This window comes from Arvicola amphibius, chromosome 7 (genome assembly GCF_903992535.2).
Source record: "Arvicola amphibius chromosome 7, mArvAmp1.2, whole genome shotgun sequence".
NCBI lineage: Eukaryota > Metazoa > Chordata > Mammalia > Rodentia > Cricetidae > Arvicola > Arvicola amphibius.
Genome location: NC_052053.1, coordinates 2,576,557 through 2,637,504, shown reverse-complemented (window position 1 = coordinate 2,637,504; position 60,948 = coordinate 2,576,557). Strand labels below are relative to the sequence as shown.

Genomic DNA, 60,948 nt, shown 5'->3' with positions numbered 1-60,948 from the left:
AAAAAAGTTTATTTACAGTCTGGAGAGTATTAGTTTATCTTGTAAACAGGCCGCGGCACAGCAGAGAGTATTGGGTTAAAGGAGCCTGGTCTTTGAACCTATGAAACCTCATGGTTTCCTGAGGGTTTTACCAGAGTGTCACTTTTTTTTTTTTCTACACCAGGGTCAAGTGGGAGGAATTATATTCCACTTTGTACACGTTTTCCTCGGGAAAGATTAAGGATTCGAAGGTCCTCCAGCTCTCCTGTTAGTCTCCACCTAGCTAAACACCTTAGCACCAGCATCACCTTGCTGAGCGCCTGCCGGGTGGCGGCGGCGGGGGGACCAAGTCCGCGCTCGCCCCTCCCGGCGGTCACGTGCTCGAGGATGCCAAGCCCGCTCGCTCGCCATCCTCCTGCCGACCCGCTCCTCCTCCTCCTGCCGAGGCTGTGCACCACAGACGGCGCGAGGGGGAGCGAGCGAGCGGGCGCGGCCGGGTTCCGCAGCCCTGGCGCCCGCCGCCGCCAGCAGCCCCGCAATATGCCTCCGTGGCCCGCTGGCTCTCGGCCATGGCGAGGCTCTGCCGGCGCATCCCCTGCGCCCTGCTCCTCGGCCTGGCCGCGGTGCTGCTGAAGGCGCGGCTGGTCCCCGCGGCCGCCAGAGCCGAACTCAGCCGCTCCGACCTCAGCCTCATCCAGCAGCAGCAGCAGCGGCAACAGCAAAAACAGCGGGAGGAGGCGGAGGAGGAGAGGCCAGAGGTGCCTGGGGCATCCTCGACTTTGGCGGTTCCAGGTAGGTCCCAGCTGCCCGGCCTTGCTTTGCATCGGTGCCAAGCGTGCTCGTCCGGTTTTGCGGGATTCTTAGCTCTTTCTCATCTCCCCCCTGCCTATCCTTGCCGGTCTCTATCCCTCCGCGTCTTCCCAGGTTGACGGTTCGGCCTTCGGTTCTCGGCCCCCCCCCCCCCCCCCCCCCCGCCAGCCCTTCCACCAGAGCATTGCAGTGGGCTTGAGAAGGGTCGGGGGATTGTAATGGGGGTGTGCGAGGGGGGTCAAGGTGGGTGCCTGCTTCCACTGATCTATTTTTATTTTATTTTTTATTTTCCTTCTCTTCTTGTGCACACACACACACACACACACACACACACACACACACACGCTCTCAGATCCCTTTAGCATTCTGTCCTCTATCCTCTCCTAGATACAGAGCCGTTTTGCCATATTACACCCACACAGCTTTTGCGCTGTTTCTCCCTGGCTGCTGTATTTAAATTTAGAACTGGAGAAAGAAATCTCGATTGATTTCATTATATTTCTCTTCTTATCCCAGGACACGTTTAAGGCGGCTCGCAATAAAAGAGGGGGGGGAATGCATTTGGTATACAGTAAGATGAAAGAAAGCCACGAAACCGGAGTTTGTAGTTAAGGGAAGGGACGAGGGAGGGAGACAGATAGGTAAGCATGGAGCGAGCGATGCTTGGGTAGCACAGCCGGCCCCTCCCCCTGAGGGGAATCTCCATGTAGTGGAACTTAAATGAGCGTGTCTTGACACGTTCGGTAGGGGTTGATGATATATGGGTGCAGTATATATGACCATTTCAGCCCCCGGTTTTCTGTCTTCCCCTCCCCCAGTTCAAGCTCCCTGGTAAGCAAAGAGCTCGGCTATCCATTTAAATAGCCTTTACCCAGCCCCCAACCCAGTTAGTTACCTTCTACACTGTAGATGCTGCCTGGGCTTTGGGAAGGAAAGAGGATTTTTTTTTTCTATTTTTTTTAAGCCACCAATTTTCTCGCTAGTGGGCTGAGGTTTCACAAACTGAAGATGAGTGTTATAACACTGATTTTTATTTTAAAAATCTGCCTAGTAACCTTATAGAAGATGCTGAAAATGAAATTCTGTAGAGTGGAATCGGCATCTTCGTTTATCTTGCTTGCTCATCATCAGAGAGCAGTTCGGAGGCATGCCAGCTGTGATTCAGGACACAGCCCAGATGATTTAATTTCTTGGAGTGCTTCGAGCATAGGATGAAATCACCACAGCTCACAGGAGCAAGCTTGTGTTTCTGACACCCTCTTAAACGGATTAATAGCCCTCGAAGGTGGCTACAATGGAAAGATACATGGTGTGTTTGGATCTTACTCAGTGTTTAGTACGGGAAAGCACTAAACACCGTGGAGCGCAGGAGGCTGACGTTAGACACAGTGAATCTGCAGATGCTGACTACTGTTTTAATCTCATACAGGAGAGGTTTCTTACATTAGCGGTGCGGTAAGAGTCTTGGGGGAGTATTGATGAGTTTCATGGTTTCTGATATTTTGGTCTTTCAGGAATATTAGTGAAGTGGGTTTGATTATCATAGGATAATGTGGTCTGATGAGGGTTATGAATAACTGTAATGATTTGAAACATTCATGTTTAGAGTGAAATCTAAACTATTTGTTTTCTGATTTTTATGAGGGATATTTAAAAAGGATTATTATTTGGAAAGCTAGCAATCCCTGGGTTTTTTGTTTGTTTGTTTTTGTTTTTAATTGAGATAAAGGATCTGCTGTCCAGCAGTTCACACTGAGGTCTGAAGAGCAGCATAGCTCCTGGGTCTTTCTCAAACACTCTGACCCCCAGCCCAGCAGTAAACAAGCATAACCCAGCATGACAGCCAGTCAGACAGTGTTGACACAGCCCGTAAACAAATGAAGTTAAAACGTCCCCTGAACTCACTCACTGTGATCTTCACAGTGGATGGGTCCTATTTCAGCCTTTGTTCCTCACCAAGAGAGACACTGTTATAAAAGTGTTGAGCAGGAGAATGGTCTATGCTCAGATCATGCAGTTGTGTGCAGGAAGCTGGCCTCTTGGTTTCTACTTCCGGCAGTGACTTCCATCAGTGCTTGCCCTGGCTCTCTCCATGGTTGTCACACTGTCCAAATGTTTCTTTCATTTGCAGTGGGCTCAGGGGCCAGACTTCTGCACGTTCTGTTTTCTGTGCATGGAGTTCTGAAATTTAAGTGGCTGGACATGCATGCTAACTCCTAATCTGCAGCCTCTTCTGACTTGGTTGAGCTCCACCCCCAACACCTACCCTTCTTTTTAAAAAAACATTATTTATTTATTTAATTTGTGCATGTGCATGTATGTCTATGGATGTGAGGGTGTAGGTGTTGTGCAGGGGGAGGCAAGGGGACAGCTTGCAAGAACTGGTTCTCCTTCTACCACATCTGCCCTGGGGCTTGAACTCAGGTCGTCAGGGTTGGCGGCAATCCCTTGACCTGTTGGGCCATGTCACATAAGCCCACAGCACATAGACTTTGTTATGGTTACTGCTGTATTTCTGTCACCTAGAGAGCCCTTGGTATGTGTAGACCTTCATTTGATGGCTCATGAGTGAGTAAACAGGTAGATGAATACGCTGGCATCAGGGGACACTCATTTCCCAAGTGTTTGCTAAACCTTTAACACCTTGTGAAATTCTTCATCAAAATTTGTATAGAAATAAATATTCCATGAAAAGACTTGTAAGTGTAGATGATGAAGTATGTATCTTGGATCTTTAGTGTCAGCTAGTTTCAGTGTTGGTTTTAGGTTGTCTATACAGAACTCGTTGATCCTGATACTTGAGACAGTTACTAGGTTCTATCAAGAAGCTTCTGAGCCTGAGTGCACTTTAATCCCCTTGTGACCTAGGTGGCATTAATGTATTACACCTTTAAATAGCTGAGCCTGATCTGCTCTCTGCCTCTGTGTGGCACCTCTCATGCCTTGCACACGGAATGTGAAAACTACGGAATTTTCCTCAGGCAAAATTTAGAAAACTAAGACATTTTGGTGGGGACACACGACTGAGCAAAGGCGTTGACCTTCAGCCTTGGTTATTCTTTACACTTCACTCTTCTGAAAATGTCTCTGCGTTAATGAGAAATAGGGAAGGTTAAAAAAAAAAAAACCAAGGATATACTACTTTTTTAAAAAAATCAGGATTTTAAAAAACTATGGTTCTATGTTCTCACGAACTTATATTGTCGTTAGAGACTGATGAGAAGAAGGGCCAAGTCTGAGATCTGTCAGGTCCCTTCATTTCTCTAACACATGCAGAAGTCCTGGTCTCTCCATCTGTGCCAGCGTTTGTTAGAAATAGATATTTGAGGGGCTAGCGAAGAATTAATTTGGGAGCTGGTGGTAGCTGAATCAGCCATATCATATTCTCTCTGATGGCCCATTAGGTAGGCGACATGTGGAGCTGGAGGCAAAGGTAGCTGGGGAAATAATGAGGGGCATTAATATTCCCCACGAGAAGCACAGATGCAAGGTTCTCTATGCCTTTTAACAAAAACGTCTTTTGCACATAGAGTCCCGAAAAGCACGATTTGGTAAATGTTGAGTATATATAAAACAGAGAGATAGCATGTTAGACTGTGCCTACCAGTCACTTACTTTTGTACTTTTATTGTCTCACTCTTACATCTAAACCATTTATAATTCATGGATTTTTTGGTACAGTTATTTTTTGTGGCAATATATGCGCACGAGTAAATGTACATGCGATTATGCTCTTTTGATAGATAGGTGTTTACATCTGACCATACCTCTCTGGACATGCAATGTTCATATCATGGTGGGAGGATCTCCTTCACCACCTTCCCAGACTATCTCTGCCCTTCACCCAAGTTCTGTGCTGTTTTCAAATTCTAGACTAGTTAGGCATTGTCTAAAACTTCAGATGTGGGTTCCCATGTCACTGGGCCTTTTGTGTTCAGCTTCTCTGGCTCAGAATAACTTTTTTTTTCTTTTTTTCTTTTTTTTTTTTTTTTTTTTTTTTTTTTGGTTTTTCGAGACAGGGTTTCTCTGCAGCTTTTTTAGAGCCTGTCCTGGAACTAGCTCTTGTAGACCAGGCTTCAGAATAACTTTTACTGACTTCCTTAATTTTCTAGTCCGTTAGTAGTTTACTTCTCTTTACTGATGAGTCGTGCTCCATTTTGAGAATCGCACGAGTACAGTTTATTGCCTCTTTTGTTATGATTATTTAGGTTGTCTCTGGTGATGGAGGCTGCTGCATCCTTAAGTCTTTGTGCAGACAAGCTTTTTCTGTATCCTGTACAAATGCCTAGGAGTGGAATTGCTGGGTCAAACAGTATACTTTAATACTTGAATATTACCCAATATTTTATGTAGGTGGGATCTATGTTACTTAATCTAATTATTAAATTGCAGAATTATTTACACTTTCTCTTGAAGTGATTTTTATATGAAAACTGTATAGTGCCTATCTACAGTGCTCAATATGATATTCTGGTACACATAAGGGAATAGTTACCGTGGTGAGGCTCTGTAAGTGTCCACATCTTTACCTTGTGGTTACCAAAAAAATGTATTCTTAGCCAATTTCCAACACAGAATCCAGCACAGTAACTCTCTTCCTCATTTCCTACTTTTGATTTGCTTGCTTAGTCTATATATTTGCAACTTTGTAGCCTTGTCCCTCGCCTTTGCTTTTTCCTGGTAGGCATGATCTTCCTCTGTGAAATCTCCCATCTGTGAAAACTTGTTTATTTACTCTTTGTAATCAAGGGATTTGAAAAATCAGTAGGAAAGGTAAGCCTAGAAATTGTTCCATTTGGAAGTTCTCATAATTTAGAGGCCATATTCCCCGATGGGTGATGGTGGTTTCTTTCCAGGATTTTAATAACCGAAGGGAACATTTAGTGGATGCTGATTACAGGTTGAAAAACACATGTCATTGTGTTGAATTTGAGGCCAGTTGGTTTTGTGGTGGTTTTTACAACATTCTTAATGTGACTCAGTAGAAACTGTACCAAATATTTTTCTGAAACAAAACTCTTCCCTCAAGAATATAAATATTGCGCTTGATTCTCTTTCAAAGATCTGTCTGACTAGGTTAGCCACAGCATTATTGTCTTTCATTTGCTTGGCCTGGTGTAATGTTTAATTTTCTTTTCTCCAAATCTCCTCAGCTAGAAAACAAGTGCAGTTTTTTTTTTTTTTTTTTTTTTTTTTTTTTTTTTTTTTTTTTTTTATCGGTAATTGACAGAACACATGTTTTGGAACACTTACCTAGAAAATTCTAAAACTATTAAAGTTCAGCATTTAAGTGTTTAATTGAAACATAATCTATGCAAACAGCTCTGTTTGGGGTTAGGTTATTGTGGCGCACGCCTTTAACCCCAGCACTCTGGAAGCAGAGGCAGGCGGACCTCTGAGTTTGGCTTAGCCTGGTCTATAGAGGAGTTCCAGGGCTACACAGAAAAGCCCTGTTTCAAAACCACAATACAAAAGGAAAGGTTCTGTTTGGGGATGAAAAGACCTCTTGGGAAGATATAATCTGCATGTCCAAGACATTAGATTTCTGTGCATAGTGAGTGCTTTGTATGACGGCCCCTGTCATTATTCGGCTGCGTTCTTACATCCCGCTCGATGATGCCCGAGAACATAACCACATTCACTTGGGCACATAATGAGTGAAGGGTTGCAAATGCTGTTTCCATCGTTTCCAACGTGTTAAACTCTCCTCAGTACCTGATGCCAAAGCCAGCCAGCTAGCCTCAGCAATGAACAACACCTTCCGGGACCTCGGGTTCATGAACCAAGTTCTCCAGGCTAAGGTTTTACATCTCACATGGATTTGAAATGAATTTCATTCAGTTTCTTTGCTTTCTTTCATTCTTCCTTTTTTTTTTAAAAAAAAGAAAGAACTAAAGTTCTATGTTTATAGCACTTGAGGGAATCACTCAAAATTTAAATACGTTTGGTTGAAAGCGTCAGTTGCAATGTCTGTTCTCTAACATTGACATAAGCAAAGAAAATGCTGTTTATAAATTAAATCATTTTTATTTAGTTTTTCTTTTTTTAAAGATTGTATCTGTTTATGTAGCTCCGGCTGGCTTTCGATAGATGATTTTTCTGTTTTCTTTAGTGCTGGGAATATTAGTCCATGTACCACTACCCTTGACTTAATAGACATATTTTAAATTCATTTGCTCTGCTGAAATGAGTGCTCACTGGGCCAAGTCAATTATTATTCCTACATGTGGGCCCTCAAGCGAGTAGTCACGTGGCCAGCTGGAAGTCTGTAGACGGTCTAGCGTCAACTCGAGGCTCAGGGTGAGAAGGCCAGGCTTGCACCCACCCGAGGTTCCCGCTCTAGGTCTAGCGCAGACCACCGTGCTTCACCTGGTACTGTCCCAACAGCTCTGTTGCTGTGATTGCTTGTCCATTTGTCTTGTAACAGGGATGTGGTGCTAACAAGCCAGAGAGCTAATCCAATGATTTATTCGCCTTACCACGTTCATTGTACTCAGACGCCGGCCAGAGAACGCAGGTGCCCCAGCTGTTGTGCCGCAGCCCACTCGGCTTCTTGCTCGCTTGCTTCTTGGGAAACAGTTCCAGTTAAGTTATCTGAATGCGGCTCAGTATGGCTAAACGGGTTATGTTTCTTCAAAATCATAAACACATGCTGCATGTCTTCCACATTTGCATGGGTAGAATTTGTATTTAAATATCTCGGGAACCAAGGCAGGGTGGGCAGCGATTCCGAATGAGTACCCATTTACTGTAAAATTGAAATAGAGAGCAGGTAGAGACCGTGCAAGGGAGGAAATCGCAGGTGAAATGACAAGCGCATTCAGCTCAAGCAAAATAAACTGTGTGTGGGCTAGTGATAGAACATGCACTATGAAAGGAAAACCATGAGGAATTAAACAAGAGTCCCTGACGTCAGGAACATGTTTGCTTGATTTTTATTCAGATGAATGTGGGTTTCCAAAGTCATATACATTAAAATAAAATGTTGCCTCTCCAAACTAAGTACTCCCCAAATTATATTTTATCCTCTGGTTTATATATTTTTAAAATTAATTATAATATGTTTGTGCTGTTGGATTCTGGAAGTTTAGCAGAAACGCTATGATTTATATAACATTTTTCTTCCTCTTGTTTTCCTCCTCCTTCCCTTACTTTATCCCTTCTTTCCTTCATTTTGTGGTCCAAAGGCTAAGCTTTCTAGGCAGGTACCTAAACTACACCAACCCTTATCAAGTTTAGTTAGAAACAGGGTGCTTCTAAATAGTGGTCGCTGGCCTTGAATTTATAATCTTCTTGCTTTAGCCTTCTGAGTAACTGGGATTATATTATGTCTGGCTCCATGTTACTTTGTATTAATTGGAGTTCAACTTTTTATTATAATTATATAGGAGAAAACTCTAGTAGTGCATGAATTAACTAATCTTTTAAAAAGTTTGTTCACAGTGAAGCAGTATCTAAATTTTGAAATACATAATTAAGAATTGGAAGTGTTCCCGTTGTAGGTGGTTTCTGGGTCTGTGCCTCACAAGTGTTTTGAGAACCAGGGCCTCTGGGACTAGAACAAAAATGATCTTGTCTTAAGAGATTTTTTTCTGGAGATGTTTGAAAAGTAAATAATATGATCTAAAGCAGGTCCTTCAAAGAAACTGTATCACCTGCTGTTTACCAAACACAATGAAGCTATTTATTAATGATAATCTAATTTAATTCTTAGCAAATATGAGAGTGCATTTTAATTGTAACTTAAAACATTTGTTACCACCTGGTTCAAATTTATGAATCAGAAGAACGTAGGCTTTAAAATTGTTTCTGTCCTATAGCGTTTCAAATAGGGAAGAGGTCTCGTGACTCAAGAGACTTGTCAAGTATAGGAAGGAAGCTGATGTGGGAAGTGTCTACCTGAGAGGTCAGGGAGAGGTCATGCAATGTACGGTGACCTTTTTGTGATTTCAGTGCCCCTCCCCCAGTAGGAAAACGCTCTCATGACCTGTCCTTGTATATGTGAAGGAATTCTTGCTCCTCCTACCTTATCCGGCAGGGGTCGTAGGGAGCTGGTGTAAAGATTAGGAGGCTCCCGAGAACCCTGTGAGGGGTGCATCATCAGCTCGTGTTCCATGCCTATGAGATTACTAAGAAAACCCCTCTTCCCCCAGAGGTGAAGGAAACCTCCCCTGGTTAGCTAAACATTTCTAAATGAACTCATGGGGGAAAGAACAAAGGAATCATTCATACTCCGATGAGTTTTTGTGTTTTTTTTTTTAACATGTGAACTTTTCTGTTATTTTTGCAAATGTGGTGGGGGTAAAAACCACGATGCTTGACAGAAATAGAAACAATCCTTCCAGGAAGCATAAAAACTGCGATGTCTTATGATATCATAGACTTGTGGTCGTCAGTTCTCTCAGAGCTGGCTTTGCGATTCTGTTTGCACAATGGGTATGATACCCATTGGATAAATCACATGACTCAATTGTTCTGTTATGCAGGCAGCTAGCGGAGCTCCTTATATCCCCAGCCTGTTACATTAGCAGGCAGCTATAACCTCTATCACTTGTCTGTTCATGGGTGGGCGGAGTCACTGAGGCTGAGGGAATGACCTTCATCTAGGCTACTCTGCTCTTCGGAGTCCTGCCAGGCCTGAGTCTAAGCCTCAAGGCTGACCCTGGGAGCCAGAAGTTCCTGAAGATGGCTTTTATGAAACTTAATGTATTAAACTTTGGTCTTTAAACAACTTGCAGATCAGAACAGTAACTTCAGCCCACAGGGATTTAAATCTGTGATTCAGCTAGCAGGTTTCATCACCAACACTACACCGGGCTTTGGAACTAGTGCCCTCTTTAAATTCAGTGGAGCATGTTTTCCCTTCCTTTTTCATTCACACCTCTTCTGCTTTCAGGAATAACTAGTGGACTTGGAAAAACTAATGCTATGAAGAATGGAAGGAGGCCGCCTCTGCTTTGAGGACTTTGTCTACCTTGTAGAAATTATTCTTGCATTTGAGAATCCAGACAGAAAAATGCAAAGACAAACAATAGCATGTGCTGAGACTCCCCTCAGACTGCGGCTACAGGGAAGAGTGTGGGACACAGACATAAAGACAACAATAGCATGTGCTGAGACTCCCCTCAGACTGCAGCTACAGGGAAGAGTGTGGGGGACAGACATAAAGGGCAGGAGGATGGAGATAACATTGACAGATCCTTGAGCCTTGGCCGCTTCACTTCCTGTGATTCCTGAGTTCAGGACTCCTGCAGGAATGTTGTGGGCCCTGCATGCCTGTGGTGGTTCAGATGCAGGTTCCACAAAGGCAGAGAAAAATGTCTTGACTCAGTCTCTCCCCTTTCTTCCCGTATCAACCCTCCTTACCAGAAATGTAGTAGGAAATCTGCAACTCTTGAATAGCTTGCTATCTAATGATTAAATTGAAAAGCTTTTATATTTACATATTTATATTACATATTAATATTGCCATGAAAAGTTGTTGGGTATTGTCATATATGCTCATTAAATATATTTATATTCGACAACGAAAATGAGTATTTTCTTCCCTTTTATTTACTGCTTCTTGGCTCTCAGTTTTTCTCTCATGAGGTAACCTCATCTTCTGCACTGTCCTTAAATGCCAGCCCAAGCCAAGATTCCCCAGCTCTTCCAGTGGAGATATAACGGCATTCCTGCTTCATCAAGTCTGAGAGTGGAGTTCAGGTTCCCATCACACCCTGAAGAATCAACTCCTCCCTTCCCATTTCTTAAAGACAAAAGGAAAGACAGTCGTGCTGAAGCTGGCACGGAGGCAATATGTCTTTGGGAGGTGGAGGCAGGAAGAGGAAAAGTTGGAGGACAGCCTGAGCTACATGAGGTCTGGTCTCAAAAACAAACAAAAATACCAACCAACCAACCAGCCAACCAACCAACTAATCAGACACTCCAGCCTCCAAACCAAAGACCAAAACTAGTATTAGAGATCAAGCCTAGAGCCTTCGTGCATACTGGATATGTGGTCTACGCTGAACTACAGCCCATCCCCAAGTGTTTTTATTTTGAAATCCACTTACCCAGTTGCTGCTATTTGCTGGGTACCAGTACCATCCATGCTGCCTGTCTTACTTGTCCTAAGAGAAGCAGTAGAAGGAGAGAAGGGCTCGCTCTGGTCCTCAGTTCCTGGTGACAGAGCCTTGCAGCCTGTTTGTGTTCTGCAGACCAGGGAGCAGAGAGGGTGGGCTAGAGGCAGGTGAGCCTCAAACGAGAAAATCGAGCATCTCTTCTCCAAAACGGACTGCAGCTTGTGTCGGGCTGACATAAACCCAGCACATTAACACACGGTAGAAAACTTTATGCTGCTGTTAAAAGCATGGGGCCACATGGCCTTGAGCAAACGTGGCTCTATTCTTAGCATGCCAGTTTTCCACATAACCTCACGGAGACAGGTTGTGTCTCGGTGTCTGTTAAAGCCTTCCTCTCTTGTCCCTCTCTGTCACATGCCACCCCACTGACCCTCATGACACCGCGTAGCTTGCCTTCTTTCCCTCGCAGCAGCCCCAGGTTTGATTACTTGTTACGGTCTCTGAATGGAGACTCCTGCATGGCAATTGACTCGTTCTGCTGAGTGAGGGAGCTCTTGGGACCTACAGAAAATCAGGAGTTCCATTCATGATGTCGGGTTTCAGGCTAGCAGGAAATGACCATGCTGAAGGAAAGGTGTTAAACTAACTGTAAGCTGTATTCATTGATGCATGTTTCCTACATATAGCATGCAGTTATCCAGTTATCTGTTTAAGAAAACCTGGGGTCTGGGTGATAAAACATGACAGATGAGTTCCGTGATTATGAAGTCCACTGTTTAGAAATGAAGAGGCAGGTTATATAGTTTCTCTTTTACCAATTCAGGCCCCCCGATAAAGCAGTTTCTACATTAGAAAAAAAAAAAGTCCATTAAATCCTGTAAATCTTTCAGGCTGGGAGAGCTAAGACACGAAGCAGGTGGCTTCCTGGGGAAGCATATGGGCGTTTGTGGCTGTTCTCCCTCAGGCTGGGGCCCAGGAGTCTCAGGGCACGTGTATAGCGTGTTGTGTTTTGGGGCTTTCAGAGATGGAGGGGGAGGTACTACCACATCACGCCAGCGACAGGGAGAACTAGTGTTCATAGCACTGACTCAGTTATAAATCTATGCAATGGAAAGACAACGTCCCAACCGCCTCAGACCTCAGTTTCTCCGGTCTCATCCGTCATCCTACCCGGAGACGCAGGACTCACCATGGAGTCGAGATTCTCCCCAGCTTTTAAATACGTAGTCACAGGGTTTTTGTGTCTGTTCCTGCTATTTTATTTGCTCATCCATTTCCCCTGGCCAAATCCTGTTCCATCTATTTGGACTCGGGGAATAATACATTAGATCACCTGTGTCTCTTCCTTCTAATTCAAACACCCTTGCGCCATGCATCTTCCTGGCTTTCTTTTTTTGAAGGATTATAATTTCTAATATAAAAATGAAATTTCACTATATTGATCCTATGTGAGAGGTCAACATCTACCTGGCCCCCGGGGATTGTTTATAATGAATTCTTTCAAATATGAGGGAAAACTTTAACAGTTATGGATACTCACATACACTATCAAGGTAGCGCACACGTTAAAATGTCACTATATTTACTTATCTTTCTTATTGCATATTCTTTCATAGACACAGACAGACAGACAGACACACATACATACTCGGACTCCTGTGGCTCTGAAAAACACATCTGAGTTTCATTATTTAAAATCTTTAGCCTAGCTTTCTTAATATCTACTTAACCTTCAGCAGATCAATAAATAAGTTTTTTAGATGAACAATTATTAAAAACTTTGAAAAAGAACTACGTGAAAATCAGTGAAGAAAAAAACTACAGCAAATGAATGAGTGCGTCTTACAGATTGTGGGTGTAGACTGTAAGGTCCTCTTGGGTCCTTGCATTGGTAAGGAGAGCACATTTATACCTGGGTGCCCACCCAGTATGGGAGAGCAGTGTTATTTATTCTGGCTGGGTTTCTCTCTGCTGCACTTCCTCTTCGTCTTCTTCTATGGTCACTGTTTCACCAGCTTCTGGCGCTTTTCTCTACCTATGTATCACTTTCATGGTGGAGGTAGACGTCTTTATATAGCTCTTCCCTTTCCCACCCTCCTGTTTATGCTGTCCCCATCCTTCCATGTTTGCGATGGAGATAACGAGCCCATTCTTGGTCTTTACCCTGTAGAGTCAGGTATTCTACGAGCAGAAAAGAGGAAGGTCAGACACAGAAATGGGTATCTGGTATCAGCTGATGTCCAGCTAGATGACTTCCATCCTTGTGGTGTGCTTGTGCAAAACACCTTCTAGGATTCTGCGTGAGGATGGTATTTGTATAGCTGCTGGCGAGAAAGTCTTAACTTGCTGTGTTATTTCCCACAGGCCGATTTACAATACATTGATTCTCCTCTGTTCAGTACTATCCTTTGTTCCTTCTCATCTCTGCCTCCAGCAGAAGTCCGCCTAATTCTGCCTACATCATATTTGCGACTCAAAGTTATCTCTCAGCAAATCAGACCCTTTACCGGATGGGTCCGAAATATGTTGTTTAAACTAGTCTCCATTCCCAGTGTTTCATTATTCCTCTAGATCCCTTTAGATCACAAATATATTAATTTGCCCATTTTGTATCCCACAATGTCGATCATTGGGTGGCCGAGAAATGCGCAGAGTGGCCTGTATTGGTAATTGTGTGTCTTCTTGTTAGGGTGAGACTCTGGACTGTGATTCCGTGGTCTTCTGCTGCGTGAACAGCACACTAATGGCTCCGGAATGCCTTTTAATTAACAGGATTTGTTCCAGATTTATGAGTTCGGAGCAAACGCCGATGGCATTGTGATGAACCGAGAGGTGACGAGTTCCCGAACCCACGAGACACGGTGAGACTGAGAACGGCCGATCCTCTCGGCATCGCTGTCTCACAGGACCATTCTCAAGTGAAAAATTTCCCCCCGCTCTGCAGTTTTGTTTCTTTCCAGTTTTATAAAAAACTTCTTATTAGCACTTAGTTTGTCACCTTTTTGGTCCAAGCTATGACCTCATGCCTCCTCACTCCTGCTTCCCTCCTTTTTCTCGCCTTTTGGTATTTTTTGCTCTGCAGGATTAATTTAGATGTCCTTGGCACTCTTTCCTCTGAACAGGGGTTTTTGCATTTCCTCCCTCTTCTCTAAACACTGTGCAGGGGCCTCTGACACCTAAGACACATTTCCAAATGTACACTGAAAATCAGTGTGTCCGTTTGTCCTCAGTAACCACCAAAGGCAAGGCTTGTATTTGTGTGTATGTCACAAAAGCACAACAGAGTTACGCTAGTTTTTGAGCACCTTATGAAACCGAGTGGCTAATTATGTGACATTTACAGCTGTAAGATCAGATGGGGTGGAATGGGTAGATTTGAGCTTTTATGAAGTTTGAGTGTAGGAAGAGTGAGATGAGCGGTCTCTGAGCTCAGGGTGTGAGGAGGCTGCGCTCCAATAACGTCCATGAACTGTGCACTACACTCACGCAGGCTTCTGTGTTTGATGGAGGTGGCTAGGAAATCATTCGGGGCTATACGATTAGGTACTCAAATATGCATTTTGGTGCTAAGCACAGGGAATTCAAATTCTGTTTTCTTTCTTTCTTTTTGTTTTTCAAGACAAGATTTTTCTATGTAACAACTCTGGCTGTCCTGAAACTCTGTAGACCAGGCTGGCCTCAGACTCACAGAGATCCACCTGCCTCTGCCTCCCCAGTGCTGGGATTACAGATGTGCACCATCACTGCCCAGCTGGGAATTCAAATCCTTATCTGTTCCCCTTTCTAGAGTGTTTTTAGATTAACTACAGATAAAGCTCTTGGAGTTGGAGGCATGGGTAATGACAGTTGATGCGCAGAACTGTGGTCCAGATAGTATGGATTACATCTAGGACTCAGTAGACACTCGTCAGGTAATTACTGCTGCTCTTTTACTTTATATTTTTAAGGAGAGCTCATGCTGTAGCCTAGACTGACCTTGAACGCGGATTGTGGGAAGGAGCCCTCACACTTGTCTCTAGTCATACTAAGGATGTTTTTTTTAGGAAATTATATATCATAGAAATATGACCATTTTGTCACACTGATTTTTATTTTATGACATTTTGTTAGAAAAAGTTGAATAAATTGAGAACGAAATGTACCCTTCTTCTGTGCCACTAGGTTTGTTTTTTGTCGTTTTCTTTTCTAAAAGTGTATGTATGCTTCTGCTAAGAAGTGTTAAGGCATTTTATGAGATAAAATTATTTCTGCTTTTCTTTCTAAAACAACCTAGAAACAGTATTGTGTTTGAAACATCACCCATAGCAAACAAGGGAAATGCATGGAAGAGCACAAACTTAGTGAGGTGTTTGCCTGTGAGCTGCAGTTCTGTATTATCCCATTGAGTGAGGTGTTTGCCTGTGAGCTGCAGTTCTTGCATTATCCCATTGAGTGAGGTGTTCGCCTGTGATCTGCGGCTTTGCATTATTCCATTGATCCCTTTTGTTTTGCTGAGGGGATAAATTGGCTCTCAAGAAAGACTGAATCGGACAATTGTAGCTTCTGTCTTTCTTTTTTTCCTGTCCCGGAAATCTTAGCTTGAGCTAACAATATTCTCAGCATACAAATAAGCCAATTAAAGCTGCCCAGGCCCTTTGGAAAACTTACTGGAAAAGAAGGCGTTTTAAACAAGAAAAACCACAGTGCTCAACAGCCCTCCTTTGTCTTTCTGGATTTGGCATTGTTTCATTTGTCCGCTACAACGTGAGTCTTCCAACACTGTCTTTAGAAATCAGTTCTGCTGGAAAGCTGATCAAATCTCCCCCACCCCATGCTTAACCTCAGAGGAGTAGTAAATTATGTTTCTCTCCAGTAGCTTGACAACTGAGAAGGGCATTAGCATCCTAATGGAGGCAGCCAATTGATTCCTATATTGATCAGATGGAGAAGACTGTGTTCTGTTAAATTTAAGGCTGGATGAATCCTAAAATTGTTCTAGCAGGTGCATCGAAATAATTTTAAAATATAATTTTTTAAACAAAATTCACAAGCAAAGCAACATGCCAAGACACTTTCCTTGAAATGAAAAAAAAAAAACCCACACATATCAAAATTGTTCAGAATTTACTTATGATTTCATCCTATGTCTATAAGTAGGAAGCAAAAGAAAGCCATGGGTTATTAAGGTCAAATAGGATTCATCAGGAGTTTATTAAACATTACTGTTTATGATATAGGTTTTCCAAATTAAAGGAATAAATCCTGCGTGAACTTAGAAAGTCGATGGTACAAAACCAAATAGGGGTATCAACATTTAGGAATAATTTTTAGTCCATTTCAGTTCCCAGTGAAAATAAATGACTCAGCCATGTTTTAGATTTTATGCATACATTCACCATGGGAATGATTTCTCCAACCTCTGCTCTAATTTAAAATTGACTTTGACTATAAAAGATTTCTGACAGGCAGTCTGTGTATAATGGACACCCCTGTACTTGCCATGGTAATCCATCAATCTGTGCTCTATTTGTGTTACATTTCTCTGTCTCTTAAGAAGTGGAATTTAGAGATGGAGTCAAGCTCTATTATTATTATATTCCCAGAATGAATCACCGTTATGGTATGCATTATTTTCTGTTTGAAAATTGAAATAGATGTAAATGTTAGGCATATCCTTCTGAAGTTTGATACATTTATATCTCATTAATTAATTTGAATAACTGCATAATATTTGTATAAAAAAACCATTCTGATGGACAGTAGGAGTTTCTTCTTGTTCACTGTCTTGCTGGATGCCTTTTAGATATGAGCAAGACTATCTCAGGAGTTCATAAAAAGAAATGAAATCACCGACTTACGTAGTCTGTAGAGTGTTTGTCTGTCTAAGGCTGTCTATAGAATTCACAAAACTGTCACCCTGTATAATAGGAATAGAAAAGTAGACACCCCCCCCCCGCATTTCCTGCTTATTGTGACTGCTTTCTTTCCTTCATTTTGTCCTTCTTAGTGAGTTGTCCTTCTGCATTCCCTGGGTGTGTGTTTGTTCCTCCTGGAGACTTTTCCCTTTTACACTTGGCATTGCTTATTTTTGGAACAGTGATCTTTTGTAGTGTCTGTGTTTTTCATATTAGTTTTTCCAGATCAAATCAGGCCTTTTTGTTTTGTTTTGGTGTCTTTTTAGAGACAGGGTTTCTCTGTGTAACTTTGGAGCCTGTCCTAGGACTTGCTCTGTAGACCAGGCTGGCCTCGAACACACAAAGATCTGACTGCCTGATCTGCCTCCTGAATGCTGGGATTGAAGGTGTGCACCACCCCTGACAGGCTCTGATTGGGCTTTGAACACTGGTTTTTAGAATCTTTCGTGGCATCTTTTGCATTTTACTTGAGTCACATTTACTGATCACTACATACTTGCGTAGTGATCCTTACAGTTAATTATAATGCCATGTAATAACGTCCTCCAAAAAGACTCAACCCTGCATTTAATTTTACAAAATTTTCTATTTATATAAATTCATAGTAAGTACGTCTTAACTAATCCAGAAGTTACTTTGTGTAAGGAATGGGGTAGAAATACAGCAAAATGATTTAAGCTCTTAAGCATCTTTAAAGCCTTTATATTTTGTATTTCTGATTTTTCCATGAGCCTCAAGAAATACGGGAAAGTTAAAATGTATCCATCCTTCTAATTCTTCAGAATTTAATTATTCCTACCTGGTATGCCATCATTTTATTTAAATACATATATATATTTTCATAATACTTACGAATTATTGCTTTAGAAAAGCCTCCAGCATGAACGTGATCTGTAAAGTAGACAGTTTTATGCCATATATCACACCAGTGCCAGGGATGCCATACTCAGCTCGAGAAGATCAGTAAACTCATTTGTTAATGAAAGGATTGCTGTGTGCAGTATCTGCTAGAACCTGAAATAAAACGTCTGTTCAACGAAGAGACACCATGTAATACCAGAAAAACAAGCAAGACTCCCAGATTTGCTTATTTACTGATGTGGAGTTAGATGCTGACCCCACGCAGTCTTTCCTGCCAGTTAGGAAACAGACTTTACAGCATTGTGGTGTGTCTCCCTCTTGAGAAGGAGGATTCTGGGATTGGATGTCTGCCGGAGGAATGGAAGTGTAATGTGAACAGCAGAAGCCATTCCCTTGCTTTGGCTGGGCACGCAGAGGCCTCTTGTCAGGGTAGTCTTACTGATGCTCAGGTCCCTCAGCAGTGAGCTGCTAACCAAGTTTCAGACCAGTGCTGTGGCTCTAAACCCATAGAACTGGCACATGGATTAATGTTTAAAGCTTCTTGTGCCTACCTATTATCACGGTTACAGAACATTCTGTCTTAGTTCTAGGAAGATTTCTTTTATGTAGCATGATTTGTTTCCAAAATTGACTATCCATAAATTTGACTAGTGTATATTTTCTGCAGAGAAACTATTATTCAGATTTGGGCTAATAAGAGGCAGTATGTCTGGTTCTGGGTGGATCTGCCTCTTGGACAGCTTTTGGCATGGCTTGAGTTGGGGGGAATTACATTTAAGTTCATATAATAGTCTATAATCTCACTATTAGCTACTATCATATCATTTGATACTTCAATTGTTTCTGTTCGAATAAAAATAAGATTTCAATTAAATAATTAATTAATTTTTTGAGACAGGATCTCTTTATATAGCTCTGGCTGTCGCAGAACTAAAGCTATGTAGACCAGGCTGGCCTTGAACACACAGAGATCTACCTACATTTGCCTCCCGCATGCTGGGATTAAAGGTGTGCACCACGACCACACAGCTTAAAATAAGACTTTTTTAAAAACTGGGAAATATTATCTGCAGTACTCGGTAGTGGTAAGATACTGAACAACAATACTGACAATATTTTGTCGTGTGTGTATATAACGGGAGCTGACTAGAGCCTTCCCAGTGTTGGTTTTTCTTGTCTAGCCAATGTTTATTGACTAAATAAATCTTAACTTTAAATTAGACCTTTTCTGTCCATCTCATCCCAGATCAATTCAAAAAATGATTAAACAAACAACTCACTTTATTTTTTTTAACAGAAGTAAGGAAAGCAAATCAAATGTTTGGGTCATTCACAAATGTGGATCATGTATCAATGAATGCTGTAATATTTAGTAAGCACCACCTTGACTGTTATGTGAATTGTCTTTATACAAAGCTTTTGTTGGGTTGTTCAGTTTTGTGGAAACAGCGTATCCTGAGTCTCCCATAACAGGGGCCGAGTTCTCAGTTCCCATTCCCTGCTCGGTGTTTCTGGCTGAAGCCTGGCCCTCTGCTTTCTTCTGACTGGCGTCTTTGCCCACCTGCCTAAAGTTCCCGCCCATCTAGGTAGCCTCTGCTTGCTAAAGTGAGAAGACAGCTTTCCTTCTGTCAGGAATTCTCACGGAAGATGGCCTGGCTCTGTGTCCTGGCCATGCATCTCCCTAAGGTTCCCCTCATGGCAGCTCCCTGAACTCAGGTGGAATCGTCTTATTGATCTGTCTGCAGCCTTGCCGAGACTTTCTGTTCATAGAATGTGGATCAATGTTATTTTGTTCTGCTTGGCTGGTGGTCAGTGACAGCCTATCACCCCAACTGACACTTATTGCTTAATAAATAATTGTTAAATAAATATTACCTTCAAAGCACAGAAATCTCAGCACATTAAAAAAAAAAAACCCCAAAACAAAAAAACCCAAATACTGCACTGATTCTTTGCTTGCTTTTGCTTTGTATCCTTGCTACAACTTCTGCTCCACTTGTGATTTTTCTTTCTTTGACCCTAGTATTTCAGTAGCTGTCTTCAGTTTCTCACTATGCTGCTTGGTTTATGAAACTGTTCCCAAAGAGGTCTTGTTAATACCCGAAATGTCTTGCCGTGAGCGGCTGGACCTTGCTCCCACGGGTAGCATTCAGTTGCCCCCTTGTGCCCTAGCTTGCTTTTCTTAGCTGCAGTGACTGTCCTTCCATCAGTCCTGTTACACTGCCTCTCTTCCCTCTGAAGGAAAGCCTTGGTGGCCCCTCCCTCATGCTTGCCTTTCTTCCAGATGTTCTTTGCCTCAAATCTTAGAATTTATGTAACTCTAGTTTCAGTATCAACCAGTTCTTAAATGAAAACACCCCATGTCCTGGACTAGACTTCATATTCCCTGTTCTGTATACCAATAGTTCTTTATCCACACCATTTTTATATGATTCTCCCAGTAGAGCTTGGACTGCCCCAAGTGTAAAGTTGAGGAAAATTAGGTACAATATCAGCATGCCTAAATATTAACATAGTTGCTGACATATACTCCATTGAATAAGCAGAAACCGGTGTGACGTGTTGCTTGTACTGGACTTGACACCTTCATAATGCTTGGTTAGCACCCAGTAACATTTCCTGGGGTGAGATTAACTGGCATCCAACACCGAAGTGCTAAGTGCGGGCTTTCTTTTTATGCAAAATATATATTGCATTTGCATTATGGCATGTCTTTTTCATCCTCGACAATCTTTAGATTTACTTTTCACTGAAAAGAATAAATTAATCAATGGTTATATTGCTTACAATTACCAGGACTGGTACTATGTATAAATTCTACCCTCTGCCTCCTATTCATGCTATGAATTCATGTTGGCTGAGATTTTAGGCAGGCCATGTTCTCCTGGTACCTGAATTATTTATTTGTTTATCTATTTATTTATTTAGTTAGCCTACCCAGTATTCCTTTCAGATCTCAAATTACTGGGAAATCCTGCATTTTTCTCAGGTATTCAAGATCCTTGGAGAAAATGCTGAGACTCGTTCCTTTTGAACCTACCCACTCTTCAGCGTGGAGGTCTCTCATGATTAGAAGGAATGCTCACAGGGGGTTTCAAACCATTTCTAAAAGGCAGGCTGAATGACAGGTGCTCCTGGAAGTTCCCAGATAGCTCCATCTTCTCTTCGCTGATCTAAACACACTTGCCCGGGGCCTTCTTTAAGAGGGAACTGGGTCTTGCTAACCCATTTCCACTGTGTTTTACTGTGAGAAAGGATCTGAGCCCGCCAGCGGAACTCTAAAGCCACGAAGGGTCGCGGGCGAAGCTCTTGTTCACTGTCTAGTGTCTGTGTCTTTAAGTTTCCTGGTAAGGGATCTCTCAACCTTCCAAAGAGGTCTTGTGAAAAACAAAACCAAACAGCAATGTAGGGAGGGAAGCATAAGTTACCAGGAAACATATTGATTTAAAAGTTTTATTGAACATTCTCTCTTATGCTAGCTCCCTGGGGGATATGCACAATTACATTGATACATTTGCTATAGTGAAAAAAAATAGGGATATTCTCCTGCTGGAAATATAAATTGGTTTCTCACTTCTGGAAAGCATGTTAGCAATTCACATCAAGCAGTTTTTGAAACATCCATTCCTTTGGCCTATTATTTCTCCTCCCCAGGAATTAATCAAAGTCTCAGACAAGGTACTTAGATTTTAATTAAAGCATTGTTTGCAAATGTGAGAAACTGGATGCGATTAACCATACTGCAATAGAGTATTTCAATAACATGTGGAGTTTTCTTTAATAATATAATGCTGATTGTGAAGAATATTGAATCCCATGGGCGTAGGCTTATGATACAATCTTAGAAACATAGCACAATCACATTGGTTCTTAGTTGATTTTCTTTCTATCCCTCCTACCTTCGACGCTTGCTATAGTGAGTCAGAGCCTGATCTTCTGAGATTGTTGAGATGATTAGTTGGAATAGTTCAGTGGATTTCTTTCCAATCTATTCCATGCTTACACACACACACACACACACACACACACTACAGTGTCAGCTCTATGGATCTATATTACTCAATGCGATTTTTTAAAGTACTGAGTGTAAACCAAGTTACTTCTGGGAAATAAAGCAAGAAAAACATTATTTTCTTTTAGATTTTTCTGAATTCCAAATTTTCTATATAGACTATATTTTTAGAAAAGCAATGAAAGGAATTGAGTAAAAAGTATAGATTATCAGGTATTTTTAACATGGGAAAGATACAGAAGCATATGACCAGAAGATGTTAGAAATCAGGGGTTAATTCTCCCCTGCCCCTAACAACAACCTAGCAATAGCTATCAGAAGGCCCAGCTGCTGCCCGGGGCAGCTTTTGTGTTTCTCAGCATCCTGTATCTGTGGCTCTGGGATGCTCACTCTTCCAATAGTACACAGTAGAGGTACCAACTGATAGGATATCAAAGAGCACATCGAAGTTACATAATTTGATTTTTATTGCTATATTAAAAGAGCCATTAAATATGAACTGTGTGAGAATGGTTTCGAGTTAGGTCTTGTACTCTCCATAAACCCAATTCTCATTCTGGCTCAGTGGTTCTCAGCTTTGCTTGCACTTTAAACATCCGGACCTTTTGAAAATAGGATTCACTGGTCTTAGCAGCAGTCTGGGCCTGGAAGTCACTATGGTCCCAGGTAGCAGAGCAGACTTCCTAGATTGGCACAGCCCCTGTGGAGGCACATCCCCGGGACACCAACACGGTCACAGGTGGCAGCCCAGACTCTGCGAGTCTGTTGGACCCTCAGTGGTAACAGGAGTCATGGACATCAACACAGACGTGTCAAGGCCCTGGACAAAAACATGGCCCTTGACAGCAGTCCAGGCCCTGACATCACCGTGAATGACCCCGGGAGGCAGGCCGACCACCCATGTCAGCCCGCTCCTCTCCGTCCTCGCCTGCCCAGATCATGAGCTCTTGTGCCCGTCTCTCCCTGCCTTTCCCCCACCGTATCCTCACTCACCGTAATGGCGCCAGACCACCTGGTGCCACGCCTTGTTCCCTTTGTCCAGGCCTCTCTTTTGAGAAACCTTAAGTGAAAAATTTTGAGAGATTTTGGTGGGGACATTTTCAATCTTGGATGCAGTCCTCAGGCGGATATCGATTCTCTCTCTCTCTCTCTCTCTCTCTCTCTCTCTCTCTCTCATATATATATATATATATATATATATATAATATGGATAGATAGATTAGATAGACGGACAGATAGACAGAGAGAGATAGATAGATAGATAGATAGATAGATAGATAGATAGATAGATAGACAGACAGATAGACAGACAGAGAGAGATAGATCAATTGACAGTTTACCCAATGACCTGGGAAATATATCCTCTCATCTGGTCTTTGTCGATCAGTTATAGCAAACTGGGACTACTTAAGAACATCAAATCATTGCATTTCAAGGAGAGTTAGGACACTGTATCTAACTCCAATAATTTACACTTAATCAGTCCCCAAGGGGACATTGTGCCCTAGCTAATGAATGTAACCTGATTTCCACTATTCATTCATGAGAGAGAACACTGAGGAGCTGTGGTTTCCTGGAAGGTATTTTTGTCTTTCTCATACCTGTTCCCACCAGCATATTTAAAAGACATGGCAGACAAATCAGTGCTGTTGTAAGGTCCCTGGTTGATAACTCACTTTTTTGTTTTGTAATACAAATGTTTACAAACTGGTTTATTTATAGTAAAAAGCTACCAACTAGAAATAAACACAGCTTACCATTAGTAAATGTTTAGACCTGATTCTGCTATATCACTGTATTATTATTATTAATATTCTTATTAATAATTGTTAAATATTCAATAATATTGAAATATTATTGAGCTGTAAAAACAAAAGAATTGTTGATACTTGCAACTTGGATTTCAAGGGCTCATGTTAAATAAAAAAGAAAAGCGCATTTTTTTTTTCAAGACAGGGTTTCTCTGTAGCTTTGGAGCCTGTCCTGGAACTAGCTCTTGTAGACCAGGCTGGCCTCGAATTCACAGAGATCCGCCTGCCTCTGCCTCCTGAGTGCTGGGATTAAAGGCGTGCGCCACCACCTCCCGGGAAAAGAAAAGCTCATTTTAAAGGTGGTTGTGTTAGTGACCTTTCTCATTACTGAGGCAAATACTCCGCAGAAGTAACGTGAGGCAGGCAGGGTTTCTTCAGCCTCACAGTTTGAGGCTAGACTCGGTCACGGGAGTGAAGGAACATCATGGCAGGAACAGCTGTGGACAGAAGTACACGGCAGTAGTCTTTCTCAGCTCGGTGGGAAGGTTCCCGAGAACCAGACTGAAGCTGGTCTGGGCTATTATCCTCAAAGGTTGCCCAGACTGAGTCAACTTCACTAGGTAGACCCCCCAAGAGGTTTCCATCTTCCTCAAAGAGCACCCTAAGCTGGGGACCAAGCATCCAAACACACGGGCCCATGGGAGACAGTTGACATCATACCCCAGCCACATTCTAAATGATTGCCTTGGGCACAGTGTTTTCCCAGTCCTAGAGACTGGACCTCAAGCCTGGTGCATGGTAGATGCTCTACCTCTCAGCTGCATCTGTAGCTCTTTTTTTTTTTTTTTAATTTTACATAACAGTGTTTTGTGGATATCAACCTCAGTGCAGCAAGGTTGGAGGCTGAAGCTGGAAAGGAAGCCATATTTATTTCTAAGGAGAAGCATTCTTTGTTCTTTTTGTAGCTTGAAGTCCTTTTGACAGTGTAAGAGGCAGTGTCTGTGTGGATGAGGTTGCTGAAGGAAGCTGTAAAGAATCAGGAAATTGCCGGGCGATGGTGGCACAGGCTTTAATCCCAGCACTCATGAGGCAGAGGCTAGTGGATCTCTGTGAGTTCAAGGCCAGCCTGGTCTACAGAGTGAGTACCAGGACAGTCAAATCTACACAGAGAAACCCTGTCTCATAAAACAAAAACAAAATCAGAAAATTTGTACTTTGTCTAAAGTATAAAAATAAATGTATCTTCACATTGTTCCATTTTCTGCTTGAGTCTTTGTATCATTCTTTGAGGCTACTAGTTGGTTCTGAGTGTTCCTACCTTGTGGTACCATAAAAAGAAGCCTATTCATTAATTCAGCTTTTCATTCAAAAGTAAATATTAGTATTTGAGGATTTTGCAATAAATAAAATGAAAAAGTCCAAAATTTCACAAAGCTGGAATTTTAGTTAGGGCGATAAAAATGAACACAATCAGTAAATTACATACATCTTAAGAAGACAGGGTAGAAACAATTAGAGGCTGGGGACTTGGTTCAGTTCTGAGTGTGGTTCCCTAACACCTATGTACAAAGCTGGGCATGGTGGTACATCCCTGTAAACCCGGTGCCGGGAGGCTGAGGCAGGAAGGTCCCTGGAGCTTGTTGGTCAGTTGGTCTAGCTGAACTAAGCTCCAGGTTCAGTGAGACACTTTGCCTTAAAAAGTAAGATGGAGAATGATAGGGGAAGGACTCCCAACACTGACTACGGGGCTCTACACACGGGTGCACACATAAACATGTACACACGCTTATGCCATAGCTTGTACCCATGTATGTCTACCCACTAGAAAAAATATTATGGGAAAAAAAAACAGGGTTTGAAAAGGGTGTCAAGATAGCAAGCCTGGTTGCTCTGTGTTTGTGTGTTAGTGTGTCTTGGAATCCTCATGGCCTTTGGCCAGGTTCTGGAGTGTGATCCTCAAAATGTCCCTTTGTGACTGACTGGTGATAATGTTGTGTATATCAGAAGCTGTAGTGCCAACTTGTCAAGAATTCCCAGGGCTGTGCAGTAAGTTCCTGATGTGTAACAGTATTTATGCTGGGATACTGTGATTTGCTACCTTGGCTTGTGATGTAACAAGAGTGTGTTCATGGAACCAGTGATACCTTTGGGTTTTAAGGCTTGATGGGCTTCTCCTACACAGAGACAACTCACATTTTTCTCTGTGGCTCGCCACTAGAGATAGCCCCAGAGAGCATAGGCCTGAGAACCTGTGCATAGGTATGGATTGTGCCATGGGTATATTTTTCCTTTTGGTTTTCATTGTCCTCTGCTGTAATTAATCTTCACAATGGGTACAACTTGCCACTTAGCCCTGAGAGTCCTTTTGGTGAGTCATTAAACTTGAAGGTGATTTTAGGGACACCTGAGGGGGATTGGGTCATAAATGAAAAGTGTCAATTGTTGAAGCTTTTAATGAGTTTATGTCATATGTAATTTGGATATCTGGGAGGTGTGAACAAGATGTCTTGGAAACAAACCCATTTGCAATAAACTGTAAACTAGTATTTGTTAAAGAGAAAATGTCAAATATAAGAAATTAAGGTGTTCAAGAAGTGTAAGGGAGCGTCAGCGAGTTAGACATGAGTAGGGATTAAGACAGATATTGTGCCCAGAGAAGAGAAACAGCTGGACATGTCATCAGACAAAGACATTCCTTACGACATCAGCACGTGCTTGTCCAGGGAAGACTGTGTTCCCATCTTTATTCGACTGAAGAATATCTGCCCTTATTTCTATTTTTGTTTGTTTGGTGTACTTGTTTCTATTTTTCATGTAGGTTCTTCATATCTTCTTTATTGTGTTCTTTCCCTCAGTCTTTTTAAACCTTTTGTTAACTTCGGGAGAGCTTCACTTTCTTTGTCTCTGATGATAAATATGACCCAGGTGATCACTCAGCTTCAGTCTAACTCTATCCGTGCAAATGAGGAGAACATCAGAACTGCCAGCATCCCACACACCTGGAGAATGTCTCGGTTCAGAGCGATCTCTGAGCTGAGTCTTGAGAAAGTGTTCGCAGCTTTCTGGGGATAAACCATCCATGTCTGATACGCATTTAACTTTCACTCCTCGGTTGGCCTCTACACAAGAGAGGCCTTCGAACCTCACTCTGAGCTGGTTGCCCTATCCTTCCATGGCGGCCTCAGCCAATGGTTTTTCAACTGTTACATTAGTAATGTGATCTTTAACTTTCCCCCAGTGGGCTGTAGGTGCTCTGTGCTGCATGTCCTCACAGGCGTCCTACGTGATACGCCTATATGACAAGTATTGGCAAGGAGCGATCTGTGAGTGGTTCTAAGAAAGTGTGGTGTTGAATGGCATCATGGAGAGGTGTGGATTTGTTGGAGGAAGCATGTCAGTGTGAGGGAGGACTTAGAGGCTTCCTGCTGTGGAACAATGGTCTTGTACCCTGCCCTTGTATTGTTTTAATAAAACGCTGATTGGTCAGTAGCTAAGCAGGAAGTATAAGTGGGGAGACCAGGCAGGAAGTTGAGGCAGGACAATGAGAACAGGAAAATTCTGGGAAGAGGAAAGGCTCAGTCTGCAGTCGTCACCCAGATGCAGAGGAGCAAGATGAGAATGCCTTGCTGCTAAAAGGTACCAAGCCATGTGGCTAACACAGACAAGATGTAGGATGTAAGAGTTAATAAGAAGCCTTAGCTACTAGGCCAACCAGTTTACTATTAATATAGACCTCTGTGTATTTCTTTGAGACTGATGGGCTGCAGGAATGGGCGGGACAGAAACCTCTGTCAACAGTTTCCTATATTCAGGATACTGCCCAGTGTCTCAGCCAACTTCCTGTTGCCTGCAAGATGTAGGACTTCTCACACTGCCATGTTCTCCATCATGATGCTAGTGTCCTGAACTTCTGAAATTGCAAGCAAGCCACCCCAATTAAATGTTTTCATTTATAAGAGTGGTTGTGGTCTGGTGTCTCTTCACTGCAATGAAAACCTTAACTAAGACAGGCAATATAAGAAATTGAGACAAAAAATGTCAGTATGATAAAAGCCCATGGAGTGATCTTGGACAGTGTGTTTAGGAGCCTGGGTAAAACTAATTTATTTCCACTGAAGAAAAGGACTCTGTGGGCAGAAGGAGCTGAGTTAAATCCCAATAGCTCAGGGCTCTCATTTCCTCCCCAATTGAGTTGCTTGTTCTTGAATTATAAAGACTCTGTGTGTGATCTATTTTGTTAGTTTTGGTGAACCGCACTTCAGGCTTTTAGTCCTACTGGGAACAGTTAGGATTTTATTTGTTCTATAACATTTTTTTAACCTTTGAAGACTGTGTCCTTGTGGTATCACTTTAATTTCTTAGATTTGACATTTTCTCTATAATAAATACTAGTTTACAGTTATTGCAGATGGGTTTGTTTCCAAGATAAAGAGTATTTTTCTTTTTCTTTTCCTTTCTTTTTTTTCTTTCTCCCCCCCCCCCCTTCCCTTTCCTTTCCCCTCCACAGTCAATAGTACTTTCGCATCTAATTCTGAGGCCAAAGCAATGAAAAGGTGGCTTTATTTTTACTGAAGTTTTTTTTTTTTTTTTTTTTAAACCTTTTTTCGTTCAGTGCCATTTCGTGGCTTTAAAAGAAGGTGGTTAGTGTGTCTGTTTGAAATGCTATAGAGATTAAGCTGTGTAAATCCTCTCCTCTCTGCCTAACAGAATACATAATTACATGTCCTTTCTCTTTCTAGGCTCCTTTGCTGTCCTGAGTCCCTTTCTAAGCTTTCAACTCTTGTTTCAATTAAACAGGGAAATTCACATCCCAGAAGAAAGGCTTGCAAAACCACCCTGTTGGTGCTTGTTTGAAACGGTGATAATAAAAGGCTTGATTTTTCTGTGGCATATTGTTTTACATTTAGGAAGCTCTGCCCTTATGCGTTCTGTAGTGAACTTTCCAGGTTAAATGTCTTCATGCAACATTGTCTTAGTTTCCAAGACAAAGAAGCCTTACTTAATAGCTATTGCTGTTGCAGCAATGTATTTTCCACTGGCAACTGTAAGATGAGGCTCAAAACTCTGTGCTTCCTACCGAAGTGAGAGTCAGTGATTTCAGGAGACCTACCTGCTTCTCCCTTCTCCATCCTCTTCCCTGTTCTTCTGCTCTGTCTTTTCCTTGCTCCATCCTTTTCCCAACCAGCGTCTTCCCACATGGCAACCATTATTAAGCCTCCAAAGAGCACAAGGCTGTGTGGGAAACTGTTGGCTATTAGGATGCCTAGCCTTGTAGAGCAAGAAGACAGATATGTAGAAAAGGCAAGCAAGATGCCACATACTCTGGGACCTGCCAGGATAAAATCTAGATGTCACAGAGAATATATATATATATATATATATATATATATATATATATATATATATATGGAAGGGGTGTTTGACTTAAACCAAAGAGTGAATTAAGATTTGCATAGCAGAGGTTTTATAAACGTTGGTTGTTGTAGTTAGGGTCACTATCGCTGTAATAAAATGCCATGACTTGTGAAGCGAAGTGTTTAGTTGGCTTATGATCCCACACCACTGTTTATCACTGAAGGAAGGCAGGACAGGAGCTCAAACAGGGAAGGAGCCTGGAGCAGGATCTGATATAGAGGCCATGGAGGGGTGCTGCTAACTTGCTTGCTCTCTATGACTTGCTCAGAACCCAGGATCATCAGCTCAGGGTAGCCCCACTCACAGTGGACTGGGCCCTCTCCTGTCAACCACTAATTAAGAAAATATTCTACAGGTGTTTCTCAGTCAAAGCTCCTTCCTCTCCAATGACTCAACTTATGTCAAGTTGACATAAAACTAACCAGGATGGTATGTATTTGAGATGGATAAATGAATGATTATATCATAATCAACAAGTGAACTGATCTCGGATAGTGACTAGAGATCCATTTATGTATCAACACAGAGGAGGATACTTAAACGTTTTCTGTAAAATTTTAGACAGTAGACATGTTAGTCTTTGCAGGCCATATGGTCACTGACACAACTCTCAGCTTTGCCAGTGTAGGAAAAATATCCATAGATTCACAGATGAATAAATTTGACTGTGTTACAAGAAAATAAATTTTAAAAATCAGACAGTGGGTCAGAGTTGGTGTGCAGGCTGTGATTTTCCAGAACATGATGGAAGAACAGGAGTAGAAGGAAATAGGTTGCATAGAAAAATGGTGGCAGAAGCCAGAGGATTCTGGATGCCAGCCTTGAGCTGGGAATCGATACCCTCTTTAATGAAATCAAACCTGGAATATCTCTCCCCAAAGTTAGAAATACACAGACATTCAAATTAGAAGCAGATGTTTTCTATTTGTAGCTTAAGATAGCTATATGCCTAGATATAAATTAAGAAATATCTGTGACTGAACATTAAATGCATTAACATGGTATATGGAGAGCAACATGGCCTCTGAATGCCCCCACTGAGGTCTGAGTTGGGTCAGAAGCAGGAATGTGCTATCTGTAGAGTTTTTACTGTGACTGCACCTTAGGAAGGGGCCAAAAGGTCAGGTCGTAGAGAAAACCAGAGAATGCTCGACCAGGCCCTCTAGGGTCTCCGAACTCAAAATATCAAAATGCTCCTTGTTTAAAATACCAGTGTGAACTGATTCCAAAGTAGATATTAAGTCCATGTCCTGGCTATTCATAGGAATTGTTAGTATTTTAGTTCTGAAGCAACTTCTGCTTCATTTCACTGAACACAGCGTTAGGAACTCTAGGAGGTGCTCTGGTCTGTGTCAGTGCGGCTTGTACTTCCACCATCCTCAGAAGGTCTGCAGTCCCTTCCTCCTCACATGTAGGTTCCCTTCTAGCAAACCTTCCTCAAGGCTCTCTTGACATGGTCCCCAAGACTACCCCAGGGTTCCCAACACTACCCCAGGGACCCCAACACTACCGCAGGGTTCCCAACACTATCCCAGGATCCCCAACACTACCCCAGGGTCCCCAAGACTACTCCAGGGTCCCCAACACAACCATAGGATCCCCAACACTACCCCAGGGTTCCCAACACTACCCCAGGGTTCCCAACACTACCCCAGGGTCCCCAACACTACCCCAGAATCCCCAACACTACCCCAGGCTCACCAACACTACCCCAGAATCCCCAACACTACCCCAGGATCCCCAACACTACCGCAGGGTTCCCAACACTACCCCAGGAATCCCCAACACTACCCCAGGGTTCCCAACACTACCCCAGGCTCCACAACACTACCCCAGGGTCCCCAACACTACCACAGGATCCCCAACACTACCACAGGATCCCCAACACTACCCTAGAATCCCCAACACTACAGCAGGATCCCCAACACTACTGCAGGGTCCCCAACACTACCCCAGGGTTCCCAACACTACCCCAGGGTTCCCAACACTACCGCAGGGTCCCCAACACTACCCCAGGGTTCCCAACACTACTCCAGGGACCCCAACACTACCCCAGGCTCCCCAACACTACCCTAGTGCTGATGTCACTTAAAAATCTGCAGACGCTGAGTGAATTGAATGAATTCACAGTGGCAAACGTTTGTCCTTATTCATATAAACATTTTTAAAACTGTGTTTATGTGCTCTTTGTTGCTTCCTATTTTTCATGGAGGATTATGTATTCTTCTAAAGCCTTTTGGATTTGTTTTCTTAAAGTGTGTCCTGCTCAGTTATAAAGGCTTCTATTTTAGTATTATATTTCTAGGTAGGCATTGCAATGTATTTCATGAAATTACTGTTGTTGCCTCTAGCATACTGGGGAAAATGTAGGCTGGTTTTTACACCAAAGAAATCTGGACCTGTAGTGCTGTTGTCTGTGCATGGTTGTAACCTACATATTGGATACAACACAATGAGATGTTGCCAGATTCTCTTGGAAAGAAGTAGGTTTGTAATTTTTTCACCCATCCCACATCAAGATGTTAGTATCACCCAAATATATGGATAGAAGTATTTTTTGAGGTTTCTTCTATTGTATATTATTTTATTTTTTCTTGTTTTTGTGCTTTTATTGAGCTATGTATTTTTCTCCATTCCTTTCCCTTCCTCCCACCTCCCTTTATACCTTCTTCCATGGTCCCCAAGCTCATAATTTACTCAGGAGATCTTGTCTTTTTCTACTTCCCATGTAGACTAGATCCATGTGTGTCTCTCTTAGGGTCTTCTTTATTGTTTAGGTTCTTTGGGATTGTGAATTGTAGGCTGGCTTTTCTTTGCTTTATGTCTAAAAGCCACTTATGAGTGAGTATATATTTTATTTGTCTTTCTGGGTCTGGGTTACTTCACTCAATATGATGTTTTCTAGATCCATCCATTTGCCCGCACATTTCAAAATGTCATTATGTTTTTTCCACTGTGTAGTCCTCCATTGTGTAAACGTACCACATCTTCTTTATCCATTCTTCAGTCAAGGGGCATTTAGGTTGTTTCTAGGTTCTGACTATGACAAATAATGCTGCTATGAACATAGTTGAGCACATGTCCTTGTGGAATGATTGAGCATCCTTTGGATATATACCCAAAAGTGGTATTGCTGGGTCTTGAGGAAGGTTGTTTTTTAATTTTCTGAGAAATCGCCATATTGATATCCAAAAGGGCTGTACCAGCTTGCAGTCCCACCAGCAATGCAGGAGTGCTCCCTTTCCCCCACAACCTCTCCAGCAAAGGCTGTCATCAGTTTTTTTTTTTAATCTTGGCCATTCTTACAGGTGCAAGATGGAATCTCAGAGTTGTTTTGATTTGCATTTCTCTGATGGATAAAGATGTTTGCTTGCAGTAGTTTCTGTACCACCCAGTCCTGCAACCATTCAGCCCCAAAGAAACAGAGGTCTACATTAATTATAAACTGGTTGGCCTCTTAGCTCAGGCTTCTTATAGCTCTTATAACTTATGTTAGTGGGATCACTGTGAGTTTCTCTTTATTTAGCTTGATGTTGGCTGTTGGCTTGCTGTATATTGCTTTTATTATGTTTAGGTATGTTTCTTGTATCCCTGCTCTCTCCAAGACTTTTATCGTGAAGGGATGATGTATTTTGTTGAAGGCTTTTTTAGCATATAATAAGATGATCATGTGGTTTTCTTTTTTTTTCAGTTTGTTTATATGGTGAATTATACTGATAGATTTTCATATATTCTGCATCTCTGGGATGAAGCCTACCCTGTAATGATGCATGATTTTTCTGATGTGTTCTTGTATTTGGTTTATCAGTATTTTATTGGATATTTTTGCATCAATGTTCATGAGTGAGAATGGTCTGTAATTCTCTTTCTTAGTAATGTCTTTGTATGGTTTGGGTATCAGTGTAATTGTAGCCTTGTAAAAAGAGTTTGGCAGTGTTCCTTCTGTTTCTGTTGTGTGGAACAATTTGAGGAGTATTAGTATTAGTTCTTCTTTGAAAATCTTGTAGAATTCTGAGCTGAAAACATCTGGTCCTGAGTTTTTTGTTTTGTTTTGATTGGGAGGCTTTTGATGACTATTTCTATTTCTTTAGCAATTATAGGTCTATTTAATTTGCTTATCTGATCTTGATTTAACTTTAGTAAGTGACATTTATCCAGAAAGTTGTTCGTTTCCTTTAAGTTTTCTAATTTTGTGGAGTACAGGTTTTCAAAGAATGACCTAATGATTCTCTGGATTTCCTCCATGTCTGTTATTAGGTCCCCCCTTTCATTTATGATTGTGTTAATTTGGTTATTCTCTCTCTGCCTTTTGGTTAGTTTGTATAAACGTTTGTCTATTTTGTTGATAACCATCTCTTTGTCTTATTGAGTCTTTGTATTTTTGTTTGTTTCTATTTTGTTGATTTCAACTCTCAATTTGAGTATTTCCTGAGATCTAGTCCTCCTGGGTGAGCTTGCTTTTTTTTTTCCTCGAGTTTTCATGTAGTCTATTAACTCATTGGTGTGGGATTTTTTCCCTTCTTCTTTATGTATGCATTTAGTACTATGAACTTTCCTCTTAATACTGCTTTCATTGTGTCCCATATATTTGGGTATGTTTATAGTCATTTTCATTGAATTTTAGGAAGTCTTTAATTTCTTCCTTTATTTTTTCCCTGACCCATTGGTGATTCAGGTGATCATTGTTTAATTTCCATGTGATTGTGAGTTTTCTGAAATTAGTGTTGCTGGTGAATTCTAATTTTAAACCATGGTGATCTGATAAGATACGTGGGTTTATTCCAATTTTTTTTTTTGTATCTGTTGAGGTTTGTGTTGTTACATAGTATGTGGTCAGGTTTTGAGAAGGTTCCATGAGGTGCTGAGAAGAAGGTACATTCTTTTATATTTGGATGGAATGTTCTATAGATGTCTGTTAAGTCCATTTGAGTCATAACATCTGTTAGTTCCCTTATTCTTCTGTTAAATTCCTGTCTGGCAGACATGTCTAGTGTTGACCATGTGGTGTGGAGGTCTCCCACTGTTAGTGTAGGGGGTTTAACATGTGATTCAAACATTAATAGTGTTTCTTTTACACATGAGGTTGCCCTTGTATTTGGGGCATAGATGTTCAGTACTGAGATTTCCTCTTGGTGAATTTTTCCTGTGACAGATATGAAATGCCCTCCTTTGTCTCTTTTGATTGATTTTAGTTTGAAGTCTTTTTTTTTATATTAGGATAGCTACACCAGCTTGTTTCTTAGGTCCATTTGATTGGAAAAAAATTCTTCCTAACTCTTTATTCTGAGGCGATGTCTGTCTTTGTTTGTTTGTTAGCCTGTGTCTTAATATTAAGGGATATTAAGGACCAGTGATTGCTAGTTCCTGTTATTTTACTTTTTGTTAGTGGTGATCTTATTGTGTGTGTTTTTCCTTTCTTTGGGATTTGCTGCTGTGAAATCATCAGTTGCATGTGTTTTTGTGGATGGAGCTAACTTCCTTGGGTTGGAGTTTTCTTTTTAGTACTTTGTTTAGACTGGGTTTATGGCTAGATATCGGTTAAATCCAGTTCTGTCATGGAATATCTTGTTCATCTGTGGTGAATGAAAGTTTTGCTGGGTATAGTAATTTAGGCTGGCACCAGTAGTCTCTTAGTATCTATATAACACTTGACCAGAACCTCCTGGCTTTCATTGCTTCCATTGAGAAGTCAGGTGTAATTCTGATAGCTTTGCCTTTAAATGTTACTTGGCCCTTTTTCCTTGCAGTTCTTAATTTTCTTTATTCTGTATGTTTGGTGTTTTGAGTTATACTCTGCTGTTTATGCTTGCATTTTGGTTCCTGATCATTTTCCCGTGTTTTTTGTTTCCAGAATTCCCTCAGTTTTGTGTTTTCTTTATTGTCTTTAGTCTCTATTTCAGTTTTCAAGACTTAAACCATTTCTTTCATATATTTGATTGCTTTTTCTTGTTTTTTAAATGGATTTTTTGATATCTTTCAATTTTTTGTTTCTCTTTTCCTCCATTTCTTTGAGAGAATTTTTCATTTCCTCTTTAAGGGCCTCAAATATTCCCTAAAGTTATTTTTAGGTTATTTTTTTCTGCTTCATCTGTATTGGGGTGCTCAAGTCTTGCTGTTTAGAGCCCCTAGTTTCTGTTAATGTCATGCTGAGTGTGTTCTTACCTTGTCTACCCATCCTTTCCTCTGATTTGTGTAGTTGGGGTTGTGTCTTGGTGATCACTCTTCCAGGTGCCGGTGGATCCAAGGCTCAGATGGCTGCTCCTTATCATGGAGTCAGGGCCATGGTTCCAGTCACTGGTGTGGGAAGTCCTTCTGTATTTGCATTGCTTTTATTGGTTAATAAAGGAGCTGCTTTCAGCCAATGGTAAAATATAACTAGGCTGGAAGAGATATATATATATAGAGAGAGAGAGTAGGTGGAGTCAGGGAGAAACCATGTAGCCTCCAGCTGGAACCTTACCAAGGAGCCTCGGGGTAAAATATAAAATAATAGAAATGGGTTAATTTAAGAGCTGACCAATAAGAAGTTAGAGCTACTAGGCTAAGCAATGATTTAATTAATATAGTTTCTGTGTGGTTATTTTGGCTCTAGGCAGCCAGGAACAAACAAGCAGCCTCTCCCAAAAAGTCACCCCAGAGGTCACTAACTTGAACCTGCTCCCATGTGGGTAGTTGACTTTGGCTTCTCAGGCAGAGGTTGCTGGCTTGGGCTAGCTAGACGTGTTTTTAAAAGTCCTTTCCAGGCTCTCTTTCTTCCCATTGAGGCAAGCAGTCTTGGCTTCTTTTCTTCTTCTCTCTCTCTCTTATTCTCTTGTCTGTCTGTCTGTCTGTCTGTCTGTCTGTCTGTCTGTCTGTCTGTCTCTGCCTCTCCCTTCCTCCTCTCTACACTCCCTTTTAATAAAACTTCACATCCCCCCCCCCCAAAAAAAAATCCTTTCCAGAATTTGACTTACCCACCCTGTAGAATAGGAAACTGTCCTTTTAAAAGAACGTTTCTTTATGCTGATTTAATATTCATTGAGTTTTGGTGATTCACACCACTTAATACACATGATAAGTGGTAATCAGTAGTTGCAGGATCGGGCTCATCAATATGTGTTTTATTTTAGTTTTTTTTTTCCAACATTTAAATTATATGTTTCCTAGTGCAGTTGAAATCATTTGTTATTGGACCATTTTAAAAACCAATGGTGACATATTGAAAGGAAGATTATGTGGGCATGAAATAATGATTGTAATTAGGTGACAGAGAAAATAATATGCTCACCAAAGGCTGAATAAACAATGGAGAAAAGTAGGCAGATCATGAGACAACTGCACTGCTGGCTGGAAATCATATACATTTAATCATGGGATCTGCTTCATGTCATGGCAAGGTGTTTTTGTTGGGAGAGGGACTGGGGAAGGGATGCTGTGGATATGTAGTGCTTCTGGCTGCCGGTGCTGCCTGCTTCAGCAGCTGCCCCGTGGAAGCCAGAATATTCTGTTTAAGTCACGAGCAGGTAACTCTAAACAACTTGTGCCTTTTAAATTGTTTTGTTGAGACATTCAAGCTCTCCTCCGATGTTTTGCTCCTTTCTCTTTTCAAAATGCTTTTGCTGTAGCTTATACTGGGTTGAGAGACAAACCATGTTCAAGGATTGAGGAAAGAGGCCCAGAGATCACAATGAGTGTTTGTTTTTAAGGACTGAGGAGGGGGGGATAAACCAGTACATGTGATGAAGGCCACCACTAAGGGATAATTTGGGACAAAGAGCATGGGAGGTGGTATCAGAGGGACTTCCTGGCTTCATTCCTTGCCTTAACGTTAGGAGGTACCTATTAGATTTGCTGAAGAGGATAACAAGTAGTTCTAATAATGAACCCAGTGTGTGTGTGTGTGTGTGTATCTCAGAAAATGCCCATGTTTTAGGATTCCAGCTTCACTACATGGAATTGGGGAGGAAACAACCACAAGACCAAAGATGGTTAGTCTTTCTCCAAGCTGGACTTGAGAGGAACTTGCTAGCCAGGCCTCCTTGTGTCCTCAGCTTCCTGGGTCGCCAGGGACCAACACTGTAGTGCTGATAATTGTTTCTCCCCCCAAGAATGTTTTCTAATCACATATGTAGAACATTCTGGGGAGGGTTGTTTTACATCATTTTATCGGTCGAGCCCAGCTTTGGGTCATCTAGAGCCAGTGTTTCCATTTTGCTCTCTCTGTTCTTTCATAAGCTTAGAGCAGATGGGATTTTCTATTATTTTGTGAATTTCTTTAAGGATCTTACCCACCCAGTGGGATTTTTTTTGTTGAAGAGCTCATTACTAATAGTCATGTTAACAGTCAAACTTATTTGCATTAACTTCATTTTTTTTTTTACCTTAAGTAATTATCATTCCCCAGTGTTCCAGACGAGCATGTGGCCTTCAGGGTGACAGACCTGTGGTCACGCACATACTTAAAGATAGCACAGTGGATCTTGGCTCACTCCAGAGTCTGCTCACGGCGTGTTCTGGTGTTTCTTCCCGAAGGCATGGCCATAACGCACATTCTTTGTTTTTGCCAGAAATCACGAGGGATAAACCCCAGCGAACATATAGTCAAGATCTGCCCTTGAGAAATAAGACCAGAGCTGGATGTAACCCCCACTGTCTTCACTTTAGATTAGTGTGACATCTTATGTGGGTAAAGAAGAATGTTTTTGGGTTTTCTTTTTTTAGGTTTTGGAAAAAGGTTTCTGTGTGATATTTCATGTAGTTGAAACGGTAACACATTTCCTGCCTTCTAGCCAACAGAAGATGGAGGAGCTTGCCATGAATGGGTGTATTCAGTTAGTGTTAAGATTCTGGAAGTTGAAAGCAGAAAAAGTAAAGATGTATTTTCCTCAAGAATTAATTGACTGGAATGGTTTCTGTACAGTCATTAATATATACCTCCTAAATTTTTTAAAAAAAGCTTTGTCTTGTTATTCAGAAGTACTGAATCACATTTTAATATGTGATGCCATACATTCTAGGGTTCGACCTGATTCGGTTTCTGTTTTGTTTTTTTTTTTTTTTTTCCCCTTCCAGTGTCTGTATTTTTGCTAAAAGTTCAGGTGAATGACATCATCAGTCGCCAGCGCCTGAGTCAAGCCGTTGTGGAGGTGTTTGTTAACTACACGAAGACGAATTCTACCGTAACTAGAAGCAATGGAGCAGTATTGATAAAAGTACCATACCAATTAGGACTCAGCTTAACCATCGTTGCTTACAAAGATGGCTACGTCTTGATGCCTCTGCCTTGGAAAACCGGAAGGATGCCAAGTTAGTACTTCTGTGGTATTTTGCATTCACAAACATAAAAATCTGTTGAGCTGCATGTGAGAATACCTACAAGAATCCCATATGTTTAGAAGGAAAGAAAAACTTGTAGAAAATACTCTTTGTCTGTTTGGGATGCCAAAACAAAACACAAACTAAGCAACTGTAAAGAACTGAGAGAGATATTTAACACAGTTCTGGGGGTGAGGAAGACCAAGATCTGATTAAGGGCGGTGGGTTTCATGTCTTGTGAAAGCCTGCTCTCTGATTAAGGGCGGTGGGTTTCATGTCTTGTGAAAGCCTGCTCTCTGATTCATACAGCTACGTTCCCTTTTATAGCCGTCACCTTCTCTCTTTGTCCTCACATGGAGGAAAGAGTCTTTGGTGCTATTTTTCAAGGCAATCTCATTCCATTGACGAAGCCCTCCCCACCCCCTTAACACCACAGCTTTCTTTGGTGGTGAAATTTAGGTTGACAAAGTCCTGGGATCATTGCAATCATGAAGGCAGTTTATCTTCCACTGCAGCTGGTGCATTGCCCAGTTGTGGAAGCTTGTGGTGATTCTCCTTTCCTGCAAAGGAACTTTTCTGATGAGGGCTGAGTGAGGCACTGTTCTATGGGTGTAGCGATATATCATTAGCCATCGGTCTATTGCTATGAGCTGTTAGCAGAATAATCATAGTAAGTTGCTCTTAGGGCCCATGACCTATTTAGTCTCATGCTCTTGGCCACTTCAGCAATGTCAGGTATGGGTTTCATCTCATGGAATGAGTCTTAAGTTCAATAAAGTGGTTGACTGGTCCCATCATATTTGTGCCACTATTATACCCGTCTGTCTTCCAGACGAGTCACTGTTGTAGGTCTCAGGGTGTGTAGCTGGGTGATACTGATGACCATCCATCCCTCCCCTCTGGTCGTGTGTACTTTCCAGCACCATGAATGATAGTCATTGGGACGAGGCTTAGTTGGTCATCGCTCAGTTTCTACACTGATATAAGTATGTGATGATTCAACAACAGACCCTTTACCATTAGGATGTGGGAGTAACCAGCAGCCTTGGCAACTGTCTCTGATGTTTGGAGATGGTGATCTAAGGGACCTCTTTGTCCAAGAACTCAATAAGATGGAACCATTCTTGGCACTGAAGGGTTTACTTCATGGTGGAAGATCTCTGGTGGGGTTTTGTCTTTCCCATCATATGATGATTCAGTTTAAACTTCTTTCACATTTGTATATATTTTAGGCAGCTTCTACAGTAGTAGGTTTCCACACGGCTTTGGAAAGGCCTTCAGTGTTACTGACCCTCCCCTCTGCTCTCCCTCCCCTCCCTCCCCATTGATTCTCCCTATTTGAGTTTCCCCTTGGTTTCCTTATAACTACATCCTATTTCCCTTTCCTTTGAAGGTCCCGTCCTCTGCCCTGGACCCTTGCTAGGTACCTTAGCCCCTGTGATTATTTTAATTGAAACACACACACACATCTAAAGCTTTAACATTAACATCTGTATGTATGGGAAAACATACAATATTTGTCTTTTTGGTTGCTGGTTACCTCACTTGGGATGATTGTTTCTAGCTCTGTCCGTCAATTTACCTGCAAGTTTTATTTTCTTTAGCAGCTGAATAATATCCCATGTATAAATGTACCTCCTTTTCATTATCCGTTCACCAGTTGGTGGACATCGAAGCTGTTTCCAGTTTCTGGTTATTACGAATAGAGCTGCAGTGAGCTTGGCTAAGCAGTGTCTGTGTAGTAGGATGTAGAAGCCCTTGAGGCACACTGTGCCAGAATGATGCCTGCCTCGGCTACCCCCACGTTGAACGTTGTGATCGTATTGTCCTCTTTTACAGTCTATTCTTCAGTTACACTTGCACTGTTCCCACAAAGCCAAGCCAACATATGGCTCTTTGAAGACACTGTTTTGATTACCGGAAAATTAGCTGGTAAGTGCGCCACTCTTTAGCTAAGGAAGTTCTTAGATTGATTATTTTATAAGAGAATCGTGGTTGATTATAACTTAGCAAAAGTCCAAGTTGGGTCCTGATGGTACACTGATCAGAACCAGTTCATATCTTATTATAAAGTTATATTTTTGGGCACTGAAAATAGTTATCTCCAGTACCCACTGCACACGGGAATATATATATATATATATATATATATATATATATATATATATATATATATATAGTACACACACACACACACACACACACACACACACATATATGTATGTATGTAGTGACAAGGACAGGCATGTTTCCCAGACCTCTGCACTTACTAACTTCCTTTTCCTCTTGTGCCTCCAGTGTTAATCTGGCTGCTAGGGAGGGAGAGGCCAGTGACTGGGGAGTTACCATTTCCTAGGCAGCCTTCTCTGGGGTACTTGGTACTTGCATGTCCCCTAAAAAGAGTGCAAAAAGCCTTGTTTGGGGGTGTTGGATGAGGGAGCTGTCCTCCCTCCTTTGCCAACTACAAAGATGAAAGTTTGACCTTCTCTTTACCTCCGTGTGCCCCTTAGTTGTTGCTTAGGGGAAAACTAGACATTCTGCTTCTCTTTCGATATCTAATGCCTTTATAAATTACAACTATTTGTTGGATTTGTATTGGTCAATTAATGTTCAGCACTAACATACTAGAAATGACTGAAAAGGCAGAAAATCCTCATGAATCAATCAAGAGAGGTGTGACCTAAAGAATTGCTTGTGAAAATTCACATTTAGAAGAGAATCTATGCAGTTCTAAGGTATTAAATAAAAACACTTAAAAGGACCGAAGTGAGAACCTGAACCTGGGCTCAATTAATCTCGGAGTGACTTATTTAGTAAGGCTTTGGACCCTCTTTCCCAAGATCTTTGAGCATTTTGACACTCATTTTGCTAGCGTGTGGCAGAATATGATGTGGAGTTTTGTTTGGAGATTAGAACGTGAAAAGGAGCTGTGTGGCAGCAGAGAGTACTGGTTTCATGCTGCTGGGGCTTTAATGAAACTAGATATAGATGTATCTGATGTTGTCACATCTCTCCATAAAGTGCCTACTTCTTTTCTTAGTGCTCATAAAATACTTCGTCAAGAAGACACTTGGTTTATATAATAGAAGTGTGTTCAGTATATGTGAATGTATTTGTGGGCAGGGGAATAGAAAAAAATGAAAGCCTTTCTTAGGAAATGCAGGTAATTTACATAGGATGCATATTTTTAGTTATAAGAAATTTGTATATTTCACACTATTAAGCCACATGTTTTTAAATTTTCATTGTTTAGGTTAACATACAAAAGTAGTGTATTTCATCATGATATCTGATGTGGGATTTCCCTCTGTATTCTTTGAATATCATCGGTTAGTAAAGGAACTGCTTTGAGCCAATAGCAGAGCTATGGAGGAACAGAGCTAGGTGGGAAAAACTAAACTGAATGGGGGGAGAGAGAAAGGCAGAGTCAGAGAGAAGCCATATAGCCATGCTGGAGACAGATGCTGGGGAACTTTAGCCGGTAAGCCACAGCCACATGGCAAAATACAGATTAATGAAGATAGGTTAAATTAATATGTAAGAGTTAGCCAATAAGAAGCTAGAGCTAATGGGCCAAGCAGTGATTTAAATAATATAGTTTCTGTGTGATTGCTTTGGGGCTAAGCGGCCAGGAACTAACTAGCAGCCTCCTCCTACAGAGATCTTCATATATAAAGGTCACATACTTCAAGAGAATGCATTAGATAATATTTTGAGTGATCTGAAAATATCAGAGTGTTTCTTCAAATATCTAACCAAATAATAGTAAAGATATAATTGTGCTGTTCTACTTCAATGTTTTGCATGTGTTATTTTTCTCCCTTTATGAAAAAAATCCTAGAAACTGATTTAAGAGTTATCTGACATTATTCTTTAAATCATCACACAAATCTTTAAAATTTGATACATTTTTTCATACTAATAACTTAAATGACTTCTTCTGCCTTTATTGGTGTTCTTATTAAAGTCCAAGACCAAAGATAATGTATCTGATAACTTACAATTTTAATTTTGAAATTGATCTGTGGCTTGTTGAGTTATGTTGGTTATAGAAATATCAATATGTCACCAAGGTCTCAATTGATAAACATCAGAAGAGAGTCAACTCAGCACCACTGAAATGAGGTAATATGTATACACCTGGAATCTGGCATTTGGGAGACTTTAAAATGACTGTGTGCCAATCTGATGGAGAAACCAATTCATTTTTGTGTGTGGGGCTGAAAGTCCTGAAGGGCGATTATTATTGAAAGTTGCTGAAAACCTCTCTTCAACTAGCATGACCCCACAGCAACTATTTATTTATCTTTTACTAAGCAGGGCCAACTTTAGCCAAGACTTAATCTGAAGGACTCCCAGTTGGAATAATTGACAAATACTTTTCCTTCTCACCATTTCTCAGTTCTACCCTGTGAACACTGCCTCCACTTTCAAACAAGCTCTCATTTTGGGTTACAAGATGGGATCCTGTGCGAGACAAAACAAACCTTCCATTCTGTATTCAGGCAAGCACACACCTCGTTAGTTGTGCTTGGGGGAAGAGGCTTGCTTGGTCTTGGCCTGCTCTGACACACTGTCAGCCCTTTGCTGTGGTAGAGCCATGCAGGCTGCGGAGGGTCGGTGTATGGTTTCCAACAGTGAGACCTGAAAGAGCTGAGAAAACATTCTGGGCAGAGTCAGTCGGGTCTGGTCTGGAGGTGCTTTGTGATCTAAAAGAAACATACATAACGTGAATGCTGTATGTTGCCTTTGTATGTTCCAGAACTTACATTACTTATGCCACACTGACATCTTTCCCCCAGCTTCTGTTTTACACTTCGGTTTCTCATGTGTATTCATATAAGCCTCCGTGGCTCATTTGTGGTTCACAGATTGATACTCTTGTGGACTAAAAGCACTCAATATGTAAATATATCAAAGGAGCTTCCTTAGTTCTGACTTTAAAGGAATTGTGCGAATGTTGGTGACGCTCAGAAATCATTACAACCACGTCCTGTGGGAGAAAATATCTGACCAGGGATGCTGTTCTTAATGTGCATGTGTTTTTGTCCACTTGCTAATGGGATTCCCTTTGTCCAGATGCCAAATCTCAACCAAGTGTTCAGTTCTCCAAAGCCTTCATCAAACTTCCTGACAACCACCAAATCAGCAACGTAACGGGCTATCTCACAGCTCTGCAACAGTTTCTAATGGTGGACAATTTTCTGTACACAACGGGAATCACTCTGAACAAACCAGGTATTTTTTAGGTTTTAAATATGTGATCATATTTCTAAAACACATCAGCACAAAAATTTTCCATCAGCTATCAGTTTTGTACGTAATATTAACCATTTGATTTTCATCAAAGCTTTTTAGGATACGTGTTGCTTTCAAAATACCTAGTATTAAATTTTCTAATTTCTTTTTATCAAAAATGGAATAATTAAGTGGGGTGTGGTGGCCCACATGTTTAATCCCAGCCCATGGAAGACAGAGGCAGGTGGATCTCTGTGAGTCTGAATCCAGTCTGGTCTACAAAGCGAGTTCTGGGGCAGTCAGAGCTGTTACACAGAGAAACTCTGTCTCTAAAAAGAAACAAAACAAAAAAGAATAATTATACCGAGACTTGGGCAGCATCCTCTCAAAATCCTGCTTTCAAAGTGTTGGACTTCTCTGCTCTGTCCAGCCTGGTGCCACTATGTGTTTACTGACTCTGACATGTCATCAGTGCACCAAAAGCCTAGATTTTATATAAAAGCACATGCCTCTGGCAGCCCCTCTGTTGGGTTACACAGTTCTAGAGCCCTGAAGTCTACAGGTGTTTTGTTCTGTAAAGATGAAAGTTAAGGTTAGCACTTAGGGCATAGAGTGTTCACTGGAGGCAGCGTGCCTGTGGAGGCCAGAAGACACCATTCAGGAGCCAGTGCTCTCCTTCCAACTTCACCTGAGTTGCAGATCTCAAACTCAGAATATCAGGTTTGTACAGCAAGTACCTTTACCCACTGAGCTGTCTCACTGGCCTGGGATTACGTCTTCAAAAACATTTGGTTGGATCCCAGTGTCCTTAAATTGGACAACGCTTTAGAGAATTAGATTAACAAAAACTTATACTAATTTGTCAGTGTTACATTATTAGCCAGTACTTATTTATTAAATATTTTGAAATTACATTTAAAAAATTACATTTTAAAAATCTTTAATGTACAGCCAATAGAATATATATTTGAATGAGTAGCAAATGATGAAGTAATAGAGTAAAATGAATTTTAGTTAGAGCCATAACAATCTATTATGTATATGCAACGTCTGTTTGAGTATAATCTTGATAAACTATACTCTCTTTTAGGTCTGGAAAACATTGAGCTGAATCCTCTTGCTGCGATATGTGTGAAGATATATTCTGGGGGGAACGAGTTGAAGGTGGATGGTGTTATCCATGTGTCTCTTCCTCTTCTACATACAAACACCGTAAGCATGGGAGATCGCATACCTGCGTGGACATTTGATATGAACACAGGTATGGTAGCTAAGAGAAAACAAACCGTTTTTCTTTTGGATATTTGGGTATTTCATCGCAGAGTTTTGTACACAGCTGGTCTGTCCCTAACATTACCATTTTGTACACTTTGTAAAGGACCATGTTGGCCTGACTGGTACGGTGTTTGCGAGGGGAAGGGAGGCTAATTCCTTGTCTTGGTTGCTTTTCCAGTAGCTATAATAAAGTACCCCAACACAACTTAAGAGAGGATTTATTTTAACTTCTAACCATCATGGTTATAGTCCATCACGGTTGGGAAGCTGCAGGCGGGGAGGTGGGGAGACAGCTGGTCACGAGTCACGCGGCATCCACAGACAAGAAGCAGACATCATCTGGATCATAGCCAGGTGACTGGTGCCACTCACAGTGGGTGTGTCTTCCTACTTCAGCTGACCCTCTCGAGATGATTCTCCACAGGCAGCCAGAGGAGGCCCCTTTCCCAAGGTGACTGCAGAGTTCATCAAGCTGACAACTGAGACTAACCGTCATATACATTATGTAAAAACAAACAAACAGACAAACATTTGAACACTATTCACCCACATTGTCTCGACTTCCTCTAACATTCTGAGGAAGAAATAATTTAAGGTTAGAAAATATTTCCTCAGGAAATCTTAGTCGGGAGTATGAGATTATCTAAAATCTTTGTTAAGACTGTCTAAAATGTATGCCACTACCTTGACATTGAATTACACACGAGATGGAGGGAGTGGTGATCCCCTGTTAGGTATCGATTTTATTCATTGCATTTTGCTTCCTTGATGGCACCTGGGAAGCGCTTTCTCCGCTGCAGCTTCTTAGTTTTGTTTTTGTTCCCATGCACGTGACGTAGTAGTCTAAGTTTCTAAAAGTAGATGAAGAGGCTGAGGAGTCCAGTCTCAAGTCCTTGCAGGACCTGCTCTGTCTCCCTTCTCACCCATTTCCTGTGTCCGCACCTTCCCAGCAGGAGGTTGCCGGTGGTGGAGCTTCTAACTGCGCACTTCACCAGGTTGCAGATCAATGGAAAGACCGCTATGCTTGGTGTAGTGGCCACAGCACAATCCCTGCTATGCGCCGTGTTGTAGAATAGAGTCGGTGCCAGAAGAATGCATGCATACATCATAGGATGAGCTGATACGCTGGTGCAGCATGGAATCCCAAACTCATCATATCATCTGAGAACGAGGATGGAAAGAAACCCAGGGGAGATGTGTGATGTGCGATGGGATGGGATTGCCACTGAGAAGGAAGGGGGATGTCCGCTGTGGAAAATAAGCTGCATGTGTTTGTGTTCTTCTGGTTAGTGGAAGCTGTTCAATCAACAGCCGTACTCCACTGCTTAGAGTTTTGGGCTATTTCAAATGAGATTTGGAATCTAGTTCCCTCATCAGCAATGCCATGTGGGACAAGTCATTTATGTGATTTGGGACTCAGTGACTTCTTATTACTTTAAAGAAGGTGCTGTTTGAGTTTTTGACTATTATTCTTGGCAAAGGCCTTTCTTAAATATTTCTTCGAGTGAAAGTTTTTAAACTGAGGGTTGCAGAGATGTCTAATTGGGTAAAGGGGTTTACATATAAGCCCACCAACCTGAGTTTGCCTCCCAGAACACAATCAGGAATGCAAGGAAAGAATCCATGTTACAAAGTTGTTCTTTGACCTCCACGTGCATCATGGCACATGTAACCTCATGCCACAGCCCCCACACACTCACACACAAATAATATTAATGTTTTAAAACTTCAATTGATTTATCATATATGCTTGGTTAAATTTAGCTTAACTAAAAGTGATAGATCGGGCCATCCTCTCATATCAAGTTTCTCTACTTTATTATTAACTGTTTTATCAATATTGCTGAAAATTGTTGAATTTATTTTCTTTTGTATGACTGACCAAACTAATATTGCACAGATACATTTTATTTACCTATTCATTTGCTGGCAGACATCTTCCTTGATTCCATATCTTGGCTATTGTAAGCAATGATGTAGTAAACATGGAGCTGAAGGGTCCAAAAATGGTCAGGCGAGATTAGTTTTAGTGTCCCATAACATATTGGAGTAGCTTATCTGAAATAAGTTCTGATATGTTCCAAAACAGCTAGACGAATTCAGAGGCTTGCATCATATAAATGTAACTGGTGTGTGTAAAAGGTGATGGACGTGCTGTTTTATGTAAATATCTGTGAATTTATACTCTATGTCATAAGTATATTATGTGTGAAATAAGGGTAAAAATAATATAGCCCACTTTACATTTTGTAAATTATAATTCCAATATATACCAAACTTTTAAGTAGCCGTGTTAGCTATTTGTGCATAACATTTCATCAAAGGTTTAGATTTTACTGAATTCACTTGGTATAGATGACAAAAATCCATTGGAGTTAGGAGACAGTTTGAGCTTTTCAAAACTGAGTGTGAGGCTGTGTATTCCTTGTGTTGGCTGAATGAGGTGCATTTTGTGGGAAGACACTGGTCTCCAAATAAGACTTAAGGGGGCTCAACTGCAGGCTCACTTAGTCACGGGTGCTGCAGTGGTCTGGATTCTACTTTGACCATTTCCTCCTGGATCTCCCTGATTCTGTTTTCCATTGTAAAGAAGACCAGATCTGGGCTTGCTTCCCAGTTACGGCACCATGCCTGCAGTGAACGGCTTTAATTTCTGACACCTCAGATGAAAACTGCATGGGGAAATCTGACTCATTCACGGATGCAGCTCGGGAGAGAAAAGAAACAGTTCTGGGAAAACTCTCAGTAGCGTTAGAACGATTAGAACGACGGCTCTTAAAGTGATAAGGCCCCCAAAACACGTGTGGTGTGTGTTTAGGACCAGTGAAGAAGAACCGCCTGTTGATGAATTGGGGTTTGTTCCTCTCTCGTTAGAGTCTCACATAATAAGTGTCCAGTGCTGGAGACTGAACTCTGGGATTCACTCACTTCACATCTTAGCTAGCCTGTAAATTAGAGTTTTGTTCCTCACAGCCTCAGGGTACATAAGTTGAGTTTTGTTATAATGAATTTCTCATTTAATCATGACAAATCATTCATATGTGTGTATTATATTAAGTATGATGTAATATTTAATATTGATCATGCTCGATATTTAGTAACATGGTGTTTTAAATTTCTGAAATGTTCTAAATTCTTTCATGACTATGAAAAACCTCTGTTTTCATACCTCAGCTTAAGGTTTAGAACTATCCCTGACTGTTGTTTGTTCACTTGTCACCTGTTTTAGGTGCTTGGGTGCATCACGGCTGGGGAATAGTCAAGGAGCATAACAGTCACCTGATTTGGACCTACGATGCCCCACATTTGGGCTACTGGATAGCAGCCCCATTCCCAGGAGCTAGAGGTACTGAAAAATGAAACAAAGTAATCTTAAAGGATAACACACATAGCATGCTGGAATTAATGTCAGCTGGGTTCCAGCTTGGGCTAAGCATTGCCATGAAGCAGCTGGATGAAATGAAACAACCTTCCTCCCCTTTTCTTGAACACAGCCAAAGGATTAAGCAAGCTCCATGTACTAGAGTCTTATTATTATTATAATATTATAATAATAATAATTATTATTATTAAGTCTCTTATTGCCACATCTAACGAATCTCTGAAGAATAAAGTTTGTTCCAGTATTATCTAAGTTTATGTTTCCATGAATAAATTCTACCCAGCACAGTTAGAGCCTCTGGCTACAAGAAATAGGGACATCTTGAGTAATTTGTTGAAAGGTGAAGAATATGTGCATAGTTTACAGGATCCTGGGGAAGGCAGACGTCTCTGCAGCTCCAGAGGGCTGACCATAGCCTGCTTGTGTATGGCTGACAGGATCCCAGGGAAGGCAGACATATCTGCAGCTCCAGAGGGCTAGCCATAGCCTGCTTGTGTGTGGCTGACAGGATCCCGGGCATGGCAGCCGCCTCTAAAGCTGCAGCGAGCAGCCCAGAGCTTGCTCAGCTCTTCACACAGAAGCTGTCACCAACTCTAGTCCGTTCCAGTCTTTTCTCACACTGTGCCTGATCTACCTGCAGAGGAAGACTCTAAGGGACATGAGAGGAAAGGCTGTTGGATAGCGGTGTCTCCACATTGGTTCGGAAGAACAGATAGATGATGTACAAAATGGTTATTGACTTGACAGTTTAAACAGATGGTGGCTGGAAGCTGGTGGCCACACATCAAGAATTCTTCACTAAGGATGCTGTTCTCTCACACAGTATTTAACATGGTATCAAATTACGTAGGGAATCTGAATCTAAGGAAACCCCTCATTTATCACATCCAGTAAATTTATCAAAAAAATTTAAAAAGTTATGTATTTGATCTGCTAAGTCTTCCTGAATAGAATTGGGTGTAGTGATGCACACTTTAAATCAGCACTTGGGAGGCAGAGGTAGGGAGATCTCTGTGAGTTTGAAGCCAGTCTGGCTTACAGAGCAAGTTCCAGGACAGCCAGAGCTATGTAGTGAGACCTCATCTTGACAAAGCTGAAAAAACAAAACAAAACAAAACCAGATACCAAACAACAACAACAACAAAAAGCCCCAACAAAACAAAAACCAAAACAACACACAAAACCTTCCTGAATACAGAAGTGTCTTTCACATGCTAGAGGCTGGATGGGTCCTGTCAGCCTGGCAGTCACTAATTCAAATTAATTAAGAACCCCACAGTTCTGTATTTTGCTACCATGTGATTGGAGTTCCCATTATTACAATTTCCCTCGAAGTTCAAGTTAAGGCTTGGAAGCTAGGGCTACATATTTTAGGGTTTGTTTTCTCGGTGTCTTGGCAGCCAGTTACCGGTTCTATGAGAGCAAACCGTTGTGCAGCAATCAGCCATTTTAGTCGCTGTGTGATTTCTTTGCCTTTTAAGTTTGTGAGTGTTTGGAGTTGGCTGCTCTGCTCTTGGACTTGGCATGGTTCAAGTCCATCACGTTTTCTTTCAGAACTCAGGTTGAAGGCATGGGGACGTTCTGGGGTATACTCTTCCCATGTCAGAATGCCTCAGGAAGACGGCTAAGCCACATCACATGTATTGGTGCCTCGTTGAAGAGAGGCCCTTCCTCTTTGAGCAGTTTAACCGGAGAGTGATGTCTGGGTTCTGCACCTCTTCCCTGTATCTTCTGTCTGCTTCTAACAAAGAGCTTTGTTCTATATTTATTGAATAGCACAGAAGTAGGTGAGGAATCTCTTATCCCCCCCCCCTTTTATTTAACCAGCATTTACAAGGGAAAATTATTGATCCCCAAGTAGCACTCAAAACTGCAGCTAGGTGCTACCAACCAAATCCACCTGTTGATTCCAACAGTCACGGAGAATGTTTTCTTTAGGGTTGCTTTCAACATAGTGACCAACTTTCCGAAAAAGGGGGTCACAATGCATATAGATTATTCTTGGTCGGGGACATGGAAAAGTCACAAAGGAGAAACAGGGGAAATGATCTGAGATCAAAGCTATGCATTCAGTTTATTTTGTATAAGTGAATCACATGAGAATGCCAAGGCATAGTGAGGTTGGGTACATTGTTTCCTTAAAGGTAGGTTAAACCTAATAGGCTGAATACACAGTAACCACTTGAGTACATAATTTCAAATGATTTAATACATGTTATTGACTAGGATTCACTATTAGGCAAAGGGTTCATTTTCTGATGCCAAGTGGTCTTTTGAAAAAAAAAAAAAGCTGTTCCCATAATCATGCAGATCCTTTCAAGTGTTCAAAATTCATTGGTCAAAGCAAGTCAGCTGATAAATCCCACAGGGCATAAAAGGTGTACCCCATTCTTATAAGTCTACCACAGGATGAAAGCAAACCAATAGAAGCAGGCACACATCCTCAGCCTACCAGGATAAAACAAAACTAAAAGTCTAACCCACAATAACATGTTTTTGTCTTTATATTGAATCATGCAGGTTCAGGTAGAAATGAAGACTCCAAAGACATAACTGCCTACCACACAGTGTTCCTTACAGCCATATTAGGGGGAACGATTGTTATCATCATTGGATTTTTTGCTGTACTACTTTGTTATTGCAGGTAAGAACAGCACAAAGCTATGTGTATAAACAGTGGCCGTATTATAGCATAATTTCAGTATATTGCATGCATTATAAAGTTCATTTGTAGAAATTGTTATTAAGGTCTGGGTGGTTGGCTTAATGATTAAAAATACTTCTTCTGACTGAAGCAGCAAGCACAGGTCTGTAAGGGTCCATACCAGGTCCTCTGTGTATGTGTTATGGCTGTTAGCTTGGTGTCTTTGTGGAACTCCTCACAGTGGGAACAGGTGTGTCTGTTTTTTGCCTGCTCTTGGGATTCTTTTCCTCCAGTTGAGTTGTCTTGCCCAGCCTCTCTATGAGGGTTTTGCCTTGTCTTACTGTTTCTTGTTTTGTTGTGTTTAGTTGTTGTCTCTTGGAGGCCTGCTGTTTTATGAAGGGAAACAGAGAGAGAATAGAATCGGGGGAAGGGAGGAGGGAGAAGCTGGGAGAAGTGGACGGAGGAGAAACTGTTGTTGGGGTGTGCTATATGCAAGAAGAATCTATTTTCAAGAAATGAAACAAAACAAGCAACCAAAGAAGCAAACAAAACCTAGCTCTTCCAAAGGACCTGAGTTCTGTGTTATAGCTCTAGGGGCTCAGACATGCACATGCAAACATATAGATAATTTAAAAAATTGCAAAGATCCATTTAGCCTTTAATGTATGTAGATTGGAAATCAAAACAAATGCATTCTGAAAGCATCATTTGAAGGTGCGTGGTTGATCGGCAGTTATGATTCACCAGACAAGCTTTACATATTTGTATGTTTTGGTATACTTTCCTTTGGTGAGTCATATAGACTGTAACTTTTAGGTATCTTTTACTTTTTGCTTTTTCTGCTCTAGGGGTAAGTGTGGAACACCGCAGAAGAGAGAGAGAAATATCACTAAGCTTGAGACCCTCAAGAGAGACCAGACCACGTCAACAACACACATCAATCATATCAGTTCAGTCAAGGTTGCGCTGAAAGCCGAGGACAAGGTGCAGATATTCAATGCCCAGACCTCATCCTACAGCCCCCAGAAGAAGGAAACGACAAAGATGGAAACAGAAGAAAGAATTTCCATGGTGAAAACTCGGGACAATTTTAAGATCTACAACGAAGATGTTTCCTTTCTGTCAGTCAATCACAGTAATTACTCAAGAAACCCAACACAGTCGTTGGAGCCATGTATAGGAAGCAAACAACCGAAGCATATCAACAACAACCTCTCTCCACCGCTAGGGGACGCTCACGAGGAAAAGAGGTATCTCACCGGAAGTGAGGAGGTCTATGGGCGGTCCCGCATTCCCGAGCAGCTTATGCACATCTACAGCCAGCCCATTGCCATCCTTCAGACGTCAGACCTTTTCTCCACACCAGAACAGTTGCATGCTGCTAAGTCGGCCACTTTGCCACGAAAGGGCCAGTTAGTCTATGGCCAGTTGATAGAACCAGTAAACAGAGAGAACTTTACACAAACGTTGCCCAAGATGCCAATGCATTCTCACGTCCAGGCCCCAGATGCCAGAGAAGAGGACATTGTACTTGAAGGTCAGCAGAGCTTGCCGTCCCAGACTTCAGATTGGAGCCGATACTCCAACAGCTTGCTGGAGTCTGTATCTGTTCCTGGAACTCTAAACGAAGCTGTTGTAATGACTCCTTTCTCCTCGGAACTTCAAGGGATTTCAGAGCAGACCCTCCTGGAGCTGTCCAAAGGCAAACCCTCTCCCCATCCCAGGGCGTGGTTTGTGTCTCTCGATGGGAAGCCTGTGGCGCAAGTGAGACACTCCTTCATAGACCTGAAAAAAGGCAAGAGAACCCAGAGCAATGACACAAGTCTAGACTCGGGGGTGGATATGAATGAGCATCATTCAAGCAGAAAGCTCGAGAGGGAGAAGACATTCATCAAAAGCATGCATCAGCCCAAGATGCTTTACCTGGAAGACTTAGACCTGAGCAGCAGTGAGAGTGGAACCACAGTCTGCTCCCCCGAGGATGCTGCGTTGAGGCACATCTTGGACGGAGGGAGCGGAGTTATTCTAGAGCACCCTAGGGAAGAGTCTCCAGGAAGGAAAAGCAATGTGGAAGATTTTGAAGCCAACACATCTCCCACTAAAAAGAGGGGCCGACCACCACCCCTTGTCAAAAGAGACAGCAAGACTAACATCTGGAAGAAACGAGAGGAGCGTCCACTGATCCCCATAAACTAGTCGTGAGCGCCGTCTAGCTCTGTCGTTTCATGGTGTGCATTCTTGCTTCTTGTAAATTCTAGTATGGACTTAGGAAACTGAGACTGAGCCATCTCGTGGGCCTTAGACACATCTCAAGCAAAGCAGATGGTAAAATAACAGTTCAAAAATCAGAAATGCTTTCTCTAGCCTGTTCTTTTCATTCTCTTTGGAGTGATGAAGATATCCAAGTCTTCAAAATGTGAAACAATGTAAAGATGTTATCTGAAAGTTGCGCAGTTTGCCCACTGGTACCGACTCTTGAGAATACAAAGTGAGCTGTGTGCAGAAGCTGCTCTCCACACTCTTGTTTCTGCCTTGGTCGACATGGAACAGAAAGGCAGGTGTCTTCGGGCCTCATCCTCCTGCAGTGAGACTGTGATGTCTTTTCCTGCCTATGCTTAAAAATGACTTGATAAATGTCTGAATGAATGTTAAAGATCAAACAACACTTTTTTTTTTCTTTTTTAAGATCAGTGGCTTGTGGATTGTCAGCACCAAAATAAATCCTGTGCTCTTGTGACATGGGCAGGAAGCCCCCAGTTCATTATGGGAGATGCAACTCTGGTTGTTTGGGGGTATAGGTTTATAGAGCAAATAAGGCATTGACTTATTATGTAGAAAATCTGAGAAATGGAAATGCTGATATTGTCTTTTTATTTTCAAATGAAGTGACCTTAGTTGCCAGGTGAGAGGAAAAAAAAGCTATGGCTTGCTTTAAGGCTCACTAATCCATGTAGGCTAAAATCTGTTTTTAATACTCTTTGGCCATAACCCCAATTCAAATTCAGTCATTTGGAGACTATTACACCTGATTAAAAATACAAACATTTCTTGTGACTGCTGAAAAATTACCAGACTGTGGAGATACAGGAAATGAATGCTCCATGTAACTGGGCAGGGAAGGAATGGCCATTTTCCTGATATTCAAAGCAACTCCAGAGTGTGAGTTCCATTTGTTCGTGTTGATGATTTTAGGAGAGGTTTGAGGAAAACATCCTGGGTCTCGAGGGGGAGCCCAGACAGGCTCCCTTGTCAGCTTTAGGCGTTTATCACCGTCCTTCCCCCAGTGGGAACTCGGGAGCTGTTTTCAGTTGTGTGTCTTCAGCTCTGCTACAAGCAGAAGCTCTTTGATCAATCAACCTGTCCTGGTCTACCTAGAAATTGTCGCAAGGACACATTGTGCAGCAGCTCTCTCTCTCCTTTTGGTGGAATGAAATGGTTCTTCTTCTCACCCCCACCAATTCAATGTATGAGCCGCAGAGGAGATTCAAACCACCTAAACAAGTTTAAGGAAACTGAAATAGACACCCCAATTTTGTAAAATTGTAGATAGTTATACAATGAAAGTCAACAGCCCCCAAACCCCGGAGACAGTAGCTTACTTCAGGCAGTTTTTCCCGTAATCCCGTCTGAAATATCTTACCTGATGGAACTCACTCTGCTTTCTGAATTTAGCCCAAAGAACTCAAAGACCTTTCCCTATGTTTCTTGTATATTGCTCCTTTCCATGTGTCTGGCTAACACGAGGCTTGCTATTGGGGGTAGAGTGGCAAGGCTCACATTTAGAAGGAGCTTTTTCTTGTTCTCACACAGAACTAGATCATGAACAGCACGGAATGACTTGGAGAAGGTTATGGAGTTAGTGCTCTGTGGAAGTGCCTTTGACTCGGACTCGCATTAGGAGGATTAATGACATCTTTCTCAGTGTACATTTTGTTAGCCAAATCAAACAGATGTGCAGTTATTAAAAACTATATAGCCCTAGTGTTTCATGTTGGAACAATGAGTTCTGCATGTAACATTTTCTTTTGCGTGCTGTTTTTTGAATCCACAATATATTGGTAAATTATGTGTATTGGAATGAAGTTAGGAACTATAGGTTAGGAGGTACTGTACCTCCTTAACACTTTGAGTGTGTCTCCTCATCTTTAGAAAGTTTTGTGTCTCCACTGGGCGAGGAAAGTCACATATAAACATATGAGTATGTCGCCCAAGAATGCCGGTGACTTCACTCATTCTTGTCTAAGGGAAACGAGATGATGTTTCCTAAGGGCTTTTGTAGAACTTTAGTTTCACAAAGTAACTTAAAAAGATACTGCATGTGCTGTTTTTGATTGGGAATTTTAGGCAATTTATCTTTTCTAATCAGAAGAATGTGACTTCTCATTTGTGAACAGTTCGCAATTTCCTGTTAAAAAGCTAAAGCCATCTACTTTTTCTTAACCCAAGTGATAAGCCAACACTATTCACTACTTTCTTAAATTTTTAAATTGAAAGCCAATGCAGACTTTTGCATACATAAACTAGAGAATTTTGATTACAAATTGCTGACATTTGTGGACCCTTTGTACATAGTTTGGATATATCTCGAAGGCAAAGCTATCAATTAACCGATAGATTCATTTACTAAAGCACTGCTGTATGCAATTTTGAATATGTATGACCTTGACACTTTATAAGATCCATTTTTATGAATTTCTGCAGTTGAATAGGGATCGTGCCCTTTTATAGTTCACAGTATGCCATGAAGATCACAAATGCTAAGGAATAATAGCTCTTCTTTACTTTGGCAATTACTGTCAGGCCAGTTTCTACGTGTTTGGATCCTCTGCTATCCATACATATAGGGTTTTAGAGATTTGGGGCTCAAATATTGTCCTTCCAAACTCCCCAGAAAGTTGAAGCTCAAAACTACATGTTAATTTCTATTGCTTGAGTTACTCATTGGTGTGTGCTGACATCACAGAGAGACCTGGCTTGCTTTCCACTTCAGATCTAGAGTTGACGTCCTGCCTCTTGTTCTCAGGTGTTTCTATTTTTTTCTTCTTTGTATTCTTTTATTAGCAAAATCTCATGTTTTGGTGTATTTATTGATGTTGCTGTATTTCTTGAACAGTCTGAAGATTTGTAAAATGTTACAAACAGTTCTTTAAGGATAATAAAATCAACCTAAACATATACTTGTTGCAGTCTTTAATTTCAAGTAACAGGCAAAAGCTTGCTTTCTCGTTATTATTATTTAATCCAGTAAACAATCATTACTTTTTATTAATTATGTCCCACGTTAAATTAATCCCATGTATATACTAAACTTGATAACTATTTTTTAGTTTTCCATTGACTGGAATTTGTTAATCTCATAGGTATTTTTAAAGTTATAATTTATTTTAAACTTTAAGTGAAAAAATAATATAAAGCCCCCATACCTCTTTTCAAAATACTCTTTAAGCTTTTGACCTAAGACTAAGTGACAACTCAAAGGGTTTTCCCACTCAGCTGTCCAAAGTCCTTGCTTAGCCAGTTGAACAATATCTAGACTCAGGCAGGAAACAGTTGGGGGCTTTAGAATAGTTTTGAGAATTATCCTGGCTGTCATGTTTTTAGACCTCCCCAGTAGCATCATGTGATCAAACATACTTTTAGACAGGTCTCCTGGGTGTTGGACTCTGAACTCATCCGGCATACCGTACTGCAGACACACTGAGTCCACTGGCACTGTCTGGAACCTTCCACCGGGAATCTTGCAAACTCCAGCAGGGTTGTGGTTGCCTCTGACCAGGGTATGGGTGCCTGAAGGCTATTGGCTTCTAGGAAATGATGTGGCAATGTCATGACAGGAAGTATAGCTGCCAAAGCAATGAGATTCTTGAGCTTATCAAGAACTCTGATCTCAGAAATAAAAATAATATGGGGAGAATGACGGGAAAGCTAAAGAGCTGCAGAAAAAGAGGTTGGGTAGGATAGGGACAGTTTAACAATATGGCAAGTGATTCTCCTCGCATACTTAACAGCGGGAACAGATAACCAGGACTCTGCTCCTCCCACCACGTGTTGGAAAACATGAAACTAGGCCTCCGTGCTGCCTTATCTTGGCTCCATAATTAACATCTTTCCTCTGTACCTTTAATAAGAGATTCCTTTGTCAGGATGAATGACAATGTAGCTTGCTTCCAAGAGTATGCTCTCACACCAAGGGAAGGGTAGACGAAACTGCTTTACTATATGAGATTTGGATTTGCCTTTCCAGCAAACATGAAGATTCTTTCTTTCCTTGATATTTTTATCTTTACTGAATTCAGAGTCTTTTTTTTTTAATGTTTCCGTTTTTATTTGATGATTACAAATGTAAAAAGTCTTACACCAATCCAATGTAAGAGATTCTTACACCAGTTAGAATGAGACCATTTCTAATGGAATTCAGTTCTTAAAGACATCTTTATAACTTAATGAAAGAAAAGCAGTCAAGAACTCAGTAACAATTTACAGTGTTAAATGTAAAGTATTTTGGTAAAATTACATACTATTAATATACTTGCACAGTAAAGTTCTGTGGTGGGGGGGAATAACTTTCCTTTCTGAAATAGCTATGGCCAAAGATCACATTTTTTACTCCCTGTGACACTTGTCAAAATATCACAATGACACATCTCTGCACTTTGCTAGCTATAACTAATGAACACCTCAGCATTTCTGTCCCCAGGATGAAGTATATGCTGTCAGGTCTTTCTTAGTTAAAGCCTGCATTCTCTAGTCTTTATGGCTAAACTAGATGTATTGCTAAATAATATTCTGTAATTTTGTAGCGATAGCCTAATTTTCTGATGAGTTGGCTCTTTTTCTTTTCTTCAGGTTGGCAGTGGTTTTCATAATTCATGTGCTCACTGTTTCTAATCCTTGGAGACCTTATTAAAATACTAGACTAGCTACAGACAGTGATTCAAAACAAACCAGGTAATACAGCCCCACAGGTCCCTAAGCTTGTTAGACTTCATTCGATAGAAAAAAAACTTTCAAAACCACAACACTGAAGAGGACATTGTGGCTACTAGGAAAGGTGAAACAGTTTCCCAATGCTTTTAATTTCATATCTCCATCTTTTAGCTCACAAAATGTATCTCTGTCATATACAAAAAGTACTTGTTAAAAAGTTCTACTCATGCTTATCTCCGTTAATTACCAGTTTGTATTAGTGTATTTCAAAACCTTAATTTCTAACTCAGATAATCTCTGAAATATTTTTATCCATTAAATGGAAAAGAATTAATTATTAACATGCACGTCTACAAATTTTCTTGGTGCTCATTTTTTCCCTTTAGCATTTATTTCTAATTTTAAAATGTTTTAATTCATGAATAATTTATTAAATATTTTATTCTTTAAATGTTTTATATACTTATACAATGTATTTTGAACTTTTTAATAAATAATATTTATTTGAATAATGACTGTTAAGATCAGTGGTGAGCAGATGAGGTTTGCAACTCAAGACTTTCTATTTTCCAGGGAGCACTTACAGTTAGAATAACAACGAAAGAGCAGGAAAAACAATTACTTGCCTGGTCAGATACTTTTGCTTTGCATGTTGATAAAAGTGGCAAATTAATTTTTAATAGAATTCTAAAAATCAGTTTTATACTAATGCTTACTAATACACATACTTATTTTCTAAACCCTCATTTCTCAAAAAGTATTCCCGCCTGTGGCCCATTATTTTCCTTTACAATCAAAGAACAAGTTCTAAATTATTTACAACAAAACTGTACTTGTCCCTCTTCTTATTGAGACATACCTATCTCATCCTGCTTTCTTTTAGAAGTCAAGATGAAATTTCATACTATCAAAATTAATTTTAGTGAAACAATTTCAATGTAAATCAGATAATTTCTCTAACTCATCTGTCCAGGACATACTTCCCAATACGTTTCTAAAGGAAGGAAAGCCGGCATGATAATTACATATGCCCCACTGGACAGGATGGTCTAGGTTTTTTATATTTACTGATAATAACTGATAATTTGCTTACGTATGTCTGCTAAGATCGCAGAATCCCTATGGACGAGAATTGTACTTTCATACCCTTAATTTCCCATAATATTTTTGTGATATACTTAGTAAATATTGATTAATGGGTACATGATAATGGATTTCTTCAATGGAAGCATCTAAAGTGTTTGGAGAAGTAGGGAGAGTGGTGTCAGCAAGATAGTAGAAAAAGAGCCCCTGTTGCCTGGAGAGACGGTCTACGGGGTAGCAGAGCTTGCTGCACAGCTGAGGATCTGAGTTTGAATCTCAACACTAATGAAAAAAGCTAGAGGCATGTTCCTGCAACCCCTGGGCTATAGTGGGACACAGAAATAGGAGGCACTCACTGGCTGCCAGCCTACACCCAGGTTTAGTAAGAAATCCTATTTCAAATGAGTAAGACAGAAAATCATATAACAGGACACCCAATGTACCCCTTTGGCTTCTCTGTGTGTGTACCCACTGACATACATTTGTCCTATGCCACACACACATACATATGCCAGACATACATCTGTGCTATGCCCCCCCCCACACGCACACGTGCTCGGGCATACGGAACACATGTGCATATCACACCCACACTCAGTTGCCTTGCTTGCATTTATAATAGCAATAATTTAGTGCCTCTCCACAAACTAGAGTCTTTATAGCAGCTTTGGGATTAGGTGTGAGGCTGCAAAACACTGACTATTAAGGGTCCAAACTTTAGAGTTTATTTGGTGTCTCTTTTACTCCGCCTATTCTCTCTCTCTCTCTCTCTCTCTCTCTCTCTCTCTCTCTCTCTCTCTCTCTCTCTCTCCTACATCTTGATTTGAAGCCAACAGGAAGCAGTGTATGAGCCTCACTGAGTAAAGTTTGAGAAAAAGAGATCTCAAGGACCACCCCCACAGTTACACACTTCCTCCAGCAAGGCCACACCTATTCCAACAAAGCCACATCTCCTAATAGTGCTACTCCTTTTGTGGGCCATTTTCTTTCAAGCTACCACATACAGCCTCTACATTTGTGACTCAGGGATTCCAGGTAGACGCTCTTCTTGCCCAGGTTTTGCTTCTTCAGGTTCTTTCTCAACTGAAGAGTTTATCTATCCAAGACCCTCTAACAATGGTGAGCCCATATTGTGGCAGGAGTACTGTGGTCAGGGCTTAACAGTATTACTCTTCTAACTGCCAAATCTAGTTTACAGGTGAAAAGGTGAAGAAAGATAAGCAAAATATCAACATTTTAAGTAGATACTGTGTTAAGAGTTCTCTAGAAGACCAGAATTCAAAGAATGGACATATTAAATGGGAACTTATTAAATTGGCTTATCCAGTATGATTGCAGTGCTCCAACCACGGCTGCCTTATATTGGAGAAGCTGAGACTCTGTTACTCAGTATAGCTGGGTGCCTTAGAAGCCCCAATCTGGCACCAAAGGCCTGGAGGTCTCTTGTGGAGACTCTAGTCTTCATTCTACAGTGTAGTCTGTTTTAATTGGGTTTCTATTACCATGGTAGAACATTCTGACCAAAAGCAACTGAGAGAAAAGAGGAAAGAGAGTAAAACCTCCTTTCTGTCATTTTCCCCAAAGTACTAAAATCTCAAGTGAGACTTTCAGACACTTATGTCTCTCATACATATGAAAAAAAAATGTTTCCTTAAGCACTAAGCTTTATAAATTGAAGGGGAGAAGACGAGGCTGTATAAAATTAGGACAACAGGAGGGTATCCCACACCTCTAGATTTCTTCACCAGGAATGTTGGAACATCAACCATCACACCTGTTAGCTGTGACGTCATACACTTGCAAACATTGCCAAGTCTCAGCTTGAAGAAATCAGATACTCCCTCTCAGGTGAACTACTTTTCTCCTCCAAGCTGTGATCTTCATTCTTGAGTTCTGTTTTTACCCTGCTTCCACGTCCCCACCAGCCTTTCTTTCTTCACACCCATTCAGTTCAGCTTTGCACACATCAGCTCACTTATGCTGTCCTCACTGAAATCAGCTTGTATACCCCCATCACAGTCCACCATGCAGGGAAGTCAGTGCACAACTCAAGGCAGGGGCCTAGAGGCAGGAACTGAAGCAGACATCACAGAGCAGGGCTACTTACTAGCTCATGTCTCATGGCTTTCTCAATCTGATTTTGGTATCAAGGGTCACCAAAGAGGGTGGCACTGTCAATGGTGAGCTGACCCATCCATTATCAGTGATCAAGAAAATGCAACATTGGCTTACCCGCAGGCTAATTTGGTGGGGGCTATTTTCTCGATTGAAGTTCTCTTTTTCCCAAATGACTTTATCTTGTGTCAAGTTGAAATAAAA

At 41.2% G+C, this 60,948-nt stretch overlaps 1 protein-coding gene across 1 annotated transcript; it reads left to right on the top strand.

Annotated features, from left to right (window-relative positions):
- Positions 1-548: 548 nt before the first annotated feature.
- Fam171b (family with sequence similarity 171 member B) lies at positions 549-53,149 on the top strand. Its single transcript, XM_038337800.1, has 8 exons — positions 549-771; positions 37,838-38,071; positions 39,920-40,012; positions 43,160-43,318; positions 44,409-44,579; positions 47,823-47,939; positions 50,496-50,619; positions 51,468-53,149. The coding sequence occupies exons 1-8, from the start codon at positions 549-551 to the stop codon at positions 52,813-52,815; spliced, it is 2,469 nt and encodes an 822-aa protein (XP_038193728.1). The 3' UTR covers positions 52,816-53,149.
- The last annotated feature ends 7,799 nt before the right edge of the window (positions 53,150-60,948 follow it).

Bases quoted from the DNA above. Each gene is read 5' to 3' on its own strand.
- Fam171b (XM_038337800.1), top strand. From the start codon at position 549: ATGGCGAGGCTCTGCCGGCGCATCCCCTGCGCCCTGCTCCTCGGCCTG. The intron at 43,319-44,408 runs GTATTTTTTAGG...ACTCTCTTTTAG, and splicing joins AATCACTCTGAACAAACCAG to GTCTGGAAAACATTGAGCTG. The intron at 50,620-51,467 runs GTAAGAACAGCA...TTTCTGCTCTAG, and splicing joins GTACTACTTTGTTATTGCAG to GGGTAAGTGTGGAACACCGC.